The 72,089-nt window shown below is 34.3% G+C and overlaps 4 protein-coding genes and 1 pseudogene across 8 annotated transcripts; 4 read left to right on the forward strand and 1 right to left on the reverse strand.

Annotated features, from left to right (window-relative positions):
• The window catches only part of LOC114271074 (receptor-like kinase TMK4 pseudogene), a 1,280-nt pseudogene extending 941 nt beyond the window's left edge, over positions 1-339 (reverse strand).
• A 7,751-nt stretch (positions 340-8,090) lies between these two features.
• LOC114271073 (protein FAR1-RELATED SEQUENCE 5-like) lies at positions 8,091-9,029 on the forward strand. The gene is made up of 2 exons (XM_028212689.2): positions 8,091-8,516; positions 8,748-9,029. Exons 1-2 carry the CDS (start codon positions 8,091-8,093, stop codon positions 9,027-9,029), a joined length of 708 nt encoding a protein of 235 aa, XP_028068490.2.
• Positions 9,030-15,025: 5,996 nt separating this feature from the next.
• On the forward strand, positions 15,026-36,125 carry LOC114308284 (bifunctional aspartokinase/homoserine dehydrogenase, chloroplastic). 4 transcript variants are annotated; one of them, XM_082924373.1, is made up of 18 exons: positions 15,026-15,454; positions 26,102-26,169; positions 26,293-26,667; positions 27,589-27,677; positions 27,767-28,070; positions 28,357-28,409; positions 28,498-28,712; positions 28,818-28,905; positions 28,991-29,104; positions 30,247-30,345; positions 30,689-30,883; positions 31,751-31,833; positions 33,049-33,274; positions 33,448-33,593; positions 33,749-33,884; positions 34,142-34,225; positions 34,313-34,405; positions 35,392-36,125. In XM_082924373.1, the coding sequence occupies exons 1-18, from the start codon at positions 15,279-15,281 to the stop codon at positions 35,635-35,637; spliced, it is 2,790 nt and encodes a 929-aa protein (XP_082780499.1). In that variant the 5' UTR covers positions 15,026-15,278; the 3' UTR covers positions 35,638-36,125. The 4 variants fall into 4 exon arrangements, with proteins under 4 accessions (XP_082780499.1, XP_082780501.1, XP_082780500.1 ...); XM_082924375.1 differs by having other exon boundaries at positions 15,055-15,454; positions 35,373-36,125; XM_082924374.1 differs by having other exon boundaries at positions 15,141-15,406.
• A 1,179-nt stretch (positions 36,126-37,304) lies between these two features.
• Positions 37,305-54,969, forward strand: LOC145824505 (uncharacterized). 2 transcript variants are annotated; one of them, XM_082924376.1, is made up of 4 exons: positions 37,305-38,095; positions 38,249-38,302; positions 38,553-38,604; positions 54,446-54,969. In XM_082924376.1, the coding sequence occupies exons 1-4, from the start codon at positions 37,995-37,997 to the stop codon at positions 54,656-54,658; spliced, it is 420 nt and encodes a 139-aa protein (XP_082780502.1). In that variant the 5' UTR covers positions 37,305-37,994; the 3' UTR covers positions 54,659-54,969. The 2 variants fall into 2 exon arrangements, with proteins under 2 accessions (XP_082780502.1, XP_082780503.1); XM_082924377.1 differs by having other exon boundaries at positions 37,924-38,095; positions 54,161-54,969.
• A 6,391-nt stretch (positions 54,970-61,360) lies between these two features.
• On the forward strand, positions 61,361-65,747 carry LOC145824506 (uncharacterized). Its single transcript, XM_082924378.1, has 2 exons — positions 61,361-65,105; positions 65,233-65,747. Exons 1-2 carry the CDS (start codon positions 65,097-65,099, stop codon positions 65,602-65,604), a joined length of 381 nt encoding a protein of 126 aa, XP_082780504.1. The 5' UTR covers positions 61,361-65,096; the 3' UTR covers positions 65,605-65,747.
• Positions 65,748-72,089: the final 6,342 nt, after the last annotated feature.

Raw genomic sequence — 72,089 nt, forward strand, 5'->3', positions numbered from 1 at the left:
ATTTCCTCCACTTCCAGTGGTAATGTTCTTCCCAAGAAACAGATTACCAGGGGAACTAAACTTCACAGTTGATTGAAAAACCGGTATTGGTCCACTAAGATTGTTGTTTGACACATCAAGAACCTGAAGCTGAGGCACAGTTGTCAAGATATCAGGAATTGAATCCGTGAGATTGTTATCATTCAACTACAAACTCTTGAGAGTTTTGGGATATATTACTGTGATCAAGTAATATATTACAGTAATATATTTTGTGATAAAAAACAAGTTCTCAAAAACAGGTTTGAGAGTTTTGGGAGCTGAAAATATATTTTTGGATTTAGGAGATGTTTTGAACATAACAGATTCTAAGTTTCATTACAATCAAATACTTTTCCATTACAAAAAAAATCTAACTTTGAATACAACAAACACCCCAAAAAAAAAAACAGAGCATGGAAATAAATAAATAAAACAACCCAATGGAACCTAATGGAACAAACACCTAACGATTAAGAGTTCAAAAAATTCTTAGATTAACCTAACAGATTCAGAATGCATATAAAATTCTTAGAATCTTAACCCAACAGATTCTTAGAATCTTAGATGGAGAGATACAAAAAAAAAAAAAATTGACAGGAAGTAGAAGCCATCGAAACCATCACAGATTCCTGGGCAAAAAAAAAAAAAAAAAAAAAAAAAAAATTGACAGGAAGTAGAAGCCATCAGGTGGACTGCGACCTTTTACTTCATGTATTTCGAACCTTCTTGTCGGGGATGGCGGGGTAGGGTGTCGACGTCGGCGGGGCGAGATGACGATGCCCTCCTCTTTCTCTCCTCTCACTAAATCAAAGAAGGTATGGGTTTATTGCAAAACAAAGGCCTAAAATGGGGAAGGGGGATGAAGGAGCGGGAGATGAAGGGAGGAAGACAGGAATAGAGGGTTCGAGTTTGGGTCTCCGGCGAGGGAGAGGAGAGGTGTATCTGTGAAAGAGAGATGTATTCAAGAACAAAGAGGGAGAGGGAGAGAGATAGAAAGGGAAGGTGGGAAGGCAGGCGTGGGTAAGTGGGAAAGACAATGATGCTTAGGGAGAGAAGTCTTGGGCGGAAGATCTAATAATCTCAACCATTGATATAAATTTAGAATTAATCTCAACTATTAAAATGTATCTCTCATACGTTTATATATTTTTAAAAATTCTTTCCCCTTATTATATAGATTTTAAATTAAAAATTATGTTCACGTTTTTTAAGAGGAGATTTCCCACTTGTATAGCATGAATGCTCTGCTAGTAATAATAAAAAGTGAAGGATAACTGGAATTTAAAAAAAAAAAAAAAGTTGTTGGAGAATTTTGTTTTTGGTTTGGACTTTAGCATTCATTGTGCTGGTTGATATTTAAAAATAATAATAATAATAATAATACAATTATTTTTTGGTTTGGACTTTAGCATTCAGTATGTCGTCAGATCGAAAGTGGAATTGAGATTTGATGGGAGAATACAGCACTTCAACATGCATTTGAGTTGGTAATTGTGTACTGCGGTAAGATTCTCTAGAATAATTCCTCTAAAATAACCTTTTACTAGCCTATCATCCGTATTATACATGAAATAATTATATATATTTATATTTATTTTAATTTTTTAATATATAAATTATATTTTTTAAAATTTTTTATAAAAATAATTTAACAATCTTATCACTAACCATAATATATAAGAGAAATTAAAAAAGTTACTATAATAACTATGCACGAGCTGTATCTATAATATTTGTATAAAGAGATTTTAAATGCTAATCAGGAATTTTAACCAAATCAGTAAATATAGGCATGTGAATTGAAAAAAGTTAATAAATACTGATCATGGGATTTTGACCAAATCAATAAATGCTGAAATTTTTTTTTTTAAATCAAAAATTTAGAAAATTAAGATTAGGAGATTGGAGCTCCCACAAGGCTTGGGGTTTAGAAACCCCCTTTTCCTTAATATATTTACAATTATCTATATATGTGAATTGTGATTTTTAAATGTCTTTTTTTTTAAAAAAATATATTCTTTTTTTCCTATTTTATATTTTATTAAAGTTTAATATTTTGATAATAATTATATGTGTTGGACTTTTGAAAGAATTAAATGTCTTCTTTTTTTTATTATATTATATTAAAGTTTAATATTTTGATAATAATCATATGTGTTGGACTTTTCAAAATTTTTTTTTTATGCTTGTTCTTAATACATTAAAGTGTTATTATGAGGGATAATAATCATATGTGTTGAGACTTTTCAAGAATTTCATGTGTTGGATTTCAAAGAATTTTTTTATGATTGTTCTTAATACATTAAAATGTTATTATGAGGGTAAAACTTGAGGTTGGGAGAAGTTAATAAATGCTAAGATTTTTTTTTTTTTAAATCAAAAAATTTAGATTAGGAGATTGGAGCTTCCACAAGGCTTGTAGTTAAAAATCCTCTTTTGCTTAATATATAGTATAGATAGTGATTCACGGATGGTCAATATGTGTCTCACTCATTAAATCAAGGGTTGAGATTTAAATTCATCAAAACGATGTTGGTGAGTAATTTGAAAAAAAAAAATAGAGTGAGAGAGACAAGAAGAGAGAGAGAAGAGGATCTCTAATCTCTGCCATGGTTGGGTTTTCAAATTTCTGAGTTTTACTTCCCTCACCCCTTCATTTTCCCTCTCCTCTTCTTTATTCTCTCTTCAGTTTTCTTTTCTTTTTTTTTTATCTGATTTGTGCTTGTGTTGGCTTTATATATGCGTGAATATATATATATATATATATATATCCTATTTAGGAGCTGATTTTGGGGTTGTGATTTTTTCCTTAAAAAAAAAAAAACACAAAAACGTGAAAGGGAAGAGGGATTATGATCAATTCTATTTTATCGGTGATCGTCACCTACGTTCTTCACTGGCGAGCACCGGCCTTCGTAATTAACAAAGTGGTCATATAAAGATTGAGAAAAGTATATTTTTTTTTTTAATTTCTGCACTTGATGATGATGCAAATCCCCTCATTCTTCTTCTCTAAAAACTACAAAGCAATCCTACTTCTCTAATTAAACTCACTTCTCTCTCTAACTTTTAAACCCACAAGGCAAACCTACATAAAACCCACTTCAGTGATTTTAAATTTTTTTTTCTTCATAAAATCATTTGTATATTTGTTTGTTTTGATTTATATATATATATATATATATATATCGTCTCTAAGTTTTGTCTAGTTCTAGAAGGAAAAGAAAGAAAGGAAGAGGAAAAGGAAGGAAGGGGAGGTGCGGCGGGAGAGGATCGCCGGAAGAGGAGAACGACTGGGGGAGGGTTGTCAGAGGGATTGAGAGTTGCCGGATCGTTGGTGGGGAAGGTGGCCAACAATGGGGCTGGTTATGTTCAATTTCTTGAATCTGAAAACCCATCCATGACAGAGATTGGCCAAAGATTTGGGGATCCTCTTTTCTCTCTCTCTCTCTCTTTATGCATTTGTTTTATTTTACTCCTATCTTATTTTTCAATTTACTCACCAAAACGATGTTTGAATCTCTGCCCTTGGTTTGTTGAGTGGGACACGCATCGGCCATCCATAGATCAATGTAAGAGATCACTGTGAGGGCATTCCTCTAGAGGATCTTGTGTTTTAAGGCGTGAAGCTTTAGATTTAATTCTTATGGAGATGAATTTGATATTTTTTGTGGTGTTGATTTATTTCTTTCCATTATGAGGGATTGGTAGGCTTTGTTAACTTTCTAACTATGGTAAGTTAATAGTTTGTTTGATTTTATAAATGTTTCTCATATTTTATAATTACTCTTCTATTTATTGACGGAAAAAAAAATAAAATACTTAGCACTTCGAGCAAAGCATAAAATAACTTTTCATATTCTATTTTTATTGCATGCATGTCAATTAATTAGTAAAATGATATACCACGTCAGATTAGTTACGTAACGTACCATTACATAAAATATTTTCTCTTTAAATTGTTACTTCAAACTACAGGAGAGGAGTAATACCAGACATGCCACGTGAATATTATAATTTTTAAACTTTGAAGAATTTAGAATTGAGCATTTGAAGTATTTTGAAAGCTCACTACATTTGTAAAATATATAAATAAAGATATGTGCTAAAATTAAGTTTTTTGATGTGTTGAAATTAAAATTTTTAATTTGTAGTGATTTGTGTGAAAATTGAGAATTTGGATTTGTTTTGTTTTGTCTTAAAATTTAAAATTTTTTATTGAGGATTTATATTTTTCATTTTTAAAAGATGAAGATTGATAGGCAATTATAAAAATTTACACATTTTTTTTTTTTTTTTTTGGTAATGAAAGTAAGGTTATTGATTATGCAAATATATCTATCTATATATATATAGATACATAACCCTAGAAAGACAATTTATTGATTAAAAATAAGCGAATAAAACGCTAATGCTAAAAGAAGTTAGGATAAATTACACCGACTTCCCTTTAAATTTGGCAAGTTTACAATTTACCTCATATTTTTAACATAATTGCACTAACATCCTTTGCCAAGAGTTAATAAGGGTAAATTATACTAACATTCCCTAAGATTTGAAAAAAATACAGTATGCTCCACAAGTTTAACATAATTAAATTGGACTCTTTTAAGGTTTTGATTCATATAATATGTAGTATCATTTTCATCAGCAATTCGTTAATCATATGGATGTAAAAATGGTATTATTATCTCTTTTACATTGAAATATATACGTAACCTTGTTTACCTTTATGTTTCTACATTATTTGTATTACTTTTAATCAATTTATCCTTACGAAAAAAAAGTTAGTATAATTATATCAAAATTATAAGACTTTAATATATTTTCTCTAAACATTAAGAAGGTTAACTATTAGAGGGGAGTTTCTATTTACACAATGGATTTGTCTTTTCACGCCCCATAATTTCATTTTATTTTACTACATTTTGTTCCTTTATAAAATTACCTTTAAAGGCTAAAACCCTCAAAATCTTTCGTTTTTACACCTTTTCCTTTTTCTTCCTATCACCTACCATTACCTTTTTTCTCTACCAACCACCGCCACCTTACCATCATCGCTTCTCATCGAGCAACTATTACACCCTCTATCTCTTTACTCACTCTTTTCATTCATCTACAAATCCTAACACATATACCATACAAAAAATAAATAAAAAAATAAAAAATAAAAAGATAATTCAAAGTTAAAATGTATATATGACAATATCATTTTTTTTCCCCATTCATATGACTAACGAATTAGTGATGAAAAATGACTAAAGTGTTGTGTAAATTAAAACCTTGAGAGATGTTAGTGTAATTATGTCAAAAGTATGAAATAAACTATATATATTTAAATCTTAAGGGGTGTGAGTGTAATTTACCATAAAATATGTCAAGAAAGGTCAGTGTAATTTACCTTGAATCTTTTGTAGCCAATAAATTGAGTTTTAAAAAATAGGGCTTGATCCTCTTCAATTGAGATATTCAATTAGTCGGACCAATCGAGCCTACTATGGCCCTATTTTGAAGATTCAAAATCATTCATTTTATAGGGTTCTCTTGAGTGATTTTCGATGCCTGATCAACATATTTTTAGTATATGTGGATGGTGAATTTGTCTTCACATGAGATTAAAGAGATAATGTGTTTTATTCTACACCCACAAGAGAAAACCAGAATAGGTCACCCTCGACGATCAAATTAGTGTTATGGTTGGACATGATTAGGTAGGAAAATAATGAAAAAGTGTGTTTGTGTAATTGTTCTTAGTTATTTCTGTGTGTCTTTACTTGATTGCTTGATTCACTTTTATAGTTAACTGGTACATTGTCGTCAACCATCAGATTTCTTTTTATGAGATGGCCAGCCTTTTATTAGGGGGTCACTTTGGCAGTAGCCAACTTGCTGTTATTATTGATCGTCAAATCTCTATTGATCGAACGGTTGGTTTCCTGTCAGAGATAGTGGCCAACTTGTATTTGTTATTGATCATCAGATCTTTGTTGATCAGACAAACATCCTTTTAGGTCATTTTGATAGTGGCCAACTTGTACTTCGTTGTTGCTTGTTGGATCTACCTTTATTAGGCGATCATCTTTTCATCAGGGGTCAATCTCTTATTTGAGTTTAAATTTATTTGATACGTTGGATCAAGTCGGTTCCCTTATCATGGGCCTTTATTTGCACAGGTGGACTTGACTTATTTGGATCTACATTTCTATTGGGCCTAATTTTTACCCTCCACGATACATATGATCTCTTCAAAAGGCTTTATAAAATGAATGATTTGAATTATCAAGGTGGGCTTAAAATATACTAGACTAACCATTAGTTGAATGTCCCTTTGACTTTGGATGAGTTTGAGGTTTCCCACATCTTTTTTTTAAGATTCTTTGTTGTTCATATCTCTAAACGGTGAGGGTAGCGACTTTCACACCTTGAAATGCACCGTTCTTATAGAGATAAATGCGCTTTAACATCTTCTTTACTTGGAATGAATGAGTAAAGCAAAGGAAGATGATAAAATCCCCTAGAAAAAAAGGGTTTAAAACACAGCAATTTCTAACACAGAATGCATATATATGATACATATATTTGTATCTCACAAATACAAATACAAATATTTTTTTATTATATTACATATATATATATTCTATATTTAAAATTTTTATGTTCCTAATATAGTCCATTAAAAAAATTGTGATTAATAATGGCTCCTTTAATTCAATGTTTTAAAAGGCCTATAATCACAGAGGAGTAATATCTAGGGTTAAATCTTAAGAAACTGAGACTATAAACTGAGTTCGGATCCCCTCATTGCAAGTCTTCCTTGATCTCCTCCTTGCAACGACTGAGATCAGCCGTTGCACATCCAACGACCATAAATAAATAAATAAATAAATAAATTGAAATTTCATTTTCATTTTCCCGCCCAAAACAAAACACAAAACACAGCCTATACAGATTTTGGTTTGGAATCACACTCACAAAAACACACTCATTCCTTCGTCTCCGTCGAACCCACTCTCACCGGCGACCCAGTCTTGACGTCGTTACAGATTCTGTCTACTTGGCAAACCAGAGTCATCACGCTCTTCTCCTCCACCTCACCGACAAACCTTTGCTATAGCGACCAGAGGTTAGTCTTCATTGTCTCTGTCTCTGTAATTGTTTTGTCCTCACTTCCCAAACCGAATCCATTGATGTCTGTAATAACATTGATGTCTGAAGACTAACCTCATTGTCTCTGTCTGTAATTGCAATGAGGCTGAAGACTAACCTCATTGTAATTACACTGTATAGGCTGAAGACTAACCTCATTGTCTCTGTCTGTAATTACAGAGACAGAAATTGAAACAAAACAAAACATAGTCTTCATTGTATGTCTGTAATAACAATGAAATACATTCAATTTACACTGTCAATGGTATTTCAGTGTTAAAAATACTGTGTATTTCAATGTGTGTATGATTGTTTAGAATCAAATGTGTACCACTGAAATACATTCAATGGTATATATTCAACACTGTATATTTCAATGGTATTGCAGTGTTAAAAATACTGTGTCAATGAAATACATTCAATTTCCCGAAATACAATACAAACACAATCAATTAACATTCATGTGAACCTATAGATAGATAAAAAAAATTCATTTGTTATAATTGATGATTAAGCGCTTAAAGTTCACAATTTGTATTTTTATGTTATTTTGTATCCGTTGAGCTACAATAAGTTTGCCAAACCCTGTGCAGTGACCCAACCCAAAACTAAATGACTCTTGTTGCCCATGAATCAGTGTTACCAAAGGTACTTGGCTTGCATACCTTTTCTTAGACACTTTAAAGAGAACCAAGTAGTTGGAGTTTGGGATTATATAGTTTAATTGATTTATTATTTGATCTTAATTGGGTCTCACTACTTAGTTCTCATTTCTTGTTTCTAGTTTAATTGATTTATTATTTGATCTTAATTGCATACCTTTTGTGTAGTTCTCATTTCTTAGACACTTTAATTGATTTATTCTTGTTTTCTTTTGTCTCTGAAATAAAGATATTATTTATGTAGCTAAAGATTTTATTTATATGGGTTTTCAGTTGCATTTTGATATGGATATGGAACCTGAGAATGATTGTGCTTGGAAGTCAAAACATGGAATGACATTTGATTCTGAACAAAGTGTGTATGATTTTTATAATACATATGGAGAAAGAATGGGGTTTAGCATAAGAAGGGATTATTGTAGGAAGAACAAGTTTACTAACCAACTTATTTGTAGACTTTTGGTTTGCAACAAGGGAGGATTTTGGAAGGTTGACAAACGAGACCCATTGGCAAAAAACCCTAGAGCTGAAACTAGGACCGGTTGTGAGGCTCGACTTTATGTAAAATTAGATGATTGTACTGAGAAATTTATTGTGACTGATTTCAAAGAAAAACATAACCATGATCTTGTATCACCCGAGTGTGCCCACATGTTGCCGTCACAAAGAAAGATATCGACTACCCAAGTAATTTAGTTAGATTTGACGGCACAATCTGGTCTTCATTTAGGCCGGTCTTTTGAACTCATGGGTAGGGAAGCTGGTGGGAGGCAATGTCTTGGGTTTACAAAATTAGATCAAAAAAATTATTTGAGAACCAAAAGACAACAAAGTTTAGCATATGGGGAAGTATGCAATGTGTTGCAATACTTTAAAGAAAAATCTTTGCAGAATCCTTCATTCTTTTATGCTTTTCAGTTAGATAATGAGGAGCAAATAACCAATATGTTTTGGGCCGATGCACAAATGATCATGGATTATGCCCAATTTGGTGATGTTGTCACATTTGATACGACTTACAAGTTAAACAAAGAACATAGACCCTTTGCATCTTTTGTGGGATTCAACCATCATAGGGAAACAGTTATATTTGGTGCAGCATTGTTGTATGATGAGACTGCCAAATCATTTGTATGGTTGTTTCAAAATTTTCTAGAGGCTATGTCAAGAAAGGCACCAAAAACTTTGTTCACCGATTAAGATGCTACAATGGCTAAAGCCATACCCATCGTTATGCCTGACACAAGTCACCGATTGTGTACTTGGCATTTGATATAAAATGCATTAAAACATGTTAATTGTTTGTTCCAAGATAAGGGGGTAAAGGGTGTACTAAATAAATTCTTCTTTGGCATTGAAGATGCAAATCAATGGAAGTTAGAGTGGGCGGAAATGCTTGATAAATATGATGCGCATGAAAACCATTGGTTGAAATTGACTTTTGCGGTGAAAGAAAAATGGGGCTGGCCATATGTTAGATCAACATGGGCTGCGGGAATGAGTACCACACAACTTAGTGAATCTTTTAATGCTTTTTTAAAGGATTACATTCGTTCTGATTTTAACTTAAATGAATTCTTCATGCATTTCGAAAGGGTACTTTACGAGAAACGATACAAGGAATTAGAAACCGGATATGCTTTGTGCCAAAGGTTGCTAAAGGTGAAAGCAACAATAAGAATGTTAAATTCAAATGGGTAATGTGTACACAAAAAAGATCTTTGAGGAATTTCAAAATGAATACTTTGGATCCATTGAATCGGACATAGAAACAATTGAATATGGCGAGGCTAGTACCATTTACACAGTTATTGATGTTGGTAACAAACATACAAGGAAAGTCAAGATGGAGAGGGATGACTCTTTGGGTTGTAATTGTACAAAGTTTAAAAGGGAAGGAATCTTGTGTTGTCACTCATTGAAGGTTATTAGAGACATATTGAAGATGAAAGAGGTTCATCCACAATACATTCTAAAGAGGTGGACCAAACAAGCAAGAGTCAAAACTGTGAAGGACATTAAGGGGAATGACATTCAAGTAGATGTGAAATTCCAACATGCCTCGCGGTATAAGACATTGATGACTGCATTTAGAACACTAGCAAGTAGAGCTGCTGAAACTGAAGAAACTTATGATTTTTGTATTGCACACCTTGCTACATTAGATGCAAATGTTGAAGGCAAGTTAAGTGCTCGTTTTGGTGTTGGAAATGAAGTAAGTAATGATGATGACACCCAAAGCTTTGAAGTGGATTGCGAAGATATGAATCAAGTTGTGTAACCAAAAGGATTGAAGAAAAATGTGGCAACTAGTAAGGGCAAAATGAGGGTAAAAGGTGGATTCGAAGCGGCGTTGGTAGCGAACTCCAAAAAAAAATCTGTGCTAATAGCTTGGCTTCGTCAAAATCTATTGCAAGTCCAACAGTTGCACCTTCTCCATTATCTGTTGGAGGAGATATCTATGTTCGTTAACATGTTCCTCTTCTTCAACCTCTTCCTCCCCTTCATCATCTTCTTCAATCTTTGCCCATGGGTGGTAATTCTATTCCTCCGCCATTGATGTATCCCACATATCATGTAAATGTTAGTTTAACATTATATTTTTTGTGTGGATATAATATGTGACTCAAACCATGATTGTGAAGCCTAATATATGACATTGTTGTAGGCGAACAATTTGCGGGAGATGTGTGTAGTGCCAAATTCTTTGCCAAATTCAATGCGTCAACGGTATTATGCTCAACCAACATTCTAGTCACTACTTCAAGGTTCATGTGGATATGACATTGGGTTTCGATATTCTCAAGAATCAAACAGTCCAATGTGTAGTCGGGTTCGTCCTTGCTGTTTTTTAATTTTTAGTTGCTGAAAATTCTGTTAGAGCATGTATTTACTTGCTGAAAATTTTGTTTAAAGTATGTATTTAGTTGCTGAAAATTACGAAAAATTCTGTCTTTTTTCCGTTTTAGGCTATGGACAAGCAGAAAGAGAAGCAAACTAATGCTGAAATTGACATGGAAAGTGAAGTCATAACAGCTCAAATTGTGAAGCAAACTGCTGCTGGAAAGTGATGTTGCTGCTATGAAGCAAACTGGCTTGTATGTGTGTTCAAAGAAAAATGTTAATGGTTTGTATGTGTGTTCAAATGTTAATGGCTTGTATGTGTGAACCAATGTGTTAATTTAGATGGACCAATGTGTTAATTTAGATGGACCAATGTGAGCAAACTTCACTTGATGTTAATTTACACTTGATGTTATACATCATTTTATTTTGACTGATTTTTAAATGGACCAATGTGTGTGTTCAAATTTTTAGATTTTTTTTTTTGTGTGAAAGAACAGGTACACAGATTTGCAACAGATCTGCCAAATAGATGCTTGAGTGCAGTTTTGTTTAGATGCAATTTTGATGCCAAACAGATTTGCCAGTTGATGCAATTTTGTTTAGATGCTTGGGTGTTGTTAAATTTTGTTTAGATGCCAAATAGTATCTACAGATCTGCCAAATAGCAGCCGCAGATCTGCCAAATAGATGCTTGGGTGTAATTTTGTTTAGATACAATTTGATACAATTTTGATGCAATACAGATGCAATTTTGATGCCAAACAGATCTGACAGTTGATGTAATTTTGTTTAGATGTTGGGGTGTTGTTCGATTTTGTTTAGATGCCAAATAACAGCCACAGATCTGCTAAATGGCAGCAACAAATCTACAACAAATCTGCCAAATAGATGCTTTGGTGCAATTTTGTTTAGATGCAATTTTGATGCCAAACAGATCTGTAACAGATAACAGAACTTGTTCATTGGAACCAAAGCATCAAAAAACAACATCCACAGATCTACCAAATCTGCTTTAAACTTGCTAACGGATAATAGTTGAGGCCACAGATAAGTGACAAACAGATAATAGTTGACAGATAACAGATCTGCCAAATATATTCATTAGAACCAAACTTGCAACAGATAATAGAACTTGTTCATTAAAACCAAAATTCATTCATCCAAATAACTTCAAATAACAGAACCTGCAACAGATAACAGGCCACAGATAAGTGACAAAGCATCCACAAAAATTCATTCACATAGCATTCACAAAATTCATCCACGTAGCATCCACAAAATTCATCCACTAATCTACCAAATAGCATCCACAAAGCTCTAACAATGAGACCAATGTTTTTCAAAATTCATTCCATAATAGAATTCTAAGTTACATCATAATAACTTATAAAATTCATTCCATAAGAAAATTCATTCCACAAAGCTATTAAGTAAGTTATATAAGTTATATCATAATAAAATTCATTCCATAAACATAAGTTACATCACGAAGTACAATACAACAAAAAATGGTAGAAACTTCCATTCAATTTTCCAAAATACAATAAAGTATAAAAGTTACATCATAAAGTACAAAATGATAGAAAATATAATGAAATACACCATCGCTTTGATATTATTTTCTATCCTTTCAAGCCTTCGACCATAGTCATTTTTCATGCCATTAAGCGTCGTCTTTACATCGTTAAAGTCTTCTACTGTTATAGCATCACAAGCTTTAGTGTTGGAACGGATTTTGGACGTAACGTCTTCATCATCTTCATCCACGAACTTGAAGTAATTGCAATGGGGAGTGAGAGTGTTACTCTACAATACATGACAATCAGTTAGTTAAATAAGACAAATATTAATGTGACTACTAAAGGATTAAAATTTCCAATACATACTTACATATTTTGATGGGCAAACAAAGAACAAACGCCATTGATTTCCATTCTCATTGGTTCTTATAATATATATGGTAGCGGTTCTTCCACAATTGCACAGCCTCAGTTGTAATCTTATGTTGCTATTCTTAGAAGAAGAAGCCATTTTTTAAAACTGCATACATGAGAAATTTGTAGTGCTGTGCTATGCTTGTGTTTGATGGGGTTAATAGCAGTTCTATTTGAATTTGAGGGACAGAGTGTATGTCTTTACTGAAAACATCTATTTGTTCAAACTGCCATGTTTAATAGCATTTGAACAGAAGTTATACAGACTAAACTGTTAATAACATTTGAACAAACATGGCAGTTTAATGTCAGTCATTTTTTTCAGTTTCAAACATAGCATTTGTGATTATTTACACACATGTTATACACATAACAGTTTCAAACTGAACAAACATGGCAATTTTGCATGATTGAGTACTTTTATGGCATCTTCTCTGTAATAAGGGTAACAGAACAATATATTCAAAAACAATATGTTCCTCACAAAATTTTTCAACAAATCATACTATTTATCAATATGCATAATTTGGCTCCGAAATGCACATAATTTGAAGAACCCAAATACCAAAATCAAGTCAAATGGTGGCTAGTAGCCACTGTATATGAAAATCTTTCCACCAAGCTCATAAAACACAAGAAAATGCATGACTATGACAATCAACCTAGCAAGCAAAAAATACAAGGACCAATACATTGAGTTCCAGAAACCAAATAAGATTAACACATTAACAGAAAAATCAAGAGAGAATTTACCACTCACATCTGGAATAAGAATACAGACCAAGAGCAAAACCAAAAACAGGTATATTAGGAAACACACACCGGTAAATTGGTATGAACAAGTTCAATCAGAAAGATCAATCTTTATTGAAACTAAGAAAGATGAATAAGTATGAACAAGTTAAATCAGGCTCTTCTCCAAGCACAAATGTCTACCAGCACAAGCAATTTTGATAGCCCTAATTTTTATTGATTAATTTTGAAAGTCCTAATTTTCAATTTTCAAATTTCAAATCTATTTTCTCAATCACAACCCTAACTTTTTGATTTCAGCGTTTCGAGGACGAACCTGGTTCATCTATGGCCTTAAAACCCACATTCTCCTCAACAAATTCCTTCGCTCCAGCCGATGGTGGGCGCGGTGGAGCTATGGTTCGCGAAGCAGAGAAAATGAGGGCTACAGCGGTGGGTTGGGTTTATGAGTGGGTCGCGCATTGGAAGTGGTCGCCGGTGAGGCTGGGTTCAGTAGAGGAGAAGGAGTCAATGTGAGAGTGAGAGAGAGGGAGAGGGAGAGGGAGAGTGAGAGTGAGATTGAGATTGAGGTCAATGTATATTCTGTATAACCTGTATAGCAGAGTGGGAAAACTGAAATTTCTATTTTTTTTTTTTTTTTTTGGCCGTTGGATGTGCAACAGTTGATCTCAGCCGTTGTAAGTAGGATATGAAGGAGGCTTCTCAAAGAGGGGATCCAGACTTCTATAAATTACTCTCGGGTGATGATATATGACAGTACCACTCAGGCCAAGTTTGGGATGTTCCAAAAAAGCCAAAAAGCCAAAAAGTTACTCAAAAAGTTAAAAAGTTAACACTATTCACCAAAAGTCAACAATTACGACTGCACAACTCCCAATTCAAATTTTTCCCTACAAATCAATTTTTACAATTTTTTATTACACATTTTTCAATAAAAAGTCAAAAAGTTAACCCAAACATCCATATTTTTAACCTCAATTTTTTAGTCCAAAAAGACAAAAAGTGCACTTATTTAGTCTTCCCAAACTTGGCCTCAATTATATATCAATAAATCATAAATTAACATACAAATAAAAATCGATGGTGTTACATGCACCAATTAGTGTACTAGTTAATGTACCAATACTAGTTATGATATTATTATTGACCACACTCATTATATAAATTATAAATACCAAAAATATCTTAAATTATGACATATTATCAATTAATATATTAATTAATATATTAATTAGTACATATAGTATTATTTAATAAAAATTTAAACTTATACTCTTGACATTGGTTACGATTGACCAAACGTGTAAAATTTGAGTTACCAATCATGTTTGACATTGATTACGACTGACCAACGTGTAAAACTTGAGTTATCAATCATGTATGGTGTGATCTCAATTAACTTTGTACTACCATATTGGCGCTATTTAGGAAGTTTGATTTTTGTTTTTTTTATTAAAAGATAAATTAATTATTAAAAAGAAAATAAATTTAAACAAAATATCACATCAAATTCTATAATTATTTTACTTTTTCTTTTTACAAATATCACATCTAATTATAAAAAACCCAACTATCTTTTTAAATACAAAAAAAAATTTCTATAATAAAATTTCACAATTAAAAAAACTTACAAAAAAATTTCCCTCATCAGACGCCCACATTATTAATGAGAGAAATGAAACACGAGTAGCAGACAGACTAGTGACAACAGAGGCACGTGGGTCACGATGGTAGTGGTAGTAGCCTAGTAGTGGTGAATGATTCACATATACTAGTCTTCTGGTGGTGACACATTCCCCACCCCAATTCTCCATCTGGTTGCTGCATCAGAATCCAACGATTGCATCCTCCATCCACTACTCCAACCCAAACAACCCTCTCTCTCTCTCTCTCTCTCTCTCTAGAAATACCAGAAATGCTCTCCTACAATCTCACTTTGCCAATGGTGATTGCTTCTTCTTCTTTTTCTTCTTCGATCTCTCGTTTGCATAGCCTCTCCTCCTCCAATGCGTTCTCACGTGACAGCTATGCGTCAAACAAGATGTGTTCTCCATCAGCTCTCTCCCTCCTACATTGCTTTACGGACTGCAAGTAATTTTTTATTTTTTATTTTTTATTTTAATTCTAAATTTACTGTTTGGTTCTCGGGAAAATGGAGGAAAATTAAGAGCAAAGGCTTTTCTTGTTATTCGTGTTTTTTTTATTTATTTTTTATTTTGGCGCTGTTTGGAAAGACTCAAGTGAGGCTATTGTAGCCTATTTTCAGAAACTAGTCCAAAAGTAACACTGTTGCCAACTTTTAAAAAAAAAAAAAATATATATATATATATATATAGCCTGTGCGCTGGACAGTGTAGGCTACACTGTCACAGCAGGCAATTGTTCCATCAACAGCGCAATTACCATTTTACCCCTTAGCCGAAAATTAAAAAATTATAATTGTTGGGACAAAATGGTCATTTTAATTACAAACATCTTTTCAATATTTTTTTTAATACACCAATTCAAATAAAAATTTAACCCAACTTTCCAAACACAAAACTAAAATAACCTACTAAAATAGTCAAAAAGCCAAATAGCCTACTAAAATAGCCACTTCTCAAACGAGGCCTTTATATATCTATACTATATATTAAGTAAAAGGGAGTTTTTAACCCCCAAGCCTGTGAGAGCTCCAATCTTCTAATCCTAATTTTTTAATTTTTTGATTTAAAAAAAAAAATCTCAGCATTTATTGACTTCTCCCAACCCAACCTCAACATTTATTAACTTCTCCCAACCCACAATCCCTTTTGACTTCTCTCATAATTATTGCAATATCCTTTTTAATTTCTTCCATACACTATGGTTACACACAAAAATAAAAGAAAATATAAGAATTTAGCTATAGATCTCAAAAAGATATAACATCTAAATTTGAATTATGATTTAATAATATAATTATGTATTTTTTTTATGTATATCTATCAAAATTTTAAATCACTTAATAGGACAAATTAATCAAATTTTCAAAATTATTGATTTTTAATTTACAAAATAGATTAAAAAAAAACTATTGAATGATTTACTTATTTAATAACAAAAATATTTCATAATCTCTCCCTCCTAATCTCTTTCACAAATTTTCAAAAAAAAATATTAAAACTTGCATTCCTTTTCTCTTCCCCAAAAAATCAGATAATATTTTTTTATTAAAGTTACAGATTTCTACCTATATTTTATATATTATATTATAACATAACAAAAAAAACTAAAATATTAAAAAAAAAATCTTTAAAGTTTATCTAAATAAATTTTAAATCAATAAAACTCACATGTCTATCACATATCTAACTCACATCATAACTTACCTAAATAATAATAATTAAAAACAAATAGACGCCACAGATAAATTAAATTTAAAAAAAAAAGATACCCACAACTCCATCTTAAATAAATTGAAAAAAAAAATACCCAAATAGAAATCACACAAAAATAAAAATAAAAAGATATATCTATCTATATATATCTATACTATATATTAAGTAAAAGAGGGTTTTTAACCCCAAGTCTTGTGGGAGCTTCAATCTCCCAATCTAAATTTCCTGATGTTTTGATTTATAAAAAAAAAAAAAAAAACCTTAGCATTTATTAACTTCTCCCAACCCCAAGTCTTACCCTCATAACAACACTTTAATACATTAAAAACAAGCATACAAAAAAATTATTTGAAATCCAACGCATATAAATTCTTTGAAAAGTCCTAATAGATATGATTATTATCCCTCATAATAATACTTTAATGCATTAAAAACAAGTATAAAAAAAATTTCTTGAAAAGTCAAACACATATGATTATTATCAAAATATTAAACTTTAATATAATATAATAAAAGAAAGAAGACATTTAATTTCTTGAAAACTCAAACACATATGATTATTATCAAAATATTAAAATTTAATATAATATAAAAAAGGAAAAAAAAAGACATTTAAAAATCGCAATTCACATATATAGATAATTGTAAATATATTAAGAAAAATGGGGTTTTTAAACCCCAAGCCTTGTGGGAGCTCCAATCTTTCAATCTTAATTTTTTTAATTTTTTATTTAAAAAAAAACTCAACATTTATTGATTTAGTCAAAATTACCTAATCAACATTTATTAACTTTTTCTAATCCACATGCCTGCATTTATTGATTTGGTCAAAATCTCTTATTAGCATTTAAAATTCTCTCATACAAATAATTATAGTTACAGCCCGCGCATAGTTACTGTAGTAGTTTTTTTAATTTCTCCTGTACACTATGGTTAGTGATAAGATTGCTAAATTATTTTTATAAAAAATCTTAAAAAACATAATTTATATATTAAAAAAAATTAAAACAAATATTAATATCTATAATTATCCCGTACATAGCACGGGTGGTAGGCTAACATATATATATATATATAAAATGCCCGGAACCTAGTTTAGTGTGGGAAAGATAAATACTTTCTGCGCTTTTCTTATCTCTAATATTTGTACTTAAATTTTTTTTATTAGAATAATGTTATATGTGTTAATTAATGTACTAATTAATATATTAATAGATGATGTGGTATAATTTTAGAGATTTTAAGTATTTGTAATTTATATAATAAGTGAGATTAGTAATAATAGTATAATACTAGTTAGTACATTAATGTATATTAATTGATGCATGTAATATTAAAATTTTTATCAAAAAAATCACTATAAGTTATCTTTTTGCAGATCTCTAAAAAATAATTAAAATATCCTATTTCCAAATGAGACTCTGTATTTGGTTGGAGAATTTAAGGAGGTATTTGGAAAGAAAAATAGAAAAGATAGATGATATGAGAATAAAATATGTTTAAATTTTACCTTAATTTCATACATCTTTTCTATTTTTTTCAACCAAACGCGTAAGTAAAAATTTGATTTGATAGGTTGGGTTCCAATAGTTTCATCAAATCTGATCAGTAAGATCATCTCTAACGGTTCATCAAACCTGGTATCAAATTCAAAATTTGATGAAAAAGTCACTTTTTTGAGCTCCAACGATTTCACCAAATCGATATCAAATCCAGAATTCAGCAAATCTTTTACCAAAATGAGAACAGGCGAAGCATTTTACCAAATCACTGTTCCTAACCGTTGGGAGAGACCAACCGGTCAACCAGACCGGTCGACCGCCTAAAGGTTCAAACGGTTCGAAGAAAAGGTTCAAACAGTAAAAAAAAATAAATAAATAAAATTTTTTTTGCCTAATCGGTCGACCAGCCGGTTGACCAGCCGGTCGACCACTAAAAGGTTCAAAATGTTCAAAAAAAAAAATCAAAAAAAAAAAAATTCGCTTAACCGGTCAACCAACCAGTTGTCCCTGGCACAAATTTGATGAAAGTGCACCATTAGAGTGAGTGGTATCAAATTTGATAAAATAGATCATTTTTTATTCAAATTTAATGAAAAATTTAATTCACTGTTAAAGATACTGTAATGTTGTCTTGATTTGATGAAAAGTTTGACCTCACCTTCATTTGATTTGAGTTCGCTGTCATGAGTGGAACAAGATAACTTTGAAAAGTTTAACGCGCTTACATTTTCTTAGCAACCAAACGACATTCACTCCTTCACGGGCTATGCTTTGTTTGTCTGTTTGGTGGGGGGGATTCTTCTGTTCACTTTTGTTGTTTCGTTAGGAGGGGTGGTTGTTGGCACTCTTATGGATATTAATAAAATGAAAAATGTGTGATAATGTGCCCTATTATTTTTGTGCAGGTCAACTCTCGAAAGAATCTTTTGACATTATTAATTTAGATAATTATTGTTTAATTTTTTTAATAATAATTTTTTTTTTGAATTTTCAAACTGCAGAAGTACTAATTAAGGGATTGTTTAGAATGATCTAAATAAATGTATTTTTTGACTTTTTAAGAAAAAACGTGAAATATGGGTGGGATTTGAAATAATGTGGTGAGAAGTGATATAAATTAAATAAGATGATTTGAGTTAAATATGATAGTTACTTTTTAACTTTTTAGCTTTTTTAGATTATGTCAAACTAGACCTAAGATTTGACAATGAATTTTTTTTAGAGTTTATTACACTTTATACCCTTAAACTATTGTTAAATTGTCTAAACTTTTGACGCAGCGGAATATATGAGGATTAGATATCGTTCTAGTAGACGAAAGGGGCTCTCAAATCCACGAGAAAAATAGAATCTTGAATCCACAAGGAAGAGAAATATTATTGAATGAATGAATAAAAGTTGTATAAAAGTTGTCTTTGCCATGAGGCTTACATAGCTATTTATAATAAACTAAACCTAATATTTGTAGGAAAAATAATTCTAAAAGTAGGAAACTTAAATCATCACAAATTAGGAAACTTAAGAAAATAGGAAACTAAAATTTTAAGCTATTTAAAATCCTAATCAAAATCTAATTCTAACATAATAAAATTAAAAAACCTAATAATTCTAAAATATTTATACTAAATTACAAAAATCCTAATAATATATCAAAAATATTAAAACTTAAAAGTATAAAAATTCTGAAAATCTTGTCATGAAAATCTTGTCCTACATCAGACTCCTCTTCTTTGAAAAAACTCGTCCTCGAGTTCATATTAGAGATCTGCCATCATCCATCCTAAATAAAAAGATACTTGGAATACTTCAATTGTTTGTCCCTCTTCCGAACATTATATGCAGAGAAGTCTACTTTCTGAAAGTTATTCTCTATATGCTTCAACTGATTGACAAGATCAGTTAGACAAGTATTGAAAATCAAATTAAATTTCTCAACACCAAGAAAATCAACGAAGGGTATCTTATGTTGATGTTGGATACTCTCTAGACTTTGCTCTGTCTTAGATTCAGTTGGACATTCAATTATCATCTTTCGAACATCAATTGCATCCTCAATCAATTTATCTGGTGCATATGTCAACTTTATTACCTCATCTTTTATTTCTTCTTTTTCATTGAGTTCCACTAGATCTCCTTCTTTTGCGATCTCATAACCATCACAATAATCAAGAGATGATAGTTCCGTTATTAGAAGTTCGTGGTTACCTTCAACGTTTTTCTCTTGCTTCACCTCTTCATCGTCTTCTTCAAACTTCTTGATCAAAGTAATTTCAGTGACCTCTCTTTTATCAATTTCAATGTTTTCACCGTTGTTGCAATCAACTTGATTATCTACTTCAATTGAATGTTTGTTTGGGTCTTCAAAATTTTGAAACATTGTGATACTCAAAATCTTTTCTTCTTCAATGTGTGGTTGAGCGTGACAAATTTGTTGACCTACGAGCCTTGATTGACCCAAACTTGGCAGAGCCATAGTCATGTTTCTTGAATAATCTGTATCCACAATTCCATAATAATTATTGAATTGCGAAGAATATTGTGAATCAAAATTACCTTGGAACAATTGTTTTGATTCAAGCTTTCTTTGATATTGTAGATACAATATTTGCCCATGATTTGTTTGAAGGAATCTATAACTTATCAACTTCCTCATTTTATGCCACATCCTAATAGGTTGTTTGTATTGTCGCCTTCGATCATATTGCAATTGCTTCCACCATGTAGAAACAGAACCTTGTAATTTACGTGCGACATATTTGGCTTGCTTTTCTTCGAAGATTTCCATACACTCAAGGAATTTGTCAACTTTGCGAAACCAATAAATAAAATCCTCGACATGACAAGAAGCATTAAAATAGAGAATGTGGTACTTGATAATATGAAAAGTCATGATTGATGTTATTATTGCTATTGAACACATCACTGAATCTTTGTTGTCGCCTTACCGACTGGTATTCACCATGATCCTCGAATAACTCATCTTCAGATTCCTCCTCACTATCGTATTGATAACAAGAAGATCGTCTCAAGACATTGTAATTAATAGGCTGGCCTTGGGCAATTCCCATAGTGCGGTTCCTATTAACGTTGTGACTAATAGGTTGGCCTTGGACAAGTCCCTTGACTCGAATCTTATTAAATCTTTCTCTACGATCATCATCAATAGAGCTTGTACTTGCTCTTTCGATAAATGACATCGAGACAGACAAAACCTTGCTTTGATACTACTTGACGCAGCGAAATACACAAGGACTAGATATCGTTCTAGTAGACGAAAGAGGCTCTCGAATCCACGAGAAAAATAGAACCTTGAATCCACAAGGAAGAGAAATATTATTGAATGAATGAATAAAAGTTGTCTTTGCCATGAGGTTTACATAGCTATTTCTAATAAACTAAACCTAATACTTGTAGGAAAAATAATTCTAAAAGTAGGAAAGTTAAATCATCACAAATTAGGAAACTTAAGAGAATAAGAAACTAAAATTCTAAACTATTTAAAATCCTAGTCAAAATCTAATTCTAACATAATAAAATTAAAAAACTTAATAATTCTAAAATATTTATACTAAATTACAAAAATCCTAATAATATATCAAAAATATTAAAACTTAAAAATATAAAAATTCTTAAAATCTTGTCCTACATCAACTTTATACCCTTAAACTATCGTTAAATTATCTATTTGCTTCTTGAACTATCGATTGCGTCTATTAAGTCCTTAAAATATATAAATCAAAATCTATTTTACCCCTAAACTATCAATTGAATTTATTAAATCTCTAAAATATTTAATTCAAACATATTTAGTCCTTGAAATGATTACAAAAATAAAATATAAGATCATAAATATTATAAATTAGTAAAAGACCCTATCTAATTAAAATTTTATTTTTTAAAAATCTTAAATTTTTATTATCTTTGAAAAGTGAGTGTTAGTTCATATGGTGAATTTCCTTATCTTCTACAATGGCTAGTCCTTACTTTTACCTAGTATTATATGTCAAATTCCGTTTATAATTTATAATTGATTGTTTTTAAGTTTTCGCTAAGTTCTTTTTATAACTTAATTAATGTATTATTTTGTTCTATTATTATTTGTAACGAAAATGTTATTATTTAAATTATCTATTCTACTTCTTTAGTATATCTAACACTCATATAATTTTAATGGTAAAATAGAGAGACTATAACTTAAACACACAACAAAATAAAGTATTTTTAAAGACAATAAAAATTAAAAAAAATTCTGTGATAAAATCTTAATTAGATGGAGACTTTTATTAATTTATAATACTTATGGGCACATATTTCAGTTTTGTAATAATTTTAATGACTAAATAGGTTTGAATTAAATATTTTAGGGAGTTAATAGATTCAGTCGATAGTTTAGGGACTAAATAAATTTTGATTTATATATTTTAGGGACTGAGTAGGTTTAATCGATAGTTCAGAGATTAAATAGATAATTTGATGATACTATAGGGATAGAAAGTATAATAAACCCCCTTTTTTTTAAACATATTTTCTAAATTGACAATATTTTTAATCCATTTGCAAATTAAGTTTTTATAATCAACTTTAGAGCGAAGAAATGTTGATATTGTTGAAAGATGTTAGATTTTTAGCACACCAAACAAAGAAAATGTAGCTTTATGTAGGACATTCTAACACGTGTCTTTTATTTATTTGATCTAATACAAGTATATAAGAATTAAAAAAAAAAATATGAGGCTTCCCTTTTTTATTTTTAATTATGATTTGAGTTTGTGAGGCATCGTCAACTTCAGTTTTAGACTTAGAGAAATAAGGAACTTTTTTAGCTTCGCCCATTACTGAAAGGATTTTGCTTAATAGAACAGTATATATCATTAAAATATCTTGAGGCCTTCTAAATTATGAGGCCTTAGGCGGTTGTCTAACTCACCCTTGGACATTGTGAGTAATTATAAAACTAGCGGAATGAAGGTGGTTACATTGCTTTCAATTGGAATGTTGTGTTGTGTTGACGGCTTCAAAATTTTGTATGATTGTAGTACACCAACACACGCATACACACAAATAAAGGAGAAGAAAACCCAAAACTCAGATGTCAAAATGGGTGAGTGGCAAATTTACAAAATCAAAAAGGAAGCAAGAAATATGCCTTTTGATACAGCATGTGTTTGTTTTGGAGTTAGCATAGATGAATTGGTTATTTTTGGTGAATGCTAATGAAATTGGGAAAAAGCTGATAGGCCTCAAGCTAACCATGGCTTAAAGCATAATGATGTAGGATGATTAGGGACAGGGCTGTAAGGACCGTAAAACTGACTTTGTGTGGGTTTTTATGGTTGCTTAAAGCCGAAAATCAATCGGAATTTTAGGATTTCAATTAATGAATAGAATGAGCTAGGTTTAAGATTAATAAACCAGGTGAAAGAGATCAAAACACGAGCTGTTCTGGGTGCTGTGAATAGTACCTGTGAACAATAATTAGGCTGTGGAAGTACTGAAATTTAAGTAAGAAAGAAAGAGAAGAAGAAGAAAATAGATTTAAGAATCACTCCTAAAATCCCTTAGGTATCCACTTAGGATTTGATTGCATCACATAATTTATAAAGAAGCTTTAAAGCTCTTAAATTTTTATAAAATATCAATTCTCTTGAATTAGAAGCATTACATGACTTTATATAGACTTAGGACTTCCTAAACCAACTATAACAAAAAATGTAAACTATTAAAATATCTTTGACTTTTAAAACCAATTTAAGATCAAATAAGAAATATAAATAAAAACTAATTAAATAACTTGATCCATGGGTGACTCCCACAGTCCATACCCAGAAATTCTACAAATTACCAAAATACCCCTAACCTTAAAAATCTTAGAAAATATAAAGTTGATAATAAAATAAAACTTTAATAATACTAGAAATATGATTATGTGTGATTACTATTGGTTTCTCTTTAAAATCATGCCAAGTTTCAAATATTGTCGCTACTTTGAATTTACTCTTTCTTGAGCTTCTTATAGTTTTCATCATTTAACCTAGTAATCTACGTTTTAATTCAAAATATGACTCTGTTTGGTTGAACTTGGAGAAGCAAAATGAGATTAGCCAAACTAAATAGTTGCAAAGGAATGATTTTCGTTGCACTGTAGTGATTTTGGAGATAGATCGACAAAGTTCAAAATTCTGAACTCTTAAATGGGATCTACTGATTAGGGGGTGTATGGCAGTTTAATTAATGGTTAACAAATATTTGAAACCTAAATGCATAGTGAACTTGCTGGGTTCCACCACATGTGTTTTTTTTTCCTCCGAAGATTCATGATTCCCCTGAATTACTGACGTCACTAGCTTCTTCCATGCATAATTGCACGATAATTTAATCTGAGCATCTTCTTACTAAAACTTGAGTTGTTTCTGGTTTTTACAATAGAATGTAGTTTTGTGAATCAATGTGGCACGTGGCATCGGGAAATTGACGTGGCTGTGACATGGGTATGGCATGTGGGTAGTGGAGTGAACCCCTGTATCTACAATGAGTTTAAGCAGTCAAACCAGGGAGAAGTAGATTGAGGGTAACAACAGTCAAAATTCACCTCTCCAATCTCATCTCAAATAGGAAGTAGAAAGGGATCCAGCCCAGTTACTTGCCAAAACCCTCATGGTGTGTTTGGTTGGGGGATTTGGGGAGGGAATTGGAAAGGGAAAGAGAAAAAGTGTGTGAAACTAGGTGAAATACAAGTATATTTTATTTACATTTCACCTAACTTTTCCTTTTCCCTTTCCAAATCCCTCCTCAAATCCCCCAACCAAACGCAGCGTCAATGTCCTGTATGTTGCCAACAAGGATCAAATAGCAAGCAGAACTTTTCACTTTAAATTTAAATCACTAAAGCCCATTACCTCAATAATATTTCAATATGAAAACTTACTCTCATAATCATATCATAGTTCATTCCCATAAAGATTTAACTCTTAGCACTTAAAAAGCACGAGTCAGCCAAAGGCGTTTTGTAGTTGCTGTTTACATCCCCAAAACTTTATGTTTCTTGCATTATAAACCTAAAAATCCTTTTGCCTCGTCTTTAAAATACCTAGAAAACCATTCCTAACAACCATATCCACCAAGCTTTAACACATAAATATTGCCTTAAATCAGCCTTATTACTGCTGTTCTACATTGAGTTTGGTATCGTAGCTACTAGGTGGATGCTGTTCTGCATTTTTCCATATCAAGAAGTGTGGCATTTGGTTCTCTTTCTGTTGTTTCTCCTCAAGTAAGTAGTAAGGTTATGGGAAACATCACTAAATTCACACAACACATTTTACGTTTTTATTATTTTTAATAGTTTCATATGGCTATTGTTTCACAGGCTGTTTTTTTAAATGTTATTATTCACCAATGTATCAAAAGTTTTTTAAAAAAGATCAGTCAAAGGAAGGCTGCACTATGACAAAGCTGTGTGTTCCATCTTGGTCTCAACCCTCAATATGCTAACAAAAGTTTTTTAAAAAAGATCAGTTAGAGGAAGGCTGCATTATGACAAAACTGTGTTCCATCTTGGTCTAAACCCTTAATATGCTATCAGGACTTAATTTTCTGTTTGGGTGGTTGATTTATGTGGATATGTATTGCTAAAATCTGTTTTACAGGTCAATTTCTGTTCCAATGTTTCTTCACGAGACTTCTTTTTTCTTTTCTTTTCTTTTCTTTATTTTTTTTTTCTCCCCCTTTTCTTTTTCTACTGAAACAATTTGCAGTGCTATGTTGTAAATTGCAATTCAGAGTCAAGTGAATCTCCACTGCATATATTTTAATTCACATGCACTTTATTCTGTTGTTTGTCAACTCCTGAAGATGCTAGCCTTTGTTTGTTGTTTCAGAATGGGTTTTATTTGTCAATGGAGTAGAAGGAAGGTGTCAACCTTTCACATTCGTGCTTCAGTTACAGGTTCATTCCATACTATTCATCAGTTTCAAATTATGTTTTTTGAAAATTGAACTCATCGTATAATGTTTCAAAGTATAACTTTATAATTGGATTGTATTTATATACCTCACTTTCCATTGGCAGATGTTGTACGAGAGACATCCATAGAAAAAGCCCAGCTCCAAAAAGGTGACACCTGGTCTGTTCATAAATTTGGCGGTACCTGTGTGGGAAGCTCCCAAAGAATTCGGAATGTTGCGGAGATAATTATTAATGATGATTCAGAAAGAAAATTGGTTGTAGTGTCTGCTATGTCAAAGGTGACAGATATGATGTATGATCTTATCTACAAGGCACAGTCACAGGATGATTCTTATATAACTGCATTGGATGCTGTTCTAGAAAAGCACAAGTTAACAGCACTTGATCTATTTGAAGGGGATATTCTTGCTAGTTTCTTATCACGGTTGCATCATGACATCAATAACCTGAAAGCAATGCTTCGTGCGATATATATAGGTATCAAATTTGTCCCTTTGGATGTCACATAAACTCAATTTTCATATCTTTGTGATATTATCTTAGTCTTGCATGCCCTATGAAATTGTTTTCTCCTTTTTTATGCCTTAGATAGAAAGCAGTTGGCAGGTGGATGATCGGTACTGGCATCCAAAATTAAAATGAAAATCATGCTAATATGTTACACTTCTTGTCGTGCAATGTAATGAGTGAAGCACATTTGTCTGTGAGATATATATTCTGCAGCTTGACATTCATGGCATTGTTTAAAGAAGGTGTTGAAGGTGACTGTAATGATTACACTAATCATTTGCTTTTCTATGAGTAAGCAATACTTTATTTTGTCTATAATATGGACTTTCTAAGTTGGGACTGCTATCAATTTTTATTGCTCATGAGATCTTTAAGAATCCTGTAATATTTTACGAATTGTTACATTGCAAGATCTTCTTCTTGAGAATAATATAATGTTATGTGCAAAGTCTAAGCGCAGAAAATGTGCCAAATTGCCATTGGATAGGGCGGTGATGACACATGAAACAAGAGAACAAGGAAAAAAACACCCCCCAGGTGCTGAGCCAAGATGTACATTAAGCAGATAAATTTCGGAGGAAAAGAAGAAAATGAACAGTTCTAATATATGCTGATGAACATTACAAAAACCTTGTGATGTGGTTTATCACGCCCCCCACTATTTTCATGTAAAAGTTCTTGATGCAGAAAATTGGCTAAAATGCTGCAAACTATCGTTTTCCCTTTTGCTGCAACATATAATCCCTATTGTTTTTCTTTATCCTTTTCTTTATTTATCTGAATATGAGGTGTTTGTTAATTTTTTCCCTGTTATTACCTGTGGGGGTTCTATGTGCGAACATAATTTTTATACGTATTATGTTGACTTAAATGTTTAATGTACTGCAGCCGGTCATGCAACCGAATCTTTTACAGATTTTGTTGTAGGACATGGAGAGCTATGGTCTGCTCAGATGTTGGCGTCTCTTGTCAGAAAGGTGGTGCTTGATTACTCTTTATTTTGAAGAATATCTAGGAGTTGTGATCCAGAAGTTAGCTGAATTATATTTTATTTTCTTTGCTGCAGAACGGGATAGATTGTAATTGGATGGATACAAGGGAGGTCCTTATCGTAAATCCCACTGGTTCTGGTCAAGTTGATCCAGTTTACTTGGAATCTGAAAAAAGACTTGAGAAATGGTTTTCGCAAAATCCATCTAAGACAATCATTGCAACTGGTTTCATAGCTAGCACACCTCAAAATATTCCTACGACTTTGAAAAGAGATGGAAGTGACTTCTCTGCAGCTATTATGGGCGCTTTGTTCAGGGTACGTCAAGTCACAATCTGGACAGATGTTGATGGTGTTTATAGTGCCGATCCCAGAAAAGGTCTGTGCAAACCCATTGTTTGTGCATTTGAATCACATAAATGTTTCTTTCTCTGAGAACTTCTCTGGTCCAAATAGCCTCTTCGAATGTCAGTTATGTAGCTTGTAAAATTATTCTGATGATAGTTACTTATTCCCCCCCCCCCCCCCCCCCCCCGCCCTCCCCCCCAAAAAAAAAAAAAAAAAAAAAAAAAATTGATGATGTGAAGAAATTTTTGGACTGGAAATTTTAACAGCAATGTTAATTTGGGGTTGGATTGGATTGCTAAAGAACCTTTCTTCTGCAGTTAGTGACGCTGTGGTACTGAAGACTTTGTCTTATCAAGAGGCCTGGGAAATGGTGAACTTGAATATCTTTTAATGCCTGTCAAAATTGCTGATACTTACTATTTTGCATTCTTAACAACAAAATTTACATGCTTGTGCAGTCATATTTTGGTGCAAATGTTTTACATCCCCGGACCATCATTCCAGTGATGCAATATGACATTCCAATTGTTATAAGAAATGTCTTCAATCTCTCAGCAGCTGGAACGATGATATGCCGGGATTCTGTCAATGAGTTTGAAGATGGTCAGAGATTGGAATCTCTTGTCAAAGGCTTTGCAACAATAGACAATTTGGCCATTGTAAATGTTGAGGGGTGAGCTTGTATTGCAATGATAATGCTGCTCATCTTTTTGTAATGCTATGCGTCGCCTTTAACTAACTTCCTTTCCCATTTATATTGTGCACTTTCTTTTTGCAGAACTGGAATGGCTGGCGTTCCTGGTACAGCTAGTGTCATTTTTGATGCCGTGAAAGATGTAGGAGCTAATGTTATCATGATATCTCAGGTATCTTCATACTCTGATATCTGTTCTGCTCAATATTTTTCATATATTGTAAAATTCATATAGTTAGTGATTGGATCTAATACAGGCTAGCAGTGAGCATTCTGTGTGCTTTGCCGTCCCCGAGAAGGAAGTGAGAGTTGTTGCTGAGGCTTTACAGTCTAGATTTCGTGATGCTCTGGATGCTGGGCGTATTTCCCAGGTGTTGTCGTTTGACTTGATACACTCCTAGGAGCTGACATTCTGTTCATTATACAATAATTGTTCGAAATTATTAAAATTTCTGGATCATGATTGTCAACTCTTACGTTGTGGAAGTTAAGAGAGAAATCTTTTCAGTTAAGCATTTTTATACCATTATCTAATTGGAGTGGATAAGGTGGAAACTACAATCGCCTTTCCCTGTACCTGGATAGGAGCTTTACCAAGCATGAGGCTGTTACAGGACTGGAGAAAAGAACAGACTTGGCCTTAGGATCTCTATCTAAACAACCTATCCTCACTGGCTTGGATCGCACAGTGCCCTTCCATCCACATTGTTTGACTGATAGTGGAGGCAAGAGATTAAATAGAAGTGGATGAAGAGGGAAGACCTTAGTGGTAGTCCAAAATTGAAAAGTAGTGGGGAAATGCTTATACCAATAATCAGCCTTAGAAGCATATTATTTTAGTGACCTACTTAATAGTTGTTGAAATCAGTATCACAAGACGTTTTACTGTTCCTTTAATTTTAGATTGACAGATTGCAGTTAATATAGCACAGCCTGAGAGCAGATTTTATTTGGAGCCCGTTAAAGTCTGGAAAGGAGGTGAAACCAAAGAACTTTTTGGGTCTGGCCCTTGTATTTTATCAGAGGTTAGGTATTACAAAGGTATACATCCGTTGGTTTCTCATAGGTGTGTACCACTCAAAGATAATAATGTACGAACATTTGCCAGCAATATATGATTTGTTGAGGTTTGGTTCATTACAGCCCTTCTAATTTCTAATGTTTGTGTGTATATATGTATATATTACTTTTATTTGTTTGAATGACCCTTTAAACAAATTTCAGGATACAATTCTGCTTATGGCCCAGTCAGATATGCAAATATCATATGACAATAATGGCTTAAGTGTCAAGCCTGTACACCTTCATGTTGAAGCATCTATATTATATTAACATGGGCCAAAGGTTTTTTAAGCTTACTGCTTTCCAGTTATCCCAGAATCTCAAACGTCTGGTTTTCTTATATTTCTATGGCATCTGGGGACACGGATATCATCTTGTATTCATGTATAATCAGTAAGATTTCTATCTGTTTTTGTCAGTTCCCCTCCTAAAAAGTTTCAGCTCTTCTCAGGTTGCAGTCATCCCAAACTGTAGCATTTTGGCAGCAGTAGGCCAGAAAATGGCAAGTACTCCAGGAGTCAGTGCTACACTTTTCAATGCACTTGCAAAGGTTGGTGAAGCTCTTCTCGTAAATTATGGTCACCCACTTCATGCATTCTACATTTCGACTATATGGGAACTCAAAATATGGGAATTGGAATGCAGTGAGCAATTGTTGGTGTGCCAATAGTGCACTCCAGAATTATTCTTCCGGCCCATTTGATAAGCAGATATATTGCACTTGGGGACTAATACCCGATTGCTGGCATGTGTACTTTATGGTTGATACGTGATGGGAAAATAAATTTTATCTTTCCTTTCCCATGAGGTGGAAACCAATGTCTATGTCTATGTTTATATGAATTTTCCTCATAAATTTCAAGAAAAGTTTACAAATAGTGACTGTACTACAGGCTAATATTAATGTCCGTGCTATAGCCCAAGGTTGCTCAGAGTACAATGTCACTGTAGTTGTCAAGCGAGAAGACTCTGTGAGGGCTCTAAGAGCTGTCCACTCAAGATTTTATCTCTCTCAAACCACAATGGCAGTGGGTATTATTGGACCTGGATTGATTGGTGGCACCCTGCTTGACCAGTTCAGGGATCAGGTACATTATCTTTTCTTTTTAAGCAAATGCCTACCGTAGGTTTCAATTTATGCAATATGTCTGAATCTAGACCTACACAATGTCTTTTGTAATTCTTCTAGCGATTAGTGATAATTGATACATTTAATTTCAGTTGTTAAATGTTAGAACTGGAACTATCCTCTTTTTTAAAGAAAATGAAGTCAATAACTGGAATCCTCCTGTGTTATGAATTTGAACTAGAAGATCTAAGAATGAAGCTATGAAATGTATTCATCATTTTTATTGTTCATTATTTTAATAATACATAAAAGAGGTTTGAGGAAAAGTGTAACAATTAAAATAAGGTGTGTTTGGTTGCTAAAGGATTTTTTTTTGGATTGGCATTGGGGTGTTTGGATTAAAGCCCGACTAATCCCCAAAGATGCACAGGCCCTCGGCAAGAAGTTTCCTGCAAGTGCATAGCTTTGACTATGAGTAAACCTTTGCTCCAGTGGCAGTTGACAAGTGTTCATGCCCTGATTTCTGTGGCTTCTGTTTGTCAGTGGTCGCTTTCTTAGTTGAATGTTAAGAAAGCATTAGGGTGAGGTTTGTTGAGTAAGCTTTGATACCTGTAAGCTAAAATGGGTCTAAAAACATTAGGGTGAGGTTTTGACAACTTACTCAACAAATAGATGCTCCTGGCATGATGGGATTGTTAACCATACAGTAGTTCTGGAATGAGGAGGCACATTATTTACTGAGCTTTATTTTTCTGCATTGCTTTGTAATTGCTAGTGTAGCTAAAATTATCTCTGATTCTAGGATGCTTCGATATCAAGTTTACAAAGCTAAATGGCTAAAATAATTTTTATGATGGTCATATATACTATAAATTCTCTTTGGCAGGCAGCAGTCCTCAAGGAAAAGTTTAACGTGGATTTGCGTGTTATGGGTATCACTGGCTCCAAGAGAATGCTTTTGAATGATATGTAAGTTTAAGTTTACATGAAATTTTTTATTTTAAAATAGTTGATATCATGGATATATTTTCTATTAGAATGGGTGAGACAATAGTATGGTACTTTGGTTTACTGGTTGTACTAACACAAAATTGGTGGTATTTATTAAGTAGAATGAAAAATGAATCTATACTAAATTTGTGTAGGTAGTAGCTCATTTTAGGATTTATGTCCAATGTGATTGAACGTTTTATAAAACTCTTTGACCCCCGAATTTGGAGTATCCTACTTTCACGCAATTCACAGGGTTCAACAAACAATCGATATTTCACGATCAAGAGTAAGTGTTTACTATTATTCTAAATGGAAAATTAAATTTAGCTTTGAATCAAACTTAAATGATTTTCGAGATTTAAAAGATCATCAAGTTCCACTTTGATTATGATAGTTAAAAGTTGGAATTACACTTTTTTTGTTCGTATTTTCTTAAGGTTGAATCATTTTTAGTTTTCATGAAGAAACTTACTCTATAATCTTAATATGTTTTTTTGATTGACTTATAAAATAAGTTCATATTTTGTTGGAAATACAAGGGTTCTATTAGTTAGTGAAAATATCTTTCTCCTCCCGCCCCTTGGGTAAGGAGCCTATATATTATGTGCTATATAAACTAGCTTTTTGGCACATATCTGTCATCAGTTAAAAAGTTAAATATCTAATCAACTTTTTGCACATAGAAAAAACTACTTTTTTAGCAACTTCCCAAACACATAGCTTTTTTACCGTCTAAAAAAGTCAAAAAGCCATTTCCAAACACCTTCTTATTATGGGAATTGGAAGGATGCCTTGATGCTTGAAAGGCCTACGATTGGTGATACTTTCTTTGGGGTGCACTGTGACCACCTCCTCACAAATTGGCCTAAATGCAGAGGTGTAACTGAGAGGACCTAGTTCTCCCATTGGTGGGCAAGCTAATGAAACCACTTCAAGTGCTTTTATCAATACGTCAATATTCACTGGAACTGAAGGAGTGCTAGAAAAGAGCAACTTCAGGAATAAATCTTTTGTTTTTAATCTAGTTCGGATCTTTTTTTTTTTTTTTTTTTCCTTTCTATTTTTCTTTTTCTTGGTTTGATATTTGGTTTAGAAATACCAAAAAAAAAAAAAAAAAAAAAAGAAAAAAAGAAACAAAAAAAATCTCTGCCAAGGTATATGACCCTTAATCATTTTCATCTCTGATTACAGGGGTATTGACTTAACTACATGGAGAGAACTTGAAAAGGAGAAGGGAGAACTGGCTGACCTGGAGAAATTTGTTCAAAATGTGCATGGAAATCATTTTATTCCAAATACCGTGTTGGTAGATTGTACAGCGGACTCTAGCATTCCAAGCCATTACTATGATTGGTTGCGAAGGGGAATTCATGTAATTACGCCAAATAAGAGGGCGAATTCAGGACCACTTGATCAGGTAACATTATATTTGCATGATTTAACTTATCCGGTTATGATTTTATGTGGTAAGTTTAGAGCATTGTTATCTTTAATTAATATATTAGCCACTGTATGCTGCATCCTCTTTTTCTTTTTTTTTTAAACGCTCTACTTGGGGCTTCGATGACATGATTGTTATCCAAATCCCAGTATTTGAGGTTGAGAGATCTTCAACGCCAATCCTATACACATTACTTCTATGAAGCTACTGTTGGAGCTGGTCTTCCAATCATTAGCACCTTACGAGGTCTCCTTGAAACTGGGGACAAAATATTGCGGATTGAAGGCATTTTTAGGTTAGTCATGCTGGTTTTCTCAACTTGCAAACGTGAAAAGTTACTGATTTAAATTGATCAATGTAGCAATCCAAGTATCTAAATTGTTTTGGTCATGTGTATGGTGTACCATAGTTTTCTGTCAACTTGTCTTACTTCAAGATTTGTTGATGCAGTGGGACTCTGAGTTACATTTTCAACAACTTTATCAGCACACGAGCTTTCAGTGAGGTGGTGGCGGAGGCAAAAGAGGCAGGTTATACTGAACCAGATCCGAGGGATGATTTATCTGGAACAGATGTGGCCAGAAAGGTAATAGGTGCTAACCTTGTCTCAAGTAATTTTGTAGTAGTTCATGAGTGCCTCTGAGTACTTCAAACTGTAAAGAGCTCCTTAATGAATGAAGATCTCTTCAATTTCCATTTAGTGACCTGGATATATGACTAAAACGTGTTAAAAAATTAACCTTTTGTGAGCTAGCTAATGTCTTGCCAAAAGGAACCAAACAAAGAAAGAAAAAAAAAGAGAGAATCATATCATATGCCCATCTGTTTATTTTCACATTTCAGGTGATAATTCTTGCCAGAGAATCTGGTCTAAAGCTAGAGCTTTCAGATATCCCTATTCAAAGTCTTGTGCCAGAACCATTAAGGGTAAGATATAGTTTTGTTTCCAATTGTACAGTAATTTGCTGGAAACATAGTTCATCTTTGATTTGATGTTCAAATGATTTGTTTCAGGGTATTGCATCAGCTGAGGAATTTCTCCAGCAACTGCCACAACATGATCAAGACATGGCTGAGAAACGTCAGGATGCAGAGGATGCAAAGGAAGTGAGTATTCTAGGACACTACTAGCAAAAGTAGTCAAATTTTGATTTACAAATGAACTATTTAATCAACCCCCTCCCATGCCCTCCATTTCCCTCCCTCGTCTTCAAAAGTGGCAAACAAAAGAATGAAAAGAAAAGAATGGAGGGAGGGAGGGAGAAAATAAATCTATATATCGTTGGTTAAGAGTTCAACTTGAGTGCTAAACATTTCATGGAAATCTAAATGCATCAATTTTAATTTGACTTGTATCTAAAAGAGCTCATCATCTAGAATGTCGCTGACATTGGGAGCCTTAATTATTAGGGGTCATGTCTCCAAGAGAGCATCAATTCTGGCCTTTAGGCTAGACATCTAGAAGATTAGGTTCAAGCCACCTCAACTTCCTTCAAAAAAAAAAAAAAGCTTCTAACTGAGATTATTAACCTGCAAAACCAAAGAAAGAGAGGGAGAGGGAAGAAGTGGGCCATTGAAGATGACATAGCATTAGCTGCGGGGTGTCCTAACTTTTATCCCTATGATGGCCCCATGTCTGCTGGTGGGATTTCTTCAAAACTATTTTTCGATAGTAATGCAGCAATCAAATTCTCTTGGGAGATTTACTAAGCTTCCCAAGTTCTCAAAAGAGCAACAGCGAATAAACCAATAAAGCAAGTCTTTTATTGAATTTATTTATTTATTTATTTTTGTTTTTTTAAGGATAAACTGTGATGATCCTAAAATGTTAATTATTCACAAGTTCTGAGGGTTTTATGGTAGTCCAAATATGCTTTGGATACATTAGGTTGAAAAACTGTCACATCACATTAGAATAAATAATTAAAGAGCTTGGAGGGATTATGGTATTGCGCAGTTAGTTATCAGTTTCACTTTAACAACACAATGAATTATCTCACTTTTTTTCCCCTATCTTCTTTTCTTTTCTTCTTCTTTTTTTTTTTCTTTTCCCCCCCCCGTGTCTTCTCATAAGCTTGTGGTGGTATTTGAAGGTCTTGAGATATGTTGGAGTGGTGGATGTGGTTAATCAAAAAGGGATTGTGGAATTGGGAAGATACAAGAAAGATCACCCATTTGCTCAGCTTTCAGGTTCTGACAACATCATTGCTTTTACCACTGAAAGATACAAGCACCAGCCTCTGATAGTCCGTGGGCCAGGTGCTGGGGCCCAAGTCACGGCAGGTGGGATCTTCAGTGACATTTTGCGGCTTGCCTCATATCTTGGTGCCCCATCATAATAAACACGGTTGTCTCTTCAGCCATGAACAATGTAGCATCTTTCTTGTTCTTCTATGCCCTAGGTCTCGTGTTTTTTGTCAGTCCAAGCTTGTGGTGATGGTATATAAGCTGTCATGTAAGTTAATCCATGCATTAGCCTCTGTGCATTGTTATGTCTTGTTGGCATTAGTCTGTTAAAGCAGATTTGGGACTAAAAGTGCCACATCTGTTTGCTACTTTGTAGATTGGCTAGCTAGGGTTTCTTTCTCAAGGCTTTGTAGTTCCTAGCTTGTGTATTTTGTTCAACCGAAGGCGTTCACTGCTACTAGCAATATGAAATCCTTCACGAGCCATCATGCCATGGCTAGTTCTCCTTCCCTCCCTTAGGATTGCTGTTTCAATGACCATGTCTAATAATGCCATCTTAGGGCAGTTCTAATCGAAAAAATTATTTGTTGTTTTCAGATAATTGTAGTTTAAATGTGCCAATCTTGGATGACATTTCCCATATTGTCTTTTGTTTTCTAGTCGGCTTGTTTTATTCGTCTTTGTTTAGTTGGCTGGTTAGCTTTGTAATATGAAACTCTAATGTCGGCTTTCTTTTTATGTTTTAATTAGTGTCTATATTTGTCAAAAAACAAAAACAAAAGTGCCAATCGGCAAATTACTTCAACAGTATTATTTTCTGGATAGCGAATTTTGCATGAATTCTGAATTTGTAACATCTTTAGGACTGTGTTTTGATCTAACACAGGTAGGGGTGCAACTCGGGCGGGTTCGGTCGGGTTGGGGGTCTGCCCAAGCCCGACCCGAATTGTATTTGGCAGTGCCCAAGCCCGCCCAAGCCCGACCATGAACCCGAGCATTGCTGCCCAAGCCCGGCCCGAGCTTTGTATTTTGAGCTCCGGTTAGCCCGAATTGCCCGAATTACCCGAATTGTCCGAGTCCAGAAACCTGTAAGTAGATCTAAAGGTAGACATAAAAGATGCTAATCTAATGGTAGAAGACTAACAAAAAATAAATAAAAAATAAAAATTAAGACTAACTCTTTTACTTAATAGAAGACTAACCAAAAAAAAAATAAAAAATAAAAATTAAAACTAACTCTTTTACTTAATTTATATATATTATATAATTTATTAAATTATATATATATTATATATTATATATATATATTATATATAATTTATATAATATATTAAATTCAATTCGGGTTCGGGTTGCTCGGGTTGGCCATTGGTTCTGACCAAGCCCGGCCCAAATTGCAATTCGGGCATCAAAATTTTGCCCAAGCCCGTCCAGATTGCAAGATATAGTTGTCCAAGCCCTAAAAAAACTTGGGCTGGGCTCGGGTTGCTCGGGTTGAGCCCGCCCGAGTTGCACCCCTAAACACAGGAGGGATTTGTATAGTGTTAGAGAATCTTCTCGTTGACTTTGTAATATGAAACTCTAATCTCCGGCGCTATCGCTTCGCAATCTTCTCAAAAGCTCTCATTCGCGACACACATTCTCTGTTTGTAGTAAGGCGAGTTTAGCAAAAACTAGAGTTATGAGCTTCATGCAAACGTGATGTCAATAAAAATGTGTTGTGGTGGTATGTTGGCCAACATAGCTCATGAATTTTTTTATTCTTTAATTATTATTACTTTATAACTTTAAAATGTAATAACTTTTATTATAAACATTCATTTTTAATAAAATTTATGTTTTTGAAACCCTACTCGTTGCATCTATAATATAATTTATATAACGCAACAATATTAGAAATTTTACAAATTAAGAATCTCTGAAAAATTGCAAATTTTCTCAGAAAAATAAATTTTAGATGAATCTCATTTGTTTAAATATATATATATTATATTTGGAGTTTTGAAATGATGCTTCTTTGTTTTTTTGTAAATTTGTAATTTTTGGGTTAAAATTTCTTGGGTATACTAAAATTTCCCAATTTTGTGTGAGTTTTCAATTTTTTGAAAATTGAAAATTTTTCTAGTTTATTTTTATTCAGAGAAATTTCTCAGTTTCTTAAATTTAATGCAACACTATCCATTCGATAAAATCAACAAAAAAATAGAAATCTTAGTCATTAAACTTAATAAAAATAGATATTTCAGACATTTTATATATGTATATATCTATATTGGGTTGAATGACTAAATTATTATTTTTTTTTGTCAATCTTAATTAACAAAAATTAACAAATAATTTTGATTGAAAATATATAAAAAAAAAATTAAATTTAAATTGACAAAATAAAAAATTTATATTAATTTATTTTGTTATAAAGTTAGTCCATGATTTATTTTTTTATTTTTTAAATTGTCCCAAACCAGGATTATCTGCAACGAGAGAGAGAGAGAGAGAGAGAGAGAGAGATATGAGTACAACGGGTATGGACTCCAACTCGAGGAGGGTTTCGTCTTCAACATCCAGACGAACCTCCAAACGCCTACTCTTCGACAAGCGCTACGGTTGGGTGTAATCCTCTCTCTCTCTCTCTCTCTCTCTCTCTATATATATATATATATATAGACTTGTATGCTTGCTTGAAAATTTAAAAAACTATTAGGAACAGAGCTGTGAATCACATACATACATATATATATTATTTGTGAATTTTGTTCTGTGCAGTTTTGATGAATGGAAAGACCCATCTGAGGAAGCCCTAGCCGGAGGCAGAGGAATGTATGTTTCTTTTCTTCTTCCAATTTTCCATTTTTTTTTTTAAAAAAAAAACACCCTCTGTTTGGTTGCCGAGAAAGCTGAACCTTACATGTCAATTGATTTGTCATGTAAAATTAGAATTCTCTACTCAGAAAGACCCACTTCAGTCTTCGTTCCAATGATTTTCTCACATTTTCTCAAGTTTCTAATTGAAATATTAAAGTTAAAATCTTTGAATTAATTATGGTTAATTTTCTCTTAATTGGCACAGGTTTTGCCTTGTGCCTCTAGCAAGAGCTTTCTTAGACATGGCTTCTCAATCGGTATGATGAATTTTCTGTTATTTTTACACTTTGGTTCGTCTCTTTATCTGTATTTTATTAGTCTCTAACTGTCGTTAGCTTTACTAGTTCTTTTCATGCTATTCCAAATATAATTTGTATATTTTGTTGTTACCGCAACAATTTTGGATAATTTTAACACTCGGAAAATGTAATGGTACTCTTATGAAAGAGGATGAATATGTTGTTGAACATGTTAATAAGCTACTTATAGCAAAAAACTTGTAGCTCTAGGCAACCCAATACCTGGCAAAATGCAAGGCTCCACTGTCTCTCGCCAAGAAATAACAAAGAAAAATTTACCTACGTACGGTGCTAGGCATTGAGACAGAAAGAAAGAGCTAAAAAGAAAGCTTGCAATGTGTCTCACCTTGTTTCCAGTACTCTGTCTTCCCAACTTGCTATTATTGCATCTAGTTCTCAATTTTTTTTAGTGCCCCATCTTTCCATAAGCCAAGCCAAGACAAGACAAGACAGACCCTTCAAACGAAATAACAAGTTTAAGAAAAACAAATGATCTTAGACGAAGACAAATGGGTTCTTGTTATCACTATGGGCAACCTAGTCACCATGAAAGAAATTGTCCTCAGAGGAATAATGATAAAAATTTTAAAGGACCTGATATTGTTTGTGTGGTCTTTGAGTTGCTTCTTGCGGACTGTGACACTCTTGTTGGTGGGTTGATTTTGCCTTTTCTCAACATGTGGTTAAGAGTAAAGAAAATTTTTTGGCAATCAAGGAAGTGAAAGCCGGCAACCACAAATTCGACATGGGAAATAATACTATTCATGCTTTCTTGGAAAATAACTCCGAAGGCCGTTTGAAAGTGCGAGCATGCCAGGACAAAGTTTGGTCCAATTGTGATTGGAATAATGATTCCTAACTAGGTCAAGTGTCTGTGATCCAGGGCAAGATCACTGGTTATTCCTTTGCCACAATGAAGTGAACTTTAACTTATTCCTAGCCGTGATGTGAATGAAAAGAAGTGTTGGACATGTAGGCAAAATTGATTGAAAAAGTAGAATCTTGTGCTAAAAATGAGACTACTTAACATTAACATGCCTGAATAAACAAACGTTGAATATAACTTGAAAGTAAAAGTAACTAACAAGAATGAATCTGAAAGATCTGTATTGGAAAGAATTCAAGCTAAGTAAGCAATGTAAAATGAATTTGACAGCATTTCAGTATGTTGTTTAGTGCAAGATCCTTCTCTAAGTTAACAAATCTTCTACATATAGGTGTTGGTGGCAGTTAGGTAGTAGGTTTAGGTAGACTATGATATCGAATTAAGTTGAGTTCTTGATATTGGGATCAAAGAATTAAGATTTCTTTTATTTTCTTTTGGTGTGCCGTCTCTTTTCTTTTACATTTTTTTTTTCTTTTCCAGTCGTCCAACATCACATTATTGGATCCATTCTCGAATTGCTTAAGCTTTTTGGGCAATTGGTAATTTAACATGATATCAGTGTTTTGGTTCTAAAAAGTCTTTGGTTCAAGTCTTGTCACCCTGTTATCTTTGTCATTGTGCACTTTGTTTTGCCCGTCTTCGTGCATCTTTTTTCATGTGTGAGAGGGGATCGCATGTGAGAGGGAGTGCTAACTTGATATACATTGTTAGACCTATTTCCTCTCAACTTAAGCTTTTGGGAAAACAAAAACATGTTCCCTCTTTTCTTTCTTTACTTTTCCCTTTTTTTTTTCTTTTTATTTTTTGTAAAGCATAAAATGTGTAACACTAGCAATTGATGCAATCACCTTTAATGATTTAAGGCCACAGTTGTGACTCCTAAACATGTAGCATGTTGAACGATAACTACACACTTTAAAATTTTGTATTCATATACATGAAGGGGTTTTTTTTATTAAAAAAAAAAAAATGTTTGTCAAGAGTAACCAACTTATTTTGTGAGTGACTTAAATAGTAGAGATAATTTAATGAGGTTTCAACTCTTATAAATTCATTTGATAGGATCTGTTTTTGGAGGGTGGTGCTTGTATATTGGAGTCTAAAACCAATGATTTTGTTTCGAGTTATGCAAGGTTTTTTACTTCAACGCTTGTTAAGCTTTGGGAAGTTGAATGAAACAGAAATTGAGGAAAGACTTAAATCAGCAACTAAACTGATGTAGGATGACTTTTGAAGAACACTTATGTTGTGCCTAGGAAGGAGAAAACAATCACACACAAGCAAGAACACACAAAGATTTACGTGGTTCGGCAAATCGCCTACGTCCACGGGCAGCGGATTTCACTATATTTGGAACAAGAATTACACACTCTATTTTTCTCTCTCTCTGCTCTGTATTCTCTCTTCAACTCACCACACTGACCCCCTCCGATTCATTAACCATTTATAGATGAAATGGAGGGCCAAAGTCTTCAAAAAGCCACCGACAACATTTATGGCAACCACTAACAACCAACAAGATTAGCCACCCTACCATGAGTAGCTCGGCTGAAAATGTCTAGCTTCTTCAATTTTTTCTTCAATCAGTAGCCATCGTTGACAAAGAAAAGCTGAGCCAAATCTGAGCCAATCTTCAACAAATCTCCACCTTGGCGAGGATTCTCTATCCAACATAGTGATCGAGCAACATTGCCATGCACCCCGAAGGTGCTTAGTTCCAAGAGATGTTGACCAAGTCCAAACAGTGTTGGAACTTGATCCCAGAAACTACTTTTGTGAGCATATCGGCCGGATTATCTGCAATGCTAATCTTTTGAAGCAGAATATCCCCTTCATTTACAATTTCTTGGACGAAATGGAAACGAACATCAATGTGCTTGGTGCGAGAATAATGAACCTGGTTCTTTGCCAAACAAATGGCACTCTGACTGTCGCAGTACACCTCAATGTGCTTCTGAAGAATACCCAAGTCCTCAATCAACCCATGTAGCTAAATAGCTTCCTTAAAGGCTTCTGTCACTACCATGTACTCTGCCTTTGTAGTAGACAGAGCCACCGTTGACCTCCAACTCACTGGTCCTTTAGCAAGCGTAAATAAATACCCTGTTAGAAGGAGAAAACAATCACACACAAGCACACAAGCAAGAATACGCAAAGATTTACGTGGTTCAGCAAATCGCCTACATCCACGAGTAGCGGATTTCACTATATTTGGAACAAGAATTACATACTCTATTTTTCTCTCTCTCTGCTCTGTATTCTCTCTTCAACTCACCACACTGACCTTCTCCCATTCACTAACCATTTATAGATGAAATGGAGGACCAAAGTCTTCAACAAGCCACCGACAACATTTATGGCAACCACTAACAACCAACAAGATTAGCCACCCTACCATGAGTAGCTCGGCTGAAAATGTCTAGCTTCTTCAATTTTTTTCTTCAATCAGTAGCCATTGTTGACAAAGAAAAAACAAAACAAATCTGAGCCAATCTTCAACAAATCTCCACCTTGGCGAGAATTCTCTATCCAACATAGTGATCGATCAACACTGCCATGCACCCGAAGGTGCTCAGTTCCGAGAGATGTTGACCAAGTCCAAATAGTGTTGAAACTTGATCCCAGAAACCACTTTTGTGAGTATATCAGCCGGATTATCTGTAGTGCTAATCTTTGGAAGCAGAATATCCCCTTCATTCGCAATTTCTTGGACGAAATGGAAACAGACATCAATGTGTTTGGTACGAGAATGATGAACCTGGTTCTTTGCCAAACAAATGGCACTTTGACTGTCGCAGTACACTTCAACGTGCTTCTGAAGAATACCCAAGTCCTCAATCAACCCATGTAGCCAAATAGCTTCCTTAAAGGCTTATGTCACTGCCACGTACTTTGCCTTTGTAGTAGACAAAGCCACCGTTGACTGAAGTGTTGACCTCCAACTCACCGTTCCTTTAGTAAGTGTATATAAATACCTTGTTATTGATCGGCGTTTGTCCAAGTCACCAGCATAATCTGAGTCCACATATCCAACCAAATTCTGTCCGAGTCTATGATCTGTCTCGAACTTCAAACCCATATTAACTGTGCCATGTAAGTGCCTTAAGATTCATTTCACTGCCTGCCAGTGACCTTTCCCTAGATCATGCATATATCTGCTTTACCATACTCACAGCATGTGAGATTTCAGGCCTTGTACAAACCATAGCATACATTAATGCATCAATTACATTTGCATATGAAACGTGCCATATGCTTCCGTTCTTCTTCTGTGCGTGGAGACATCGAAGCACTAAGCTTGAAATGAGGGGCCAATGGTGTACTCACAGCTTTTGTTTTTTCATTTATGCCAAATCTATCTAATACCTTTTTCAGATACTGGGTTTGTGTCAGACAAACCGTATCCTTCTTTCTGTCTCTTTTGATCTCCATGCCAAGAGTATTCTTTGCTTCGCCAAGATCCTTCATTTCGAACTCTCCTGCCAACTGTGCCTTGAGTTTGTCAATCTATAACTTGCTCTTAGATGCAATTAGCATATCATCTACATATAAGAGCAAATAGATGAAGGAACCATCGGAAAGCTTACGAAAATATACACAATGATCATACTGGCTTCTTGTGTCTTTCTTTTCTGTCATGAACCGATCAAATCGCTTGTACCACTATCTTGGAGACTGCTTCAAGCCGTACAACGATTTCTTTAATTTGCAAGCCCAATCCTCTTTTCCAGCAACTTTGAAACCATTTGGCTGGGACATGTATATCTCCTCTTCAAGATCTCCATGTAAGAAGGCAGTTTTGACATCGAGTTGGGCGAGCTCGAGATCAAACTGTGCAACCAAAACTAGCAAAATACGAATAGACGTGTGCTTCACAACAGGTAAGAATACCTCATTGTAGTCTATTCCTTCCTTCTAGGCATAGCCTTTAGCTACCAATCTAGCTTTGAATCTGATATTGTTTTTGCTTGGGATGCCTTCCTTCTTGGTGTAAACCAACTTACACCCAATTGCTTTCTTGCCTTTTGGAAGTTGCACCAACTCCCAAGTCTAGTTCTTGTGAAGTGACCCGATCTCTTCATCTATAGCCTCCTTCCATTTGACACTTTCTGCATTCTGCACAGCTTCTTTGAAAGTGCAAGGAACATTGTCTTCAATGATTGGAAGTGCATAGGCTACCATATCAGTCATTCAACCGGGTTGCTTAATAACTCTTTTTTCTTTTCTGATTGCAATGGGTTCTGATTATTGTGGGGCCTTTGAATCTTCATTCTCATCTGAACTCTCTTTAGGATCTTTTTCAGAGCTATCAACTGAAACTTCTTCAGGATTGTTGCCTGTTAAAACCTACCATCACCTACTCCACCTACTACACCTACACACCTACCATTACCACTACACGCTCACCTACTTCACCTACTCTCCACCTACTCTCCACCTACTCCTCACCTACTCCTCACCTACTACACACTCACCCTCTCCTATATATAGGAATCATTGTAAACATAACAATATATCAATCAATAATACAATTCTCTATTTCTCTTTATACATTAAATTTCTACATGGTATCAGAGCAGGTTTAGAACCTAATATTTTTTGCTTCACCGGCAGGCGGCAACTTCGCCTTGGCTGCCCGCCGGACCTCAACCTAGTCCGCTAAAATTCTCTACACATACCTTGATCCGCTGCCATCTTGGTCACCTTCAAGATCAGAGCATCATCACCATCATCCATCTTGGTCACCTACACCAAACACACACTCTCTCTTTCAGAACCCAACTCTAGCCCTGTAAACTTCCAGAACCAAGCTTGGCTTCAGATCGGCACTGGTTCGGATGCACTGTTCCAGACTACTTGAAACTGTTAAAAAGTTCTCAAATACTTTCGAAAGAGCACTTACTTGGCAATGAAGATGCAGTGGAGGAAGATGCCTTCAAGGGTGACATTAGTTGTTTGGCATCAAATGAAGCTAACATCATACCTGAGGAGGCTGATGCAATGCATTGGTCCTTCAGTAATAATTTCAATGACATGGTCCATTGTGCTGTTGAGTCGAATGAATATGCAGAACAGAAAAACATCAGCCTGGCTTCTGCATCAACACCTGAAGTGAATGATGATTGTGCTGCTGTTTCACCATATGGTCTTGCTTCTTTTCATGGAACAATGGGCTATGGAGCCTCAGAACTCAGTCCCAGAGCTGCCCCAGCACATGTGGGATGCAAAGAACATGATGTGTGCTACTGACCCACACCACCCACCTTTCTTTTTATTATTTTATTTCATCTTTCAATTCACGCTTTACACACCACCTCCACCCACATGGGTTGGTTCCCACTTTTCATCATCAATATGTTCACACTCTCTTTCCACTTTCTTTTCTTTTCTTTTCTTTTTTTTTATATATCACACACTCCCTCTTTTTCTTATCATCCACGAGACTACTCACATGAACCACCCACTCTCTGTTAAAATAATTTATCATTTTTCCCACCCAAAACCTCATCATAATATATTTTATCTATATTTTAATATGTAAACCTATACATATATATAAATTGAATTCAATTTCTTTTCTTTTTTTCTCTTCTCTTTTCTTTTCTTTTCTATCTATACATATATTATTATTATTATTATTATTATTATTATTATTAAAAAACAAAAAAAAAAAAAAAAAAAAACAAAAAACCGAACACCATTGTCGATTTTCACAAAACCGTGGGCCAAGAAACCACGTGAACCACTTTCCTTATTTCTCCCATCTTTCGTTTTGATTTCACCTATATTCTTATTATTTCTTTCTTTATTTTTCTTTCACATTATTTTTAATCTTTTTCAAATTCCATTCATTCCATATAGCTTTGCACACCAAACCATATTTTATTCATCTCAGGGATCAACCCCGATCACAATTTTCACAAAAAAAAAAAAACAAAACAAAAAAAAAAAAAAAAACAAAACAAAACCCAAACAACCACATCCACAGGCGGGATTTTTCTTCTCTACTCTGCCACCGGTCTCTTCTTCTTGCCTCCGTCCTGGGCGGCCCTTGACGGTGTTACCTCCGTGTTTCCCACTCCACTGGGCACGATCACTATTCCCTGCTCCTCTACTGCAGCATATGGCGGACCTCCGAATCGGAACATCACGGTGGCCTTCCGCTTCAGCTCCTTATTTTCCGCCTTTAGCACACTTATCTCTGCTCGCGCATCCTTATACATGCGTTGGAGCAGAGCCAGTTGGGCGTTTAGCTGCTGCACCTCATTTGTTCTACTTTGCAGCCGGTGCGACAAGTTTGTGACCGCCGTCATGGTCTCCACACATGACTTCAAAGTATACTGATTGGCCTCAATATCAGTTTGCACCGCCATTTTTTGCTCCACAGACCGCATCGGAAAGTTCAACGGAGCAAAATCAGAGGTGTTTGGTTGAGGTTCACGGTTCACCGCACCAGTTATCTCTCTTGTTGACTCGTTGAGGTCTGGAAAGAGAGTGAGCAGACTACGGGACGAAGAGGCCATTTTCTGGGCAACCGAGTGTTACAGAGTGTTTCAAGATTTGCAACTCTTAGAGACAATCTCTCAGAAAACGAATATCTCTCTCAGAAAATGAAGAGTGTTTCAGAAGTTTTTTCACAAGATTTTTTTGTCTTCGCTTCTGCCTCAAGCACAGCCTCCGCCTCAGTTTATAAAGACCCTGACGAAGAGGCAGACATGCGCATCATGCGTCGCTCGGCGCTCGACGACAACATGGGCGCGCCTTTTGATGGCACGTCTTTTGATGGCACACCTTTTTATGGATTGAGCACGCCTTTTGATGGCACGCCTTTTGAAAGATTGGGCACACCTTTTGAGGGTGCGACTTTTTAAGGGTCCGACAAGACTCTGTAAACTGTCCCGACATTGATTCCGGTTAGCTCCTTCATGGGTCCGACAAGACTCAGTAAACTGTCCCGACATTGATTCCGGTTAGCTCCTTCATGGGTCCGACAAGACTCTGTAAACTGTCCCGACATTGATTCCGGTTAGCTCCTTCATGGGTCCGACAAGACTCAGTAAACTGTCCCGACATTGATTCCGGTTAGCTCCTTCATGGGTCCGACAAGACTCTGTAAACTGTCCCGACATTGATTTCGGTTAGTTTCTACAAGGGTCCAGCAAGACTCCGTAAACTGTCACAACAATTGTCACAACATTGTCTGCTACAACGGTCCGACATGACCCTATAAACTGTCTTCTACATCGGTCCAACACGAGCCAGTGTCTTCTACATCAGTCTGCCATAAACATACAGTCTTCTACAATGGTCTGACACGACCATACAGTGTCTCCTATCCATTTTTTATTTTTCAGATTATTTTCTTGTTTTGTTACTCTCTCCAAACTCAAGTTGGTTAGTTCCTATCCCCCTTGAGTTTGCGGGGGGCTGTTAAAACCTACCATCACCTACTCCACCTACTACACCTACACACCTACCACTACCACTACACGCTCACCTACTTCACCTACTCTCCACCTACTCCTCACTTACTGCACACTCACCCTCTCCTATATATAGGAATCATTGTAAACATAACAATATATCAATCAATAATACAATTCTCTATTTCTCTTTATACATTAAATTTCTACATTGCCTGTCTAAACAGCCTTTGTTGGAGTCTGAAACTCCACTTGCACTGACTTCTTCAATGCTTCATCATTTTCTTGAGGATTTGGTTGCTTCAGCATTGTGAACTCATTAAAGGTAATGTCTCTTCTAGTGACAACTTTCTTTGATTCAGGGCACAAGAGTCTATATCCCTTGACACCGTCACTGAAGCCCAAGAAGATAGTTTTCTTGGCTCTAGGATCCAACTTAGATTCTGTAACATGAAAATAGGCTGGACATCCGAAGATACGTAATTGATCATAATCAGTAGCTGGTGCTCCTGACCATACCTCCATGGGAGTCTTGCCATCTAGTGTTGTAGCAGGTAGTCTGTTGACAAGATGACGAGCATAGTTCAATACCTTGTCCCAAAATGCCTTGCTTAATCCTGAATGTGACAACATACACCGGACTTTCTCCACCAAAGTGCGGTTCATGCGTTCTGTAACCCCATTTTGCTGTTGCGTTCCACTAACTGTGAAATGTCTCACTATCCCTTTATTCCGGCAAACCTTAAAGAATGGATCTGATGTGTATTCGCCGCCATTGTCAGATCTGAGCTTCTTGATCTTCCTGCCTGTCTGGGTCTCAATCATTTTCTTCCACGTAAGAAAGATGTCTAATACTTCATCTTTATGCTTCATTGTGTAAATCTATAGAAATCATCAATGAACGAAACAAATTAGTATTTACCTCCCAAAGAAGCATTCTTGGAAGGACCCAATACATCGGTGTGAACGTAGTCTAGAATCCCTTTGGTACATGAATAGCAGTACCAAACTTGATTTTTGTTTGCTTGCCCAGTACACAATGCTCGCAGAACTCAAGCTTCCCTGTTTTGGTGCCTTTCAACAGGCCTTGCTTTACTAACCCTTGTAAAGCCTTTTCTCCAGTATGTCCTAAGTGCATGTGCCAAAGTCTGGAAGTGTCTGATGCATCATCTTCTGAGCTGGTGGAGACAACCACTCTCTCTGTGACTGTAGAGCCGTCTAGGAAATATAAATTTCCCTTCCGAGTACCCTTCATTGCAACAAATGCTCCTCTAACAACTTCGAGGACTCCACCTTCCACAGTTACTCTGTAACCTTTAGAGTCTAAAACTCCCACCGAGATGAAATTTTTTGTCAAATCCGGTACGTACTGAACATCTTTGAGAATTCTGATTGTTCCATCATACATCTTCAGTCGAATTGTTCCAATCCCCTTTGTTCTGCAAGCTTAGTCGTTGCCCATCAACACAACTCCTCCATCGAACTCTCGAAAGCTCGAGAACCACTGCTTGTTAGGACACATGTGGTAGGAACATCTGGAATCTAGAATCCGTTCATCAAACTGGCCAAGTGATGAAACTGTAAAGGCTGATCCTTCACCATTATCTTCATCTCGTGCAACGTTCACCTTTTCATCTTTCTTGTCTTTATTGGGACAATCTTTTGCCCAATGTCCCTTCTGGCGACATGCAGCGCACTCATCTTTTGCAAGACGTCTTCTATCTGATGATCTCCCTCTGGATTTTGAGCGAGACTTTCCCCGCCCTGTATATGTTCTGTTATTCGTCCTGCCTCTGATTGTAAATGCCTCTAATGCTGAATCCCTGTTTGCAGACTTATCTTTCTTTCTGAACTCATTGTTTACCAAGGCGTTTGAAACATCAACGTACTTGATCTTTTCTTCACCATACAGTAAAGTGGTGAGATGATCATATGTGTCAGGCAAGGAATTCAACAGTAATAGTGCTTTATCTTCATCATCAATTTGAACATCCAGGTTTTTCAAATTGGCAATAATTTTGTTGAAATTGTTCAGGTGTTCGTTCATCGAAATACCTTTCTTGTAGTCGTATCTTGCTAGCTTTGGTTGCATAATTTGATCTCGACCTCGCCCAACTCGGTGTCAAAACTGCTTTCTTATATGGAGATCTTGAAGAGGAGATATACATGTCCTAGTCAGATGGTTTCAAAGTTGCTGAAAAAGAAGATTGGGTTTGCAAATTAAAGAAATCGTTGTACGAGTTGAAGCAGTCTCCGAGACAGTGGTACAAGCGATTTGATCGGTTCATGACGGGAAAGAAATAAACAAGAAGCCAGTATGATCATTGTGTATATTTCCGTAAGCTTTTTGATGGTTCCTTCATCTATTTGTTCTTATATGTAGATGATATGCTAATTGCATCTAAGAGCAAGTTAGAGATTGACAAACTCAAGGCATAGTTGGTAGGAGAGTTTGAAATGAAGGAACTTGGCGAAGCAAAGAAAATTCTTGGCATGGAGATCAAAAGAGACAGGAAGAAGGGCACGGTTTGTCTGACGCAAACCTAGGCCAAGTTTGGGAAGATCCAAAAAAGTCAAAAAGCCAAAAAGTTACTCAAAAAGCTAAAAAGTTAACACTATTCATCAAAAGTCAACAATTACGGCTGCACAACTCCCAATTCAAATTTTTCCCTACAAATCAATTTTTATAATTTTTTATTACACATTTTTCAATAAAAAGTCAAAAAGTTAACCCAAACATCCATATTTTCAACCTCAATTTTTTAGTCCAAAAAGACAAAAAGTGCACTTTTTTAGTCTTCCCAAACTTGGCCCTAGTATTTGAAAAAGGTGTTAGATAGATTTGGCATGAACGGGGAAACAAAAAGTTGTGAGTACACCATTGGCCCCTCATTTTAAACTTAGTGCTTCGATGTCTCCACACATAGAAGAAGAACGGAAGCATATGGCACAGGTTCTATATGCAAATGCAATTGGTACATTAATGTATGTTATGGTTTGTACAAGGCCTGACAACTCACATGCTGTAAGTATGGTAAGCAGATATATGCATAATCCAGGAAAAGGTCATTGGCAGGCAGTGAAGTGGATCTTGAGGTACTTACATGGCAAAATTAATATGGGTTTAAAGTTCGAGAGAGATCATAGACTCAGACAAAATTAGATTGGATATGTGAACTCAGATTATGCTGGTGACTTGGATAAACGCCGGTCAACAACAGGGTATTTATTTGCGTTTTGCTAAAGGGCCTGTGAGTTAGAGGTCAACGCTTCAGTCAACGGTAGCTTGTCTACTACAGAGGCAAAGTACATGGAAGTGACAGAAGCCTTTAAGGAAGCTATTTGGCTACATGGGTTGATTGAGGACTTGGGCATTGTTTAGAACCACATTGAGGTGTACTGTGACAGTCAGAGTGCCATTTGTTTGGCAAAGAACCAGGTTCATCATTCCCGCACCAGGCACATTGATGTTCGTTTCCATTTCGTCCGAAAAATTGTGAATAAAGGGGATATTCTGCTTCAAAAGATTAGCACTGCAGATAATCCGGCCGATAGGTTCACAAAAGTGGTTTCTGGGATTAAGTTCCAACACTATTTGGACTTGGTCAACATTTCTCGGAACTGAGTACCTTCGGGTGCATAGCAGTGTTGATTGATCCTCGCCAAGGTGGAGATTTGTTAAAGATTGGCTTAGATTTGTTTTGTTTTCCTTTGTCAACAATGGTTGTTGATTGAAGAAAAAATTGAAGAAGCTAGACATTTTCAGCCGAGCTACTCATAGTAGGGTGGCTAATCTTGTTGGTTGTTGGTGGTTGCCATAAATGTTGTTGGTGGCTTGTTGAAGACTTTGGCCCTCCATTTCATCTATAAATGGTTAGTGAATGGGAGGAGGTCAGTGTGGTGAGTTGAAGAGAAAATACAGAGCAGAGAGAGAGAATTATAGAGTGTGTAATTCTTTGTTCCAAATATAGTGAAATCCACTGCCTGTGAACGTAGGCGATTTGCCGAACCACGTAAATCTTTGTGTGTGACTGTTTTTTCTGCCTCCTAGGCACAACAAATTGATATCAGAGCATTGTTGTGTGAAAAACATAGCGTTTTTCTGTAAATTGAAAATTTTCGAAGTTGTTGAATTGAGTTTTCAGCATACCACGACGACCGCCTTGACGAGAGGAGTTCAAACTCAGAAAGACCGACCCACGAGGACACTTCACGCGCTCTCATGCACTTGCGGGAGTTCTGCCGGAGGCTTGCCGGAAAGTTCAATTCAGCGAAGAAGCAAAGGTGGAAGAAGCCAACCTGTCTTCAAGGCTTTAAGTATTCACTTGTGCACTAAAATACCACAAGTTCATACTTGGCAGAGTGGTTTGAAGCCTTGAGTTCAAGGCTTCACAACCCTTCCCAAACAAGTTTCCAATTTATTTTTGGAAGCTGCCAAGTCATCGCTATGTCACTGCCACATCAGCGCCATGTGTCCGACCAGTCACTGCCACGTATCAAGACATGTCACCGCCAGCTCCACTGCCATGTCAGCGCCACATCAGCACATTTGCCATGTCAACAACCCAGTCAGCCGAAATTCTAAAATTGCAGGGAGGTCCCTGAAAGTTTGGTAAATTGCATTTCAGCCACTGATCTTGTTGAAATTGCAATTTAGTCCTTGGAATTTCTATTAATTACAGTAACACCCTTGGATTTTTGGGAAATTGGAATTTGGCCCTTGGATTTGAAGAAATTATATTAAAGTCCCTAGAGAGGTGGAGAAAATGCTTTCCTAACCAAATCAACCGTTCTAGACACAACCGCGGATTTCATTTTTTGAGATTCGGACCCAAAATTTCAGTGAAGGTTTCGAGAGCTTAGAAGTTGTTGTGTCTCCGGCATTTCAAGCATCCGCTATTGTTGTGGTGGAGATTTTTTTTGAAAAAGTCTCAATGGCAAAATCTACAGAGAGGAGATCAACCGAGTCTACAAGCAGCCCCGTACTTACAAGCAGCTCTGGGCGTTGGAACCCCATGTCCCACGCTAAGTTCGAGGTAGAGAAGTTTGATGGTAGCAGCAACTTCGACATGTGGAGATACGAAGTTAAAGATATGCTTGTCCAGATGAACCTGCACTTCACTCTGGGAGACAAACCAGATGACTAGGACGAGATAGAATGGGAGAAAGTGAATCTCTTGGCCTGCAGTTCCATCCGACTATGCCTTGCAAAAGAGAAGTACGCCTTCACAGAATATAATACTGTGAAGGAGCTTTGGAAGGCGCTGGAAGAAAAGTTCATGACAAAGAGCATTGAGAACCGGCTCTACTTGAAGAAGAGGTTATTTCGTTTTGAGTACAAGAAAGGTATTTCGATGAACAAACACCTGAACAATTTCAACAAAATTATTGCCGATTTGAAAAACTTGGATGTTTAAATTGATGATGAAAATAAAGCATTGTTACTGTTGAATTCCTTGCCTGACACATGATCATCTCACCACCACTTTACTGTTTGGTAAAGAAAAGATCAAGTATGTTGATGTTTCAAACGCCTTGGTAAATAATGAGTTCAGAAGGAAAGATAAGTCTGCAAACAGGAATTCAGCATCAGAGGCATTGACAGTCAGAGGCAGGACGAATAACAGAACATATACAGGGCGGGAAAAGTCTCGCTCAAAATCCCGAGGGAGATCATCAGATAGAAGACGTCTTGCAAAAGATGAGTGCGCTGCATGTCGCCAGAAGGGGCATTGGGCAAAAGATTGTCCCAATAAAGACAAGAAAGAGGAAAAGGTGAAAGTTGCACGAGATGGAGATAATAGTGAAGGATCAGCCTTCACAATTTCATCACATGGCCAGTCTGATGAATGGATTCTAGATTCCGGATGTTCCTACCACATGTGTCCTAACAAGCAGTGGTTCTCGAGCTTTCGAGAGTTCGATGGAGGAGTTGTGTTGATGGGCAACGACCAAGCTTGCAGAACAAAGAGGATTGGAGCAATTCGACTGAAGATGCATGATGGAACAATCAGAATTCTTGAAGATGTTCGGTATGTACCAGATTTGACAAAGAATCTCATCTCAGTGGGAGTTTTAGACTCCAAAGGTTACAGAATAACTGGGGAAGGTGGAGTCCTTAAAGTTGTTCAAGTAGCATTTGTTGCAATGAAAGGTACTCAGACACTTCCAGACTTTGGCACATGCGCTTAGGGCATACTGGAGAAAAGGCTTTACAAGGGTTGGTAAAGCAAGGACTGTTGAAAGGCGCCAAAATAGGGAAGCATGAGTTCTGCGAGCATTGTGTACTGCGGAAGCAAACAAAAATCAAGTTTGGTACAACTATTCATCGTACCAAAGGGATTCTAGACTATGTTTACACCGAAGTATAGGGTCTTTTCAAGAATGCTTCTTTGGAAGGTAAACACTACTTTGTGTCGTTCATTGATGATTTCTCAAGAAGAGTATGGGTTTACACAATGAAACATAAAGATGAAGTATTAGACATCTTTCTTACATAGAAGAAAATGATTGAGACCCAGACAGGCAGGAAGATCAAGAAGCTCAGATCTGACAATGGCAGCGAATACACATCAGATCACTTCTTTGAGGTTTGCCGGAATGAAGGGAAAGTGAGACATTTCACAGTTAGTGGAACGCTGCAACAAAATGGAGTTGTAGAACGAATGAACCGCACTTCGGTGGAGAAAGTCCGTATATGCTGTCACATTCAGGATTGAGCAAGGCATTTTGGGGCGAGGCATCGAACTGTGCTCGTCATATTGTCAACAGACTACCTGCTACAGTACTAGATGGCAAGACTCCCATGGAGGTATGGTCAAGAGTGCCAGCTTCTGATTATCGTATCTTTGGATGTCCAACTTATTTTCATGTTGCAGAATCTAAGTTGGATCCTAGAGCCAAGAAAGCTATCTTCTTGGGCTTCAGTGACGGTATCGAGGGATATAGACTCTGGTGCCCTGAATCAAATAAAGTTGTCACTAGAAGAGATGTTACCTTTGATGAGTCTACAATGCTGAAGCAACCAAATCCTCAAGAAAATGATGAAGCATTGACTTATTACTGTTAATTCCTTTGACATATTACTCTTTTTCTTGCTCTAATCAGGTTGTGTAATTTCTTGACTTTTCTTTTTGTCTTGTACATCATGTACAATAGCTGTTTTAATATGCCTGACTGAGATCTGACCAGTTTATATTTATAGGCATCTTCACAACTTACTGCCTACTTTTGTTGCCTCCTTTTACGAGTAAAAGACCATTGAGTTGCTTTGCACCTAGTAAACCTGTGTTTACTCTCCTTGTATGGTCTCTGAGACTTAAACTCCAGTTGATTGCATGCTTTGAAATATCTTGCTCAAAGATAAGTTTGCTTAGAAAATTTTGAAGTCACTTTTTTTCATTTTTTTTGTTCGTTTATCTGTTTTAGGATTTTGAGTGTCTTCATAATAAAAAGAATCCTCACTCATTTTGCCTATGCTTCTCCTCAGATCAACTTTGTAGGAAGCTCGACGGTTGAAGTTCTTAAAAGACCAGAGCTTCTCTCACCTCAAGCACTGCAATCTAATCTTAATGCTCAACGGCAAAAAATTATTTCTTCCATACAAAAGCTCGAATTCAACTTATTTGCCCTGAAACCATCGCAGCCAACTTCTTGCCCGTCTCATCTAGACACAGAAAGCAGTGAATCACAAACTGGCTAGAAGTTCATACCCTCATTCAAAGTATGCGAATTCTTATTCTCTTGAACAATAGAGAAAAAAATTTAAGCTGCAACCTAAATGGCATCACGGAGTGGTTGATAATGAATATACGATATATTGATGATGCTGATATTGAGTCATCGTTTTAGGTCTTATTTGTTTGATTTAAATAATGGGGCAGAAAATTTTCTTTGTAAAATATTTCTAGTTTTGTATCACAAAGGTAATTTGGTGTGTGTAAATCAGACAAGACATTTCTCTTGGTTTGTACACCATTGTTTACATGGATAATGTCTTCTGCTTTTGTTTTATTTTGTTGCTTTCTTTTCACTAACTTTTATTTAGTTTTCCACGCGCAGGGCATGTGTTTGAGGTAGGAATTTTTAATGGTTGTGATAAGAAACCACAATTATGTCTTGAAGGTAATAGCGCAATTTGTTCGGTTTGGTTAAGGTTGAGGAAAAATTTAGCTTTTTGGTTGAGGAACCGAAACTGACCATATGTTGCAGTTCAATTTCATTTATTTTTCGGTTTAGATTGGAAATAAATATTCTTACATTGGAAATAAATGAAGAGATAAGATGGGAGCTACTCTATAAATGCCTCCCTCAAACTTTTATTGCCAAACATGTGATATTGGAAGTTCATCTTTTAATCCTCAAAGAATTATAATATAAAAAAATATTTGAATATTATATTTCAGTTGATATTGGTGTAGAACTTGTTAGAACTGAAATAGGTCATATTTTGTGAAAAATCAAGTGAAAATTGAAATTTTGGTCAATTCAGTTTTATCGATTTTTCTTCCCACCTTACGCGAAGGACTAAATTTGAGTGACCAATTTCTTAACAGAAACACTAGGTGCAGCTACCTTCTTTCTTGCTGCTGCTGCTTCTTCTTCTTCTTCTTCTTATTATTATTATTTAATATTTTTTTTTGGGTGTAGGAATGTGAAACTTCTTTATGAAGGGTTTAAATTACTGGCAACTACAATTAGGGTTGGGCCTGTTCTTTTATTTGCCAGTGGAAATCCTTCTTAATTTTCTTTGCAAAATTATGAATGAAGATGGAAATGCCCTTCATGTGTTTGGGCTGTGAATCAGCAGATAAAAAACAAACTACCCAAATTGAAATTGGAATAGATTGACTGAGGTATATTTCTAGAGTCTAGGACTTCTAGGTTTTGCTTGGGGGACATTTTACAACTCAAATTAGTATAGCAATTGGGATGTCAAACTAGCTTGGTAAAACATATTGACCATGATATCACATGCTTAAGTTTGATTTTCCTAAAAAATATAAATGATTAATGACACTAATCTTCTCTCAAGTTTGAAGAAAATGCAGTATGTCTCACAATTTTAGTATAATTACATTGGGTTCTCTTTAGTTTACATAACACTTAATCTTTTGTCATCAATAGTTTGTTAGTTATACAATGAAATATATATATTTTCTTATTTATCTTTGGCTTCACACTATCTGCATTAGCCTTATTAAAAAGGAAGTTAATGTAATTATGTCAAAACTATAGAAATCACTATATATATATATATATTTTTTTTTTTAAATTTCAGAAGTGTAATTTATCAAAAATTTAAACAATGCTAGGACACCAACTTTTTTAAGAAAACAAATGTATCCACACACACAAATCTTGACTGGCCCCAAACAAATGTGTTTCTGTCCCTATCATTTGTCCATTAAAAAATATGTGAATAAGGTTTTTATCATTTTTCTCACTTGCTAACTGCTCTCTCTTCTCATCACATATCTATATATATATTCTCATGAAACACATGTTTGTGGACTCCTTGCCCTTGGGCAACTTCAATATAATTTTTGAGCAGCCATATATTTCCCGATTTGTTCGTTCCGAATTCACTCAAATGAGATTTTTCTCGGGAAGAGTTTTCAAATTCAGTGAATGAATCATTAATCATATTTTTTTAGGTATAGTTTGATTACACAAAAATTTAGTGCCGACTTTTCTTTATTTAATAGGAAAATTATTTAGATTTTGAGTAAGAAAAGAAGATCAAGAAGGAAAAGGTTTGGTTGAGACAGCCCCTGATCCAAAATTTGATGTCAAAATTTGTCGTTGAGGGGAAGAAGACCAAGAAGGAAAATTCATGTAAAATTTGATTCCTATTTATCATGGTTCATAGCCCGATGTGATATCCTTAAAAAAAATATATAAATAAATAAATAAATAATCAAGTTTATAAGAGGTTAGGAGACACCAGTTAGGGTGTGTGCGGTGCGGTTCGGACAGTTTGAGAGAAATTATAAATTAAATGGCGGATTAGCAGATTGGCGGATTGGCAAATTGTGGTTTGAGCAGTTTTGGACGGATTGACGGATTGAAAAATATTCTAACTAATTATCAAACATTTACATAATATATAATACTAATTTGCATAATATTTTTCATACATACAACACAAACTAATTTTACATAATAGTTTTCATATATATATAACTACTAATTTGTAATAAATTTTATATATTAAATCTCTTTTTCACTCATTTTTACTTTGATATTTCATTATAGGTTAAAAAATATATATGTATTAATTATAGCGGAGAAAAGCGGTTTCGAATGTGAATTATAAATTTTAAAATTTAAACCGCAATTGGCGAATAGAGCGGTGCAAATTGATACAGATTGATGTATTTTAGAAAATTGAGTTGTATTTTACACAGCTCTAATTGCAATGTGGATCTAGGACTCCAATGCTCGAGTTAGTTGTTTGTGAGCTCTATATCTGTCTTATACCTTCTTTATGTGTGTTTGTGTCTCTATTCTATGACATTACATTTATAGTTTAGGATAAATTATACCACACTTTGTACTAAATTACACTTGGTCGTTACACATAAAATCATGACAATTAACCCATATACTTCTGGTCAAATCTCATTTTAGTCCCTAAATATGAAATTGTGACAATTAACCTCTTGCATTAAATTGTACTTTAGTGCTTACACAAATATCAATTTACTCCATTGTTTAAATCCTTAACAAAATTCAATCGTGTGATAAGAATGTAACTATAAAATGAAGGTAAGACAGAAAAATCATTTACATTTTCTACTAATACACACTCTTCTTCATATATTACGCCTTATCACCCTTGTTCTTGGGCATCGTTCTCTTTGGTTTGGTTATTCTTCTCAATCTGTCCAAAATAGACTCATTCGAAGTATCTGTTTTTATAATTTTCCATCTTTGAGACCTATCTTACTCATTTTTCTTCATTTTTGCTATTCTTTGCCATTTATGTTGTGTTTGGTTGAGAGATTTGGGGAGGAATTTGGAAAGGGAAAGGGAAAAGGTGTGTGAAACTAGGTGAAATGTAGGTATTTTTTATTCACATTTCACGAAACTTTTCCCTTTCCCTTTCCAAATCCCTCTTCAAATCCTCCAACCAAACACAGCGTTAAGGAATTCATTTCCTTTTTGATTGCATGAACTTTTCTCCAATATCTCCGAGGATGTGTGTAGAAGAGGTGGTGATAGAACATTGACACAACCATCCCACTGCCACTACTATAATCACATCTACGGTTGCCATCACTTGCACCACGACCATCTATCAAAAGCAAAATAATAATAATAATAATAAAATTAACAAAGTAAATAGATTGATTGAGTTCAGTTATTAAACTCGTATCCAATTCAACTCAACCTGTTTAAACTCATTTGTTAATTGTACAAGTTAGAGTTCAAATGTTTGAAATACATGACCTGTTTCGATCCATGTACCCGTCCGTTTGCCACTTTTTACCTAAAAAAAAAAACCTAGAAATCCATGGTTGAAGCAATAGTAACCAAACGCATTCCATTGCAAAACAAGTCATCCATTCCTTTCTTTGGTTGAGAGAGGGTTGAGAGTCTTGAGAGATTGGTACATTTCAGGTGTGACTCGTGGCTAACGTTGAGAGGGGCTTTGAACAAGAACGACATTGACACCTAGCCTACAAACACATGCATCCAAAAATGGCCGAAAAGCTTTCCTCATCATACCAAAAAAGCGAGAGTGAGAGAAATAAAAAAATAAAAGATTGTCTAGAAGCACAAACTCACTATTTACCTGGTCCACCAAATAGTATTCTAATGGGAGAGGTTTCGTTTGGTCCGAAATCAGATTGGAGGTATTGGTAGGTTTCTATGGCTTACCACCGAACCGACATCGATGACAAAATTTGTTGAATACTTTAATATGTAAAAATCGTTGAATGCTTTATTTTTTTAAAAAAAATTATATTGAGTGGATATCAAAAGTTACTCGACCAGATCATATTTGTATCAATAATAAATATGATTTTAAAAATAAATATTGATATAAATGTGATCTGATTAAGTAGCTATCGATATCTGATTAACGTAATTTTTTGTAAGGATGGAGTGCTCAATAAATCTTAATAAGTAGTCAACGTGATCATCAATGTGAATTTTGTGACAAGCCCACAAAAACTTAACAGCACCCTCCATTCTAATTTCGATTGGAGAAGCCTCTCCCCATTCAAATCGTGTCCCTCTTGCGCACTATTTGACAAATATTCCTTACTAAATTTTTCATATGTTTTTTTATTTTTAACCAATTTTCTAAGAACTTATGTTAATTATTTTTTAAAAAAAACTTTTTCAGGCATTCTAAACCAGAATTCCCTAAAAAATTAATTTGAAAATAATCCACAAAAAATGTGAAGTTTTTTTTTTTGGGTCAAATTTGATTGAATTTGTTTTAATTTAAATTTTTAGTGTCTTTGAGTTTTAAAAAACAAGTAAAAAGTTTAAAAAATATTTCTGCAGACAAGTGTCTCATGGCATTTGTTAATATTGAAAATTGAAGAGAAAGTGTCAGTAAAAAGTATTTTAAAATTCATAAAAAAAATATTAAATTTAGTGATAAGTATCTCGAAATCTATGTATCTTTTTTTCGTTTTTTTAAAAAAAGGTAACTAAATACGGGAGAAAAAAAAAAGGACAAAAGAAGAATTTTCCTAAGGAATTTTCTCCATATTTCCAAGCAATTTTTGAAAGTATCTTTATGCTGTCATCTACATTGTTATAATATAATAAAACCTACATCTAAGTTAGTATAAATTGTCTCATTTTTTTAAAAATATTTTTACATATATGTCTATAATTAAAGTTTGAACTTCTTAGACCATCTTCGACCCTTCTTAGATGTTTTTATCAAATTTGAATTTGATGAAAAACGTCAACTTTTTTCACTTTAATCATTTCATCAAACTCATATTAAATGAAGCTAGGGGTATATTTTTTTATCAAATCAATGGAGTTTTTATCATTTTTCACTGGGACTGTTAGTGGACGATTGACTAGATAATAGCTGGATAATTGGATTTTGGCCGCATAACCTGCTTGTCAACCGAAAATTTACTCTAGGCCAGATGATCGGTCGGATTTGATGGAAAGTTCCTCTCACCATTGAAATGTATCATGTCAGATTAAGTTTTTCATCAATTTTTTTTATTTAAATTTAATAAAAATTTTAAACAAGCGTGGGCGATGCTCTTATATTATCACTATTTCAAGGGATAGTTAGGTGCATCACTAGCCCTGTCAAGTATACCAATTGAATGTGTACACATGGGTAACTTATGTATATATATATATATATATATAAGGCCATCCCAACCAAACAACTAAAAAACAAAAAATAAAAAAATCGCCAAAAAACATATGTTTATACATTAGATTCATGATTCTAGAAGGCCACCCAAGTACACATAAAAAAAGAAAAAAAATATGTTTATAGAAGTAATCGACTATGGAAGAATCAAAGAAAACACCTCCATGACCACGGAAATGGACCCACATGACATAGACCTATTTTGATAAACTGGTTAAAAATCAATTTTTTAATTTTTTTTATCTTTTCTAAATCACATTACTTTTTTATTTTTCACATATTTTTTTAAAAAAAAATTTAAAAAAATCAAAAAAATTAACTTTTAACCACCTCTTCATGAAAAAAACCTATATGTCTCTCTTAAAGACTTTGCCACCCCCTCACATGAGTCATGCATGCTAATAATCCATACGCTCCACTTTTCTCTCTCCACAAATAACAAATTCTATGCGTGTATTTGGGAAGTAAGGTTCAGGTTAAATTAGCCACATCATGACAAAAGAGGCTAATTTAGCCACTTCATGACAAAGGCGCTCCAACGGGTTGGAGAGGAACCCTTCTTCGGGTAAATTTACCAAAACACCCTCAAACATCCTCTGATTCATTTCGCCCAACGGCAAATCCAAACACACAACATAACCAAAAACTAGGGCACAGACGAAGTGAAGGAGTCGGTTAATGGCAACCTGCGGCGACGACATCTGAACCAGGCTTTTTAGAGGAGATCGGGCCGGAGTAGGCATCTGCAGCGGTGAAGACGACTCGCGAACAGATCGGCAAATCGGATGGTTGGGGCCTAACGTTGGCGGGGACGAACAATAGACGGAACCGTCTCAAACACCACCGATCTTCAAGTAACTCTTTCAAACCCTTCTGATTTCGTAGATCTGTGTGTGTGTGTGTGGCCTCTACTTACGGTTCATGTGTGGAGTCCCTTTCTCTGTATACAATGTTAGGATTTTTCCCAAAATTGAAGGAAGTGTGGACTCTCTTTCTTTAAATTTTTCCAATTTTTTTTTTCCAAAGTTTTTTTTTTTTTTTCCATTTTGGGTTCATTACAAATCCGGTTCATTACCGACCTGTTGAAGTGATTCGTCGTGCTTGGGTTCACACATTTTAGGCACAGATATATATATACATGTATCTGTTCTTATATATAAATCTGTAAAGCTCTGTTCAGATCTGTTTTTATATACATATATCTGTTCTTATATATGTATATATATATATATATACATAAATCTGTAATTCTGTGCGTAATGAGGGCCAAACTATGTATATATAGGTTAAGATCCGTAAAACACTCTGTTCTTCTTTTGATTTTGTTCTTATAATTATCATTAAAAATCTACTTTTTCTCAGATCACAATTAAAAATGAAAAATTTTGTGCTTGGGTTCACACATTTTGTTCAGATCACAATCTGATTTGGGTTCATTACAAATCTGATTTTTTTCAGATCTGTTGATTTTGTGCTTGGGTTCACACATTTTGTTCTTATAATTATAAAAATGAAAAATTTCAGATCACAAGTTCGAATTGATGTATTCACTAGCTGAATGAAATCTGATTTATGAAATTGTACACATTGTTCCACTGCTAGTCTCTACCCATTTTTCAAATAAATTCTGAATGAAATCTGTGGATGCACTTATGTTATTGTGAATGAATATCAGATTCTCGTAAAGCTCTGTTCAGATCCGTAAAACACTCTGTTCTTCTTTTGATTTTTTTTCTTATAATTATCATAAAAAATCTGCTTTTTTCAAATCACAATTAAAAATGAAAAATTTTGTGCTTGGGTTCACACATTTTGTCCAGATCACAATCTGATTTGGGTTCATTACAAATTTGATTTTTTTCAGATCTGTTCATTTTGTGCTTGGGTTCACACATTTTGTTCTTATAATTATAAAGCTGAAAACTTTCAGATCACAAGTTTGAATTGATGTATTCACTAGTTGAATGAAATCTAATTTACCAAGTTGATGTACACATTGTTCCACTGCTAGTCTCTACCCATTTTTCAAATAAATTCTGATTGAAATATGTAAATGCACTTATGTTATTGTGAATGAATATCTGATTCTGGTAAAGCTCTGTTCAAATCCGTAAAACCCTCTGTTCTTCTTTTGATTTTTTTCTTATAATTATCAAGAAAAATCTAAAATTTCAGATCTTGGGTTCGAATTGATGTATACAAATGCTGAATGAAATCTGATTTATCAAATTGATCATACATTGGTCCACTGCTAGTCTGTAGCCATTTCTGAAATAAATTCTGAATGAACTCTGTGAATGCACTTATGTTATTATGAATGCATATCTGATTCTGGTAAAGCTCTGTTCAAACACATGAAAATCCATTTTCTTCTTTTGATTTTTTTCTTATAATTATCATTAAAAATGAAAAATTTCAGATCACAAGTTCGAATTGATGTATACAAATGCCACAACATGAAATCTGATTTATGAAATTGATGTATACATTGTTCCACTACTAGTCTCTACCCATTTTTGAAACAAATTCTGAATGATATCTGTGAATGCATGTCTGATTCTGTTAAATACCTATTGATTTGTCATGAAATCTGAGTCTGTGAATGAATAAGGAAAACTGAAATCAGTTCTGTGATGTTTTTAGTCAATGAGGGAAAAAATGTCCAATTTTGGTTAGATTTTTTGTTATACTCAAAAATGTCCAATGCTCAAGCCTGAATTTTTGTTACTTTTTTGTTATACTCATTACTCAATACTCAATGCTCAATTCTCATTTGTAAAAAGTATATTTGAGTAAAAAATATATTACAAACTAAATTGGGGGAGGAAGGTAAATATATTAAAAATATATTAACAACATATTATAAAATATATAAAAAATATATTTGAAATATATTGAAAAATATAATTATCAGAAAAATATATTAAAAATATATTAACCAAAATATATTAAACAAAAATATTAAAAATATATTAAAATATATATTAAAAATTTAGATTTAAAAAATATATTTTAGTAAAAATTATATTAAACATATATTAAAAATTATATTTATTAAAAATTATATTAAAAATATATTAAAAATATATTAAAATATATATTAAAAATTTAGATTTAAAAATTATATTTGAGTAAAAAATATATTAAACATATATTAGAAAATGTAGTTATTAAAGTCGATATATTAAAAATATATTAAAAAATATTTTAAAAATTTACTTTTGAAAAATATATTTGAGTAAAAAATATATTAAACATATATTAAAAAATATATTTATTAATTTTAATATATTTTTTACTCAATACTCAATGCTCAATTCTCATTACTCAATTTTTGTTACTTTTTTCTTTTACTCAATACCACATAATCAATTTTGTTATATTTTCATGTCCACTTTAAAAAAAAAAAAAGAATAATCTTTTAAATTATTGATATAAATAGAGTATTCTCAAATTTCAAAAAACCTAAACTAATTTCAATAAACTGAAGGAAGTTAATAAGTTGTTTACCTATCCAATATACAAATGTGCTTAACGTATTCGGTTTATGTAGCCCTGATATATGGATAACATAAACTAATTATTTGTATGCTTCATGGTCACTTCCCAATGTTTGTAAAGCATAGCATGGCTTCGTTTACCTCCACTGCAACTTCCAGTACATGGCCACGACAAATGTGTGCCTGTGGACATGGCTCCTGTATTGTTAAGATTTCCAGGTCTACCAAAAATCCAGGGCGTCCTTATTTTGTCTGTCCCCGCCCTGTGGTAAGTGACCCATTCTTTACCGGTCATAACTGTATGAACATTAACAACCCATGAAACTAATATTCCATAATTAGCACTCACCAGCCCTGTGTCAGTTGGATTGGTTGATGCGAAGAACCAAGGCGAGAGAACCAAAACTATGCGTCACCCAGAGACGAAATTGTCATGCAATTGCGAGCTGATGTCATAGACATTCAACAATCCTTGCGTATCCTTAAGACCGTTGTGTATGTGCTATGCATTGTCGTTGTCATTTTGTTGTGCCGTATGTAAGCAACGTTACGATGTTGTCAGTATGTAGAAACACGTTAGTATGTTGTCAATATGTTGTTAGTATGTTGGTAGTATGTTTTAGTATGACTTTAAGCTGCCTTTGCCTTCCTCCACTTCGATACGGTAGACGTATTAATAACTATCATAACTATGTCCACTACTAACTTCCATCGAACCTGTGTACGTATGTTATTAATGTGCAATGGTTATATGCTGGCTAATTTAGCATCCTATCTCTATGTTTGTTGTTATTAATGTGTAATGGCTTATGCGTGTGTATAAAACAACCTAATTTGTGATGGTAATCTTTTGTAACCGTACATTAGTAATGGCTTCCACACGTACTTCTCCACGTACTTCCTCAAAAAGCAAAGGCCTTGTCACTAACAAGTCAAGCAGTCTTGAAGAGACACATAATTAGTTCAGTCACAAGGCGTCATGGGACAGTGACTCAATCCGAGTTTTCCTGCAGTTGATTGCAAATGAGATTAGTAAAGGAAATCGCCCATTCCTAGTCCTCAGCCAAGCAGGGTACAAGTCCTTGGCAAGGAAATTTGAGAAAAAAACAGGAAGAAAACATGGACTAAAACAGTTGAAGAATAAGTACATGAGCTTGAAAAAAGAGTAGCAAGCGTGGACAAAGTTGATGGATTCAAGCAAAGGAGTGTCAGGGATAGGCTTTGACAGTGACACCGGTATGTTTCAGGTACCTGAGGAGTGGTAGGACAAGATGGAATCGGTAAGTACATGTACAAACAAGTTTCATATTTGTCATTTACCAGTACATTTTGTACTTGTTTAGTTAACTTTTACTTAATTATATGAAATGTAACGTCTTCCTCTTTCATATATCTCTATTTCTGCAGATAAACAAGGTGTGTGCCAAGTTCAGGAAAAAAACCTTGGAACATCGTGAGTTAATGGAGACGGTCTTCATGGGGGCATCAGCTACTGGGAAGCACCATTGGACCCCGGGAGAGAAACTTCCTGAAGCTGCTGATGACTCATCTGATTCAGTGCATAGTTTGGGAGCCCAGCCATTTGCTGATCCGATACCCGCAGGAGTACAGGACGTGGATTCAGATTCTTCACTGGAGCATGTTCCGATTGAAAAGGGAAAAAGGAGAAAGACGCCATCAACAAGTGTTTCAAAGTCGAAGAAGACAACAAGTGGAGCGTCAGTTATTGCGGAAAGCATGAACAATCTAACAGATGTGGTGCGTACAAAGAATCAGTAGGTTACGGTGAGGCACCTCACAGGCAGCGAATCGCTGTACACTATTTCGGAGTGCATGCATCGCCTGACGAGTATTCCATCCCTAATTAGTACGCCGTTATTCCACTTCGCCTCGACACTTATGGATAACGCCGATTACCGGGAGGTGATGATATGCCAGCCTGATGGCGACCACATCATTGGATGGCTTACATAGAAGCAGCTGCAGTGTACTACGTCGGCGCCTTTTGCAAACCTGTTTGGGGGTCGCCGGATGTGATGTAACGGTGTTACGAGTGTTGAAGATGACTGTCCTTGTCTGCCTTTTTAAAACTTTGACTTATGGTATTGTTGGCACTATATTAAAACATGATGGTGGTGTGTGCATGTTTTTATTCTGTCGTTTTTGTTTTTTACTTGCTAGCTATGGTGAACAAAACTTTTAGTTAAGTGCATGGGTTGACGGAATGGAAGCATGGTTGTGCTTCGTTTTTGGGAAATGAATGGGATGCTTATGTTTTAATATTTTGTATGGCTATTTTTTAGACAGGGAATTACGTTTTTCTTGCTAGCTTTTGTATGTCTGTATGTTGCAAATGTAACTGTTAGTTTAGTTTGATGGCTATTTTTGTGGTTATTACCACCATGGTCCTCCTGTAAAGCAGAAGGTGAACAGGTTTTCTTTTTTGTGCATTAAAAATATCATTATGCGTTAGTAATGACATTGGTGATGACATTACTTACATTAAAAACAATGTCGGCATTTAATAATTGCAAACTTCAATATAATTTGAGTCAATGAATCATGTGCCAACTGATTGAAAGAGTGCCACTGTTGTAGGTTTCGCATCAACGAAGACGCGATGAATCCTTGGGATGGAAGTAACAATGATGAAATAAGGGAAATGCTTAATCAAATGGCGGTGCAGGTGCAACAAGAACACAACTGCACATTTCTACAAGCATGTCAGTATGCGACAGAATGGTACGAAAAACACATGGCTAAAACGCCATGTCGCATTTCTATATTGACCGGGAATGCATGGATATGCGAACTATATGCGGGCCATATGGGTCGATTTGAGGAAAATGTTTGCATGCCGAAGGAAGTTTTTGCCGCCTTGTGTGAGACATTAGTAAATGATTTTGGGTTACAAGTCCCGCAACGTCCACATGGCTTAGCTGTTGAAGAAAACATTGCAATGTTTATCCATGTGTTGAAAGGGAAGCAAAATCGAAAAATCCAAGAACGATTCCAACATTTCGGGGAGACTGTGTCTTGGCACGTGCATAACGTATTAACTTCCATGAAAGAGTTCACTGTTGTTCATTGCCGGCCCACATACAGTCAGCATCGTATACATCCATACGTGCGGTCTAGACAGAAATACCTACCGTTCAAGGTACTACTGAAAAACATTATTGACATATAGGCAAAAAGTGTCAGTTATTTTGTTTTTATTATTAAGCAAAATACGTGAAGTGTGGAAAAAACCAAACATTTGTTACCCATTTAAGCAACAAAAGAATTGGGTTGTTTGTAGGACTGCATTGGCGCAATAAACGGAACACATGTAAGTGCATGGGTTACGGGGCCAGATACGGCAATATATTTCGGTAGGAAATACTGTCACACGCAAAATATCATGGCCGCAGTCGATTTTGACATGTGTTTCATATTCATTTCGTGCGAATGGAAAGGAAGTATGCATGATAGTCGCATATTCAATAAGATACTAACAAATGACAATGTCTCATTCCCACATCTTGACGAAGGTAACACATAGCGATGTTATTAGATTTAAGGGGCTATAAATTTTTTCTCAAACAGCGTTACTTGAAAATGAAGCACAATGTTCGGTTTTGGTGTCATACATTGTTGTCATGTCTGCAGGCAAATATTATCTTATCGATTCTGGCTATCCAAACCGGATAGGTTACTTAGCACCATTCAAAGGCCACCATTACCACCAACAAGAATTTTGACGTATTGCACGGAACACGACGGCAAACACGCCAAAGGAATTATTTAACAAAGTGCACTCATCCTTACATAGTGTGGTGGAACGCACTTTCGGTGCTTGGAAAAATCGATGGGGGTTTATTCGAGACATGCCTCAATATGACTTTGCAAATGTGCAAGTTCAGTTAGTAGGTGCGTCAATGGCATTACATAATTATATACGGCGAAACACAGGTAACCCAACAACTGTTCACCCAATCTGTGACGAGGAAGAGGCTATGACAATAGTAAATGCCATACCATAAGTTGAACATGACGAGGATGGTTTAATGGTTGGGGATGAGGACCCGCATATGGCATTGGTGCACCTTCTCATACGCGACAAATTATGTTACATGCGTAATAACGGAATGTTAGGAAATATACAATAGTAGACCTAATTTTCGTAGGGTTGTAACATTACTAATGACACACGTGGAACAGACTGTATTCAAATATATTATCATGTACAATATGTATGTGTTTACACGGGAATATACCCCCTTCCAGTTGGTGACGTGCCTAACTTTGAAAAATCAAAATCCACAAAAAAAGCCTTTTCGAAAAAGCAAACAAGGTGAAACAAATAACAAAAAAAAAAAAAAACTAATACAGAAATTATCATGTGCGACGTCAATTAAAAAGATAAAAACACAAGTTGAAAACAACAAAAAAACCAAAACAGACCCTCATTTTTTGTCATGTGCCACGGCAATATATGATTGTCCACATCATTTTAAATAAATGACATAAAAAAACGTTTTTCCAAACAAAAAAACCAACCGAAATTAGCATTTGCCACGTAATTTACAAATAAATGAAACACATGAAAACCCATTTGTCAAATATAAAAATAAATTAATGTATACAAATAAAAAAAAATTACAGAAACGTAAATTTAAAAAAAAAAAGAACAACAAGCATAGGCCTCATCCAAAAAAAAAGGAAAAAAGAAGAAGAAAAAAACAGAAATAAGCATTTGCCACGTCATTTACAAATAAATAAAACGAGAGAAAATCCATTTTTGAAATATAAAAACAAATTAATGTGAGTGAATAAGAAAATGATAAAATCGTAAATTTTAAAAAAATAACAACAAAAATATGCCTCATTCAAAAACATTTTAAAAAAAACCATGAAAACATAAATTACCATTCGCCACGTAATTTACAAATAAATGAAACACATAAATAAATAAAAAAAGTTATTGTATACCAATAAAAGAACAAGAACTAATTAATGTAAAAAAAAAAAAGACAAAAACATAAATTTTAAAAAAAATTCAAAAAATTTAAGCACAATATGCCAAATCCAAATACACAATAAAAAAAATAACAGAAAAAAAAAAACAAAATACACCAAATCCAAACCTAAAATAAAAAAAAATTAAAAGAAAAAAAAAATTTAAGCAAAATACGCTAATTCCAAACCCAACATAAAAAAAATAAAAATAAAAATAAAATTAACCAAAATACGCCAAATCCAAACCCAAAATAAAAAAAAATAAGTAAAATACGCCAAATCCAAACCCAAAATAAAAAAAATAAAATTTAAGCAAAATATGCCAAATCCAAACCCAAAATAAAAATTAAAAAAAAAGGCAAAAAGGGCAGTTTGGTAAATTAACTGGAAGACACCTCACCAAAAAGTCAAAAAAGTCAAAAAATCAAAAAGCCAACCCACTTCCCAAACGGTGGCTATATAAATTCTTTAATTTTTTATTAATTGATGTGACATGTAATAGAAAAAAAAGATTTGTCAAACTTCTATCACAATAAAATTTTAATACATTAAAAATAAATACAAAAAAAAATCTAATACATACCACTATAATTAAAATATTAAATTTTGAAATAATATAACTTTTGATCTAAATGTTGATTTTTAATAAAATCAAGATCTATCAAATAAGATCCATGTTAACTATAAAATTCTTTAAAATATATATATTATTACCATCAAAATTAATGTAAACAGTAACATGTTATTCTGTACATATTACTTTGGTTCACAGTAACACATTACCCTAACAATATTGTCCAAGAAAAAAAAAATACTTTACTTTGCCATTATTTAATTATGCGTCTCCTCTTTAGAAAGGTTTATGAAATAAAATAAATTAGATTGTCCTTTTCACAAAACAATAGTCCAATAGAAGAGTTTTGTAATATGATTTACTTTAACAATATAATAATTATGATATTAGTGAATAAAATAATTTGTAAAATTTATTGGAAATGTGATGTATGTACATCAAAAAAATTAGCAGGAAGATTAATCAAAACTTGAAATTAAGGTATATTTTTAAACTTGTAGGATATCTAGATTCATTTTCAAAATTTTGGATATTTTTGTAAATAACTTATGGTAAATTTTATGATTAGGTGGTTCTATTTACACCCCATTAATACTCTCAATACACACTGAAAAATCTAGAAATTCCTTAAATATTGATTTGTGATTATGTATAAATTTTAATGAGTAAATAGCAATCTCAATCAAACAATCAAAGACAAATCAACACAACGATTTAATATAAAAAAATCACAATTAGAGCGTCTCCAATTGTGATAAAAAAATCATGGGCAAAAGCCACAAAACAATCCACTAAAAAGACATAAAGGTATTACATAAGTGTACTCTCAATTACCTAGCGAATCTATGTCCGAATCGAACCGACCCCTATATGCCTCTTCCAGCCCCATCTTCACCTCGGAATTGTCTTGCCCAACGTTGAATCCACAACACTGATGTCGAATCACGACGAGGAGCCACTCCAGAATCTACCAAAGCTTCAAGCCCGAATTTCACGGAATCCACCGAAGAACAACTCTCTTTTGTATTGAACGAAACAAACAATCCTTTGATATATACTTTTCAAACCAAATTTAAACTCAAACAAATATCAAAGAGCAAAGAAGCTCCAGATATAAACCCTAATATTCAAGAAGAAGATCTAGAAGCCGTCATCCTAAAAACGGATGAAATCACATATTTATAGGAAACTGATCCGCAATCTTCGTTCAAGCGCAAGAATGGCCGCTTGAGCTTGAGCGAATCTATGCTCGAGCACAGGAATAAACAACTCCTAGTACTTTTGCAGGTGATCAAACTTCTAGAACTAAATATTCTCCGCTCGAGTGCACAAACGGCCGCTCGAGCGCACAAGCAACTTCGAAAGCATTTTTGCATTTTGCATGTTGCTTTTGGGGCGTTGCCCCTCGACCCCGCTTGGGCGCTGCCCTAGACCCATCAAGGGGAGCTGCCCCTTGGACCCCTACGAGCTGACCGGGCAACTCGATTCTCGACATAGTCAGCGATAAAACATCTTTACAAGGCGCAATTCGGGTTGGATTCGCATCTAAAACTCATTGCCTCATTGAAATAAAAGATCGAATACAATTACAACTGAAAGGAGTTTTGTCAAACGGGATTGCCAAGAATAAAAACCTAGCACACACTATTAGTAGATTAAATTTATATTCCAATAATATCCTTTAATGAAATGACCATTAAGGATAACATGGGATGTATTCTATTCATTCAAAAATTTCATATTTAAAAATAAAAAATATTCTCCACACACCATCATCTATATAGAGTTTAGGATTTTAACACATAAACATTGTATTTCTTCATCATCTTCACCATTAACATATACTCATGATATCATTCATTATCAATTAGCTCAGTTCATTCTCTTCTCTATTATACTTATTTTTCAAACTCAAAACGTTATTGCATTTGAAGATTTAGGATTTTAGAATATTGAAATCAATTAATTTTAAAGATTTGCACACTATAGATGACAATAAGATGTATAAACATTGAAAACGTTGATTTAAACATTGAAAAAGTTAGTTTATGACTTGACTTTTTGATTTTTTATTTATCTCGTTTGTATGTTGGAAAGATGAGTATGTTCATCGTATTTGGATAACCAGAGGTGAACTTTTACACAATATTCAATTATTTATATTTGAACAAAATAATTTTGTTTAAATTATTAAGATTGGCCACATATTAATTCATACATAAAAAATTGAACATTTTAAGTTAGTTCGATTAAAATAAATTAAACATTTATTTGTTATTTAGATATAAATTTTTGAACACATTAAGTTTGTTCAACTCTATATTCTTGAACATGACTAATGTGATGAATTTGTTAAAAAAAAAATTTATAGAGTTTTATACCCACCCAATGTAGCAATGTTAAAACTGATTGTGTTGTTGATTACAAAAGTGAATTTGTTATTAAAAAAGTATACTCATGTTTCTTCATCTTCACCATTAACATACACTCATGAATCAAGGGTGAGAATGGCAATATGAAATGACAAAAGGAGACGAGAGTTCAATACTGACAATGAAGATCAATATGGGTAAAGATGGAGGCCGAATGAAATATTCCGTTGACGATTTGAAATGACGAGACAACAAGATAAGACACGACGAGAGTTCAACACCAACTAGGAAATCAACACTGATGTAGATGAAGGCCA

The sequence above is a fragment of the Camellia sinensis genome, chromosome 4, assembly GCF_055761805.1.
Source record: "Camellia sinensis isolate YWXY chromosome 4, ASM5576180v1, whole genome shotgun sequence".
In the NCBI taxonomy this organism is placed as follows: Eukaryota; Viridiplantae; Streptophyta; class Magnoliopsida; order Ericales; family Theaceae; genus Camellia; species Camellia sinensis.

Excerpts from the sequence above, each read along its gene's own strand:
- LOC145824505 (XM_082924376.1), top strand. The coding sequence starts at position 37,995 with ATGAGTACAACGGGTATGGACTCCAACTCGAGGAGGGTTTCGTCTTCA. Across the intron at positions 38,096-38,248 it reads GACAAGCGCTACGGTTGGGT|TTTTGATGAATGGAAAGACC; the intron begins GTAATCCTCTCT and ends TGTTCTGTGCAG. Across the intron at positions 38,303-38,552 it reads CTAGCCGGAGGCAGAGGAAT|GTTTTGCCTTGTGCCTCTAG; the intron begins GTATGTTTCTTT and ends TAATTGGCACAG.
- LOC114271073 (XM_028212689.2), top strand. The coding sequence starts at position 8,091 with ATGGGTTTTCAGTTGCATTTTGATATGGATATGGAACCTGAGAATGAT. Across the intron at positions 8,517-8,747 it reads GAAAGATATCGACTACCCAA|TTAGATAATGAGGAGCAAAT; the intron begins GTAATTTAGTTA and ends TATGCTTTTCAG.
- LOC114308284 (XM_082924373.1), top strand. The coding sequence starts at position 15,279 with ATGCTCTCCTACAATCTCACTTTGCCAATGGTGATTGCTTCTTCTTCT. Across the intron at positions 33,885-34,141 it reads GAACAGATGTGGCCAGAAAG|GTGATAATTCTTGCCAGAGA; the intron begins GTAATAGGTGCT and ends TTCACATTTCAG. Across the intron at positions 34,226-34,312 it reads TTGTGCCAGAACCATTAAGG|GGTATTGCATCAGCTGAGGA; the intron begins GTAAGATATAGT and ends GATTTGTTTCAG.